The 69,887-nt window shown below is 33.2% G+C and overlaps 8 protein-coding genes and 4 non-coding genes across 15 annotated transcripts in view; 8 read left to right on the top strand and 4 right to left on the bottom strand.

The window, feature by feature from the left end:
* Positions 1–2,110, bottom strand: part of LOC105772956 (pentatricopeptide repeat-containing protein At1g11710, mitochondrial) — a 2,642-nt gene extending 532 nt beyond the window's left edge. The window contains exons 1-2 of the mRNA XM_012594482.2: positions 1,870–2,110; positions 1–1,724 (exon numbers count right to left, since the gene is read on the bottom strand). The exon at positions 1–1,724 is cut by the window's left edge and continues 532 nt beyond it. Coding sequence (XP_012449936.1) covers positions 1–1,706 — 1,706 coding nt within the window. The 5' untranslated portion in view covers positions 1,707–1,724; positions 1,870–2,110. The remainder of the gene's footprint in view (positions 1,725–1,869) is intronic.
* Positions 2,111–17,789: 15,679 nt separating this feature from the next.
* LOC105773485 (uncharacterized GPI-anchored protein At1g61900) lies at positions 17,790–21,156 on the top strand. Of its 2 annotated transcripts, XM_012595441.2 has the most exons (8): positions 17,790–18,079; positions 18,686–18,865; positions 18,953–19,558; positions 19,693–19,938; positions 20,074–20,085; positions 20,264–20,407; positions 20,539–20,583; positions 20,770–21,156. In XM_012595441.2, the coding sequence occupies exons 1-8, from the start codon at positions 18,019–18,021 to the stop codon at positions 20,835–20,837; spliced, it is 1,362 nt and encodes a 453-aa protein (XP_012450895.1). In that variant the 5' UTR covers positions 17,790–18,018; the 3' UTR covers positions 20,838–21,156. The 2 variants fall into 2 exon arrangements, with proteins under 2 accessions (XP_012450895.1, XP_052488706.1); XM_052632746.1 differs by lacking the exon at positions 20,074–20,085.
* Positions 21,157–23,172: 2,016 nt separating this feature from the next.
* Positions 23,173–23,509, bottom strand: LOC105772460 (uncharacterized). The gene has a single exon (XM_012593720.2). The coding sequence runs from the start codon at positions 23,506–23,508 to the stop codon at positions 23,188–23,190; it is 321 nt and encodes a 106-aa protein (XP_012449174.2). The 5' UTR covers position 23,509; the 3' UTR covers positions 23,173–23,187.
* A 1,314-nt stretch (positions 23,510–24,823) lies between these two features.
* Positions 24,824–24,896, top strand: TRNAR-UCU (transfer RNA arginine (anticodon UCU)). Its single transcript has one exon. It is a non-coding gene; the product is annotated as a tRNA-Arg (tRNA).
* A 97-nt stretch (positions 24,897–24,993) lies between these two features.
* Positions 24,994–28,245, top strand: LOC105773089 (hypothetical protein). Its single transcript, XM_012594736.2, has 2 exons — positions 24,994–25,129; positions 26,846–28,245. Exons 1-2 carry the CDS (start codon positions 25,014–25,016, stop codon positions 28,068–28,070), a joined length of 1,341 nt encoding a protein of 446 aa, XP_012450190.1. The 5' UTR covers positions 24,994–25,013; the 3' UTR covers positions 28,071–28,245.
* A 260-nt stretch (positions 28,246–28,505) lies between these two features.
* On the top strand, positions 28,506–30,263 carry LOC105773090 (mediator of RNA polymerase II transcription subunit 21). The gene is made up of 4 exons (XM_012594737.2): positions 28,506–28,870; positions 28,964–29,041; positions 29,130–29,181; positions 29,976–30,263. Exons 1-4 carry the CDS (start codon positions 28,664–28,666, stop codon positions 30,050–30,052), a joined length of 414 nt encoding a protein of 137 aa, XP_012450191.1. The 5' UTR covers positions 28,506–28,663; the 3' UTR covers positions 30,053–30,263.
* LOC105773088 (uncharacterized) lies at positions 30,243–37,641 on the bottom strand. 3 transcript variants are annotated; one of them, XM_012594732.2, is made up of 18 exons: positions 36,826–37,641; positions 36,195–36,666; positions 36,020–36,105; positions 35,684–35,797; positions 35,400–35,588; positions 35,241–35,306; positions 34,919–34,975; positions 34,600–34,728; positions 34,402–34,518; positions 34,022–34,129; positions 33,797–33,932; positions 33,301–33,438; positions 32,691–32,867; positions 31,795–32,603; positions 31,299–31,488; positions 30,818–31,043; positions 30,575–30,730; positions 30,243–30,477 (listed from the first exon to the last, which is right to left on the bottom strand). In XM_012594732.2, exons 1-18 carry the CDS (start codon positions 37,459–37,461, stop codon positions 30,378–30,380), a joined length of 3,906 nt encoding a protein of 1,301 aa, XP_012450186.1. In that variant the 5' UTR covers positions 37,462–37,641; the 3' UTR covers positions 30,243–30,377. The 3 variants fall into 3 exon arrangements, with proteins under 3 accessions (XP_012450186.1, XP_012450188.1, XP_012450185.1); XM_012594734.2 differs by having other exon boundaries at positions 31,795–32,606; positions 33,797–33,926; positions 36,826–37,637; XM_012594731.2 differs by having other exon boundaries at positions 31,795–32,606; positions 36,826–37,636.
* A 10,063-nt stretch (positions 37,642–47,704) lies between these two features.
* LOC105773886 (derlin-2.2) lies at positions 47,705–50,385 on the top strand. Its single transcript, XM_012596071.2, has 6 exons — positions 47,705–47,967; positions 48,329–48,428; positions 48,790–49,004; positions 49,110–49,193; positions 49,416–49,469; positions 49,861–50,385. Exons 1-6 carry the CDS (start codon positions 47,869–47,871, stop codon positions 50,041–50,043), a joined length of 735 nt encoding a protein of 244 aa, XP_012451525.1. The 5' UTR covers positions 47,705–47,868; the 3' UTR covers positions 50,044–50,385.
* A 1,014-nt stretch (positions 50,386–51,399) lies between these two features.
* On the top strand, positions 51,400–51,471 carry TRNAW-CCA (transfer RNA tryptophan (anticodon CCA)). Its single transcript has one exon. It is a non-coding gene; the product is annotated as a tRNA-Trp (tRNA).
* A 605-nt stretch (positions 51,472–52,076) lies between these two features.
* Positions 52,077–52,148, top strand: TRNAW-CCA (transfer RNA tryptophan (anticodon CCA)). The gene has a single exon. It is a non-coding gene; the product is annotated as a tRNA-Trp (tRNA).
* Positions 52,149–52,978: 830 nt separating this feature from the next.
* Positions 52,979–53,050, top strand: TRNAW-CCA (transfer RNA tryptophan (anticodon CCA)). The gene has a single exon. It is a non-coding gene; the product is annotated as a tRNA-Trp (tRNA).
* A 1,095-nt stretch (positions 53,051–54,145) lies between these two features.
* On the bottom strand, positions 54,146–56,764 carry LOC105773963 (cardiolipin synthase (CMP-forming), mitochondrial). The gene is made up of 8 exons (XM_012596213.2): positions 56,155–56,764; positions 56,017–56,083; positions 55,832–55,906; positions 55,682–55,733; positions 55,169–55,254; positions 54,978–55,052; positions 54,666–54,760; positions 54,146–54,580 (listed from the first exon to the last, which is right to left on the bottom strand). The coding sequence occupies exons 1-8, from the start codon at positions 56,646–56,648 to the stop codon at positions 54,487–54,489; spliced, it is 1,038 nt and encodes a 345-aa protein (XP_012451667.1). The 5' UTR covers positions 56,649–56,764; the 3' UTR covers positions 54,146–54,486.
* Positions 56,765–69,887: the final 13,123 nt, after the last annotated feature.

The following is a 69,887-nucleotide window of genomic DNA, read 5'->3' as shown; positions in this document are numbered from 1 at the left end:
CTCCCTACCTTTCGCATCTCCATTAACAGAGAAAATGCCTCATCCATATTACCACAGCTGAAATAACCGTTAATGAGAGTATTATATGTTATAGCATCAGGTAAACCCAGACTCTTTAACGAATCTATCATCCGTCTTGCAGCATCCATTGACATCTCCTTGCACAATCCATTAAGAATAGAGTTATATATCACTATGTTGGGCTTTTTCTCCACCTTCATCTTTTCGTAGACCCAAACAGCACTTCCTAGTTTCCCTTCCTTGCAATACCCATCAATTAAAGCACCATAGGTGACCAAGTCTGGAATTAAACCACGGATGAACATGCTACCCACAAGTTGCATGGCTCCTGATAAATCATTGCTTTTACAAAGGTAATTGATGAGAATATTGTGTGAGAATGTGTCTTCAATGACATTCTTTTCCATAATCTGGCAATGAAATTTAAAAGCTTGCATCACATATCCATTTCTGCAAAGCCCCTGTATAACAGTAGAGTAAGTGAATTGATCAGGGAATACATGCTTGTCAATCATGTCCGATAATACTAAAGAAGATCCCCCGATATCACCTTCTGAGTAAAGCCAATGGAGGATTGAATTATAAACAACTGTATTAGGCATCAAGCCCCTTTCCGCCATTTCATCACACAATCTTAATGCCTCCTCCAAACACCCTCCTCGTGCATAACCATCTATCATTGCTGCATAAGACCTTACATCAGGCTTGACACCTGCCTTAATCATATCATTAAGGACTTCTTCTGCAAACGCAACTTTCCCTAATTTGCAAAACCCGTTAATGATAGAATTATAAGTTACGGTGTTGGGCGAAACAAAGTTCTCTGACATTACTCCCATCTTTTCAACTAGCTTCAAAGCAAGCTCTATGCCACCCACCCTACAAGCTCCATCTATTATCATGTTGAAAGTAACAATATTAGGCAGGATCCCACTCTTCAACATCCGATAAAATGTCGAAATAGCTTCTAGCAATTTACATTCCTTACAAAGAGCATATACAACCAAGTTAAAAGTATTCAAATTCTCAATATACCCGTAAGAAATTATTTCCTTATACATGTTCCAAAATCTAACAATTTCATTTAACTTCAATAGTTGACTCAAAAAATTATTCCAAGCATGAATAGTAACAAGACGGCCCTCCATTCTCAACTTCTTAATAACTAAGTAAGCACCTTCGGTTGCACCACATCGAGTGCAAGCTCTAACCAATGCATCAAAGACGGCTGGACATGACTTACAAATTTCATAACTATCCAACAAACCATCCAAAACTTCCATTGGGGTCATTCCATCTACATGTATTAATTTCTCCATTATAGACAACGCATCATCGAATCGCCTCGACTTGACCAACACATGAATTAGAGCACAACGCGATGTCAATGAGAGTGGGAACCCTTTTTTCTCCCCAAACCAATCGTAAAATTCCAAGGCTAACTCAGGTGAGTTCTGAAACTCGCCAACAACACGACTCACCAATGCATTTGTAAGACTTGGGAACACTTGATCCAAGAATTTCCATCTTCTATGCTTTAAATTAACACAAATCGCTCTGAATACAATGTCTTCACTATTTGGGCAAGAGAATTGCTTACCTAAATGCAATCCTCGGTTGAAAAAGCAACTTCTTTTGGACAAAAAAGAGCAAAAAAACCATAGAAATATCGATACCCAATTCATCAAATGCAACACTTCTTTCTGTAAAAAAGAATAAAACAGAAAAAGAAAAACCCAAATCACTATAGCAACATAAAATCTGCTTAACTTACAAGAGAGGGGGAAAGAAGAGAAAGTTGCAGTCTAAAAATGAAACACGGCAAAGAAAGAGATGAACTAAGCTTACAACAATACTACTAGCTTCTAAGCAGCTCCAACGGAGTGTGTCTTGAAGAACGACTGCCGACGAACTTAGGTGTAAAGAAAATATAAAAGTGACTGCTAAGATTAGTGCAAACAAAAACGGTGAAATGTTTTTAACTTTCCGGTTGCCACCGGCTCCAATGTCGGCAACTCATGATATCGTTCATGGGCATTGCAATCATGGGTTGTTTGTTATTCCTGGGCTTTAATTTTGTCCACTAATATTTTCCCTTTTTGCTGGGCTTGATCAACCTTATACTGGGATAGATTTATGGGATAGATTTATGGGGTTAACTTTCTCGTTGGCCACTTTAAAAATCAAACAAGATGCAAAGAAAATATCATCTGCCAGTTGGGCTAGAAATAAACTTTGTTTTTCGGCTTAATACTACTTTTGGCCCTTGTACTATAGCTAAATTATCATTTTAGTACCTGTACTATTTTTATCAATTTGACCCTTATACTTTATTTTTGTTATCAGTTTGGCCCCTGCTCTTAATCCCTGTTACCCACCCAAATTTTTGTTAAAAAATTAAACCAACCAATGAAACACTACCACGTGTTAAGGGGAAAAAACATAAAATTGCTAAAATTATAAAAACGAAAAAAATCATTAAAAATTCAACACCCAAAAGTCCTTAAAACTCATAAATTATAAAAACTAAAAAATAATCTATTATTAAAAAATTTAAATTATAAGCATGCAAAACATAAAAAAGTTCATAAAATTAATAATATATATTTATTGGGAATTTTATGCTTTTAAATTTTAGAATATTATGAATTTTTTAGAATTTTATGGTATTTTTACTTAAGAAAACTTAAAATTCCTTTTAAAATATCAAAAAATCATAAAATACAAAAAAACCCTAAATTTTCTCAAAACAATACATAAATTTTAAAAATTTCATAAAATTCTCTCAAAACAATACATAAATTTTAAATTTTTCATAAAATTCTAACATTTTATAAAACCTTAAATTCAAAACAAATGGATTTATTTTAATTTTATGATTTTTTTGAAGTTTCACATACTTGTAATTTTAATTATATATATGATTATTTTCAAATAGATAATTATTTTTCTTATTTTTAATAATTTCCTGAATTTTAATATTTTGGGGATTTTTATTTTATTTTATTTTTGAAAATTATCAAAATAACATCTAAAAATTATAAGTAAAACTTCAAAAAAATTAAAAAATCATAAAATCTAAAAAATATGTTTGTGTTATGAATATCTTATTAAGTAAATGTCCATCAATATCAAGATGAGTTTTGATGTACTTTAAATTCTAATAGTCATTAAAACTTCATTTATACTTCTTACGTCTATAAATAGAGAGTTTGGAGAAGTTTTGTAAATATTTCGATTGATCAATAAAATACGCTCTCCTTTTCTCTCTTATGTTCTTTGTTCTTTATTCTCTGCCTTTTATTTTATACTAGTTTGTTTGGAATTTTAGGTTTTAGAAATTTTAGAATTCTTATGAAAATTTTTAAAAATTTTATGGTTTTTAAAATTTTAGGAATTTTGTTTTTATTTTTATGAAAATTTTAATATTTTAAGGAATTTTGAATTTTTAAGTAAAAAATACTATAAAATTCATAATAATCTTAAATTTTCTAAAAATAAACTAAAATTTGTAACAGCCTGTTTTTCAATGGTGTCGAAAACAGTAGTTTCGGGGCCACAAATTTGACAAGCGAACCCGTAAATATTATTATTTAATATTTACGAGTCAATTATAGTATTAAAATAAATTTTGAATTGGAAAATTATGTTATTTGAATGAATAATTAGGTTTAAGTGGTATGACCTAAAGTCAAATAGTTTTAGAAAATGAGGTATCGAGACCTCGTTTCTATAAACTGAATCATAAATATTTTATTAAATATTCATGGAGTGCTATTAAGGTTTTATTAAAGTTTCATTAAGAAAATTTAATGTTTAGATAGTTAATTAATTGAAAAGGACTAAATTGCAAAAGTTGCAAAAGTTAATTTCTATTAGTTAATTGGATCAATTAGCTTTGAAAAGGTGAATTAATGGACTTAAATGGTAAATATGCATATTTATAGTGGACAATTATGGACTTGCTTTGTAAATTTTTAAATTAAAATCTTAAGGGTAAAAAGGTAATTTGATAAATAAAATAAATAAAACAAAAGCTATCTTTTCTTCTCTTCTTCTCCAACCGAAAAAAATAATGAAGGAAGCCATGTTTTTTGAGTGAAGAGTCGGCCAAGCTCCAAATTGATGCATGTAAGTTCATTTTTCATTTATTTCTTATAATTTTTATGTTTTTGAAATCGTTGCAATTAGACCCAGCTAACCCGTATCTCTGTTTTTGAAATTATTAAATGTTTTATAATGTGCTATGGATGAGTTTGAGATGTTTTTGAAAGTTTATGATAGATTTTTAAGCTTTTTTTTTAAATAGACATATTTTATTAAGTAAATTTTGATGATTTTAAGGTATAATGACTTATTTATGAAAATGGTAAAATTAAAGGAAAATATTTTAAATGGATGATAAATATGGGCTGTTATAAAAATAGGTAAAAATTGGTTTGCATGAATTTTAATTAAAATGATGAAATTGCAAATTTGAGTTTAGGGACTAAATTGCAAAAGGGTAAACTTTGAGGGTAATTTTGTAAATTTTCATTATTATGGGTTATAATCTAAATTAATTATTTTAAATGCTGGAATGTGATTAATTGAATAAAATGGTTAATTTTCATATTTTGAACTTAAGGACTAAATTGTATAAAAGTAAAATATTGAGGGTAATTTTGTAAAAATGTCAAAAAGGACTTAATTGCATAAAATGAATTGATTTTTCTGATAGAGTTAATGAATTGAATGGAATTATTATTTTAGATCAAGAATGAGTGGAAAATCGAGGAGAAAAGAAAATTACCAAATAGCCTTTGTACTTAGTCATTGCTGCAATTTAGTTAGGTAAATTCGTATGAACTGTAATTACTGTAATATTATCTAAATGGAATGTTTATTATGTATTTTTAATGTAAATAGAATCGATATATATAAACGTATCAATGCTATAATGAATTAATGGATATCTAGCCTCGGTTGAACCTTAGGAATTTTTAGAATACAAATGACATGTCATTAGGGATTTCATGTTTCATGTGCTAGTCTTGAATGTCCTACCGATGGCTGAGGCCTTGCATTTGTTGCAGATTCTCCACAGCTCGTGTGAATAGCATCGTGTAGCTTACATTCTGACCAATAACTCGTGTGAGCAGGCCCATTTCATAGCTCGTGTGAGCAATGATGTAAAGGAAAGGTTATGGTTATATATAAAGGCACACTTTGTGTAAGCTTTCCCAAGTATCTAATGAAATTCTAGAGGGTTCAACGGGTAAGAAAAGGAATGGAATGGTAAGTGACTAAATGGAAAGGTTCATGATTATATGAGAGAGTCTAAAGCTTATGTGATGTATTTTATGAAATTCTGCTTATGATGTAAATGAGTGTAATACCCCCTACCCGTATTCATCGCCGAAATAGGGTATGAGGCATTACCAATTTTTACCGAATAAATTTTTCGTTATTACGAGTTAAATACTATTCATTTATCGAAACATGTCATGACGTCCCTTGGATGGGCCTCCGAAGCCCAAAACATACATCAGGACCAAACCGAGATTAAATCGAAACCATAAGAAATTTTTTGCAAAATCCCAAAGTCTTTTTTTTGAACTTAATATAACCCCTTTATAAGTATCTAATTTTCCCTACAATTTTAAACCGAGACCAATCCAACACAGCCAATCCATTTCAACATATTTTCAAGATAGATTTAATGTATTCATAAGATAACTTCATCACATACCAAAACCAAAATTTGTTAGCCATACCAATGGCTAACCATACATTCATTTCACATTAACATTTACTTTACTAGCTTATACATGCCATTGATTTTCAAAATAAAGTTTCTTTATATACCGAGATCTTGAGGTTGATAGTGTGACACGTCTATGACCGAATTCGACCTTCGAGCTCTTAACACTACAAAACAGGGGAAAAAGAAACAGGGTAAGCACTTTGTGCTTAGTAAGTTCATGTAACAAAAATTATACTTACCTAATATTTTCAATACAATGCAATAAACATTCATACACCCATTCAATACATTATTCCCCTATCATGCACAAACTCAACATTCAAATTAGTCCAATAATTTCCATGTATCAATAATATATACCATGATTGATGAGTTCATCAATTCCATGATTTCCATTCCCTTGTTATATTTTCATATTTATCCCGTTGAATTTCTCAGAATTTCGATGGATTTTCAGAGGTACACTTTAGTGTACAAATCCGGGTACATCAATTCATATTCATGTGCGCACATTTCCATTTCAGAGAGCACACTCCCGCGAACCTCATCCTTACAGCGGGATTACCAGTCCAGGCTAAATCTCCTGTAATATAAACTCATAGAGTATTGTCGGGATTACTAGTCCAGGCTAAATCCCCTGCAATGACAATTACTCTAATGAGCTTGGATCTGAATTACCAGTCCAGGCTAAATTCAGACCCTAATTCGGATTACCTGTCCGGGCTAAATCCATTTTCCACATATTCTTCGGGAGGGCTATATCAGAATAGGATCACCCGTCCGGGCTAAATCCTTTTTACCGTTAATTCCTTTTCAAAGATCCATCGAATTTTCCTTCCATTCAACGGGATTTATTTTCTCTTTTCATCAAGAATATCAATACTTCATCAATTATCATACAATAAACATCCAAATCATATTCACATCAAGAAAAATATATTTCAAGCATTTAAGAATATAATTCAAGTTACACGAACTTACCTCGATACTTGTTCGTAAATAAAAATCTACTAATCCCGAACTTTTTCTTTTCCACGATCTAGCTTCGTATTTGAATTTTTTGGATCTAAATAAATAAATTTAATCATTAATCTACTACATTTCATGTTCATATGTAACATTCTCTATAATTCCATTATTATTTATAGTGCATTCAAAGCTGTCTCACTGAGTTATAGTTACTAAATTATTTATATCTTGAGCTACGGAACTCCAAATTAAGATCCGCTAATTTTTCCCGAAACTAGACTCACATATCTTCTTACCATAAAATTTTCAGAATTTTTTGTTTAGCCAATAAGTACATTTTATTCTTTAAATTTCCCCTATTTCACTGTTCGACAGTTTCGACCCCTCTTCACTAAAAATTAATTATCTCATTGTACAGAATTCAGATGATGTTCTTGTTTGTTTCTTTTGAAAATAGATTCATTAAAGATTTTAAACATATAAATTTAAGCCCTTAATTATTTTTCTCCAATTTTTTTATGATTTTCCAAAATCAGAACAGGGGAACCCAAATTCATTCTGACCTTGTCTCACGAAATCTATTATATCTCATGATTTACAGTTCCATTGCTTACACCGTTTCTTTTATAAGAAACTAGACTCAATAAGATTTAATTTCATTTTTATTCATTTTCTAATTCAATCTCTACAATTTTTGGTGATTTTTCAAAATTAGACTACTACTGCTGTTAATTACCATTTTTCCCCTAAGCTTTCAATAAATGGTAATTTCATCCCTGCTCAATTAACCTCTCAATTGAGCTTATTTTTCTCAATTACCACTTTATTCTATCAATTTAAACTAATTTATAACCTTTGGAAATCATAATTTTAGCACTAGACATTAATTCCAAACTTTTTACAATTAGGTCCTACAAATCAATTTCTATTGAAATTACCTAATAAAATCATCTCATAAACAAATTAAAGCTTCAATTTCATGCTATTTCATCATAAAATTCCAGTACATATTCATAGAAACTTTCAATTTCATTCATAAAATCAAAACTAATGAATTTAATAATAGGACCTAGTTGTAAAAGTCTTAGAAACATAAAATTACAAGATAAAGGTAAGGATTAACTCACTTGGTGCAAAATTATGAAAACCAGCTTGAATAAACCCTTAGGATATTTTTGACTGATGAGAATGCAGAAAAATAAAGAGAATTCTAGATATTCTAATTTGGTCCCATTTTTATGTTAGTAAAATTTGTTATTTTCCCATTTTACCCTTATTTCACCAATTCTCCTGATTTTTCTCAGCTTATGCCGCCCAAAAATCTCTTTTTGGGCTTATTTTCAATTTATGTCCCTCATCATTTAATAATTGAGCTATTTAATCCTTCTAGTAACCTTTACACCCTTTTCAATTTAGTCCTTTTCACTTAATTGACTACCCAAACATTAAAATTTTCTAACGAGATTTTAATACCATATTACTAACATTTCATAAATATTTATAAAAATATTTTTGACTCGATTTTATGAGATCAAGGTCTCGATACCTTGTTTTTACCCAATTATTCAATAATTTCTTTTTCTAACTAACCACTAAATCGGTAAAATTATTCTATCTATATTTTCATACGATTTTCCTATCATTTCAATATTCATGCAAAAATATTAAAATAAATTTATCTTTAAATCAGATTTGTGGCTACGAAACCACTATTCCGATAACCTTGAATTTAGGCCATTACAATGAGTTTATATATGTTGTTGATAAACCTATTAATATGTGAGTTTGATGATGCTTGAATAGGCTTGTACTAAACTTATGGTATTGGAAATGGTAAATATGCAAATGAATTGAATCATGATTTTATGGTAACGATGATGAATTAAATGTTTTGTTTATACATGATTGATCTTATATGTATCATGAACAAGTATGCTAACTTGCGAGTTTGATGGTGTTGTATAGGCTTTTACTAAGCTTAAAGCATTGATAACGGTTCGTACTTTTTCTATAAATTTCATTATTGAAATGGTAGATTATGTTTTATGTTTATACGAGCTTACTAAGCATTCATTGTTTATGTAGTTATTTTCCTTGTTTTACAGATTATCAGAAGCTCTATCAGTTGGAAGTTTGTCGGAGATCTGTCACACTATTCAGTGAACAATTCGATAGTTGTTGAGGAATTTGATTAAGGTTTATAATGGCATGTATAAGGTGATTTGTAATGTTATTATGGTGTATGTGTTAATGGTGTTTTGGTATTTATAAGCTTTGGAAAGTTATGTTGGTTTGGTACATCTTAGTGCCTTACCAAGTTATGTGAATTTGATTACTGAAAGTATTTGTTGAGATGGTTCTCTTGGCATGTTGATGATGGTTTGAAAATAGTTACTTGTGACATGTTTTAGTTCATATTTGAACTAGGTTATTATGTTTGGAAATGGCAATATTAATATGTATTATAATAGCCTGATTTTCAGTAGTGTCAGAAACAGTAGTTCAATGCCACCAAATCTGACGAGTAAGCTCGTAACTTTTATTATTTAGTATTTACGAGCTAAATGTGATTTTGGAAAGATTTTTGAATTAGTAATTTGTGTTTTATAAGGATTTATTAGGTTAAGTGGTTTAGAAAATGAGGTACCAAGACCTCGATTCTATAAATCGAACCATAAATTTTTATAAATATTTATGGAGTGTCATTAAGGTAGTATTAAAATTTCGTTAGAAAATTTTAACGTTTTGATAGTTAATTAATTAAAAAGGACTAAATTGAAAAAGATGCAAAACTTACAAATTAAAAGAAATGTGATTAAATGGCTTGATAAATAAATAAGAGAGGACTTAAAGAGCAAAATAGCCCAAAGGGGATAGTGGAGGTGGCATAATCAGAAGAAAATCATGAAATTAGTGTGAACTAAGGGAAAAATGGGAAAATTTGGCAAAATTAAACAAATAAACTAACAATTAAAAGAGTTTCTAGGAATTTCTTCAAGATTCTTAGTTAAAAAAAGCCATAGGAGGGTCCCCAAAAGCTGGTTTTCATATTTTAACTTAATGTGAGTTCAATTCTTGCTCTTTTCTTGAAATTTTTGTATTTTTAAGACTTTTACAACTAGGTCCAACTAGCTATTTCATTAATTTTTTATTTTATGGGTAATTTTGAAAGTTACCATTGATGAATACTGAATTTTTTGATGAATTAACATGGATTTAGAGCTTTAATTTTGTTATATGATGATTTTATAAAGTGAATTTGATAAATATTGATTTTAGGACTAAATTGTGGAAAGACTAAATATTAGGGTTTGATATTAAATTTCTATTTATCAAAGGCTGTATGATAGCCTAGAATACTTAGATAAATTGTCAATTGAGAAAAATTAGCTCATTTGATAGACTAATTAGTAAGGGACTAAATTGAAAAATTGTAAAAGTTGGGGTAATTGTGTAATTTTGAAAATTGAGGGTATTAATTGTAAATTGAATTGGAACTGAAATATATGCTAATAAATGAATAATTTTATATTTTAGATCTAGAATCTGTAGACAATCGTGAAAAAGAGAAATTAGAAGAATAGTCATTGAACTACTACAAATTTTACAATTTAACTCAGGTAAGTTCGTATGGTTAAAATTTAATGTTTATATTTTAAATGTATGAATGGTATTATGTATTTATTTATATCTATTGTTGAAAATAAAATATTGTTAAAATCATGAATTTGAATTGAATGCTCAAAACGAATGGAACGCTGGATTGGGTACAATCGTCTTATGGCGAAAAACAGCAAATGAAGAATTGACGAAAAATTACCCAAGCAAACTGAGGTTCAGCATTTGTTACGAACTTTCGTGTTTACTTTTCGTTTAGCTCTTACGAGCTTCTGTTTAACTCATATGAGTTTCCATTTAACCCTAATGGGTTTCCGTTCAGCTCTTTTGAGCTTCTGTTTAACCCTTATGGGTTTCCGTTTAGCTCTTACGAGCTTCCGTTCAACCCTTATGGGTTTCTGTTAACACTTATGTGCTTCAATTCAGCCTTCGAACTTCAGAAAACGATGTACTTATATACGTAAGCCGTTCTCCGATTTGGTAAGATTTGGTAAGTGACATAAGAAATTGATTTTGGAAGACTTATTGTTGTTATTGGTATTAATCTTAAATAAGTGTATTCATCGATTGAAGTTGTGATTGACAGGGAAATTACTTTGAATGAATTTATTTAATTTGATATGTTGTAGTAGGTTCGGTAAGATATATGTTTAAATCCATCAAACTTACTAAGCTTCATTAAGCTTACTTGTGTTGTTTAATGTCCTTGTAGAATAACGTGAGGTCGGGAGATCGGACCAACACATCAAGCCACACTATCCAACTTGTTCCGATAGTTTTTACAACATATATTATGGTTTATATGGCATGTATAGGGTTGGATTGGCTTCTGTAAATGTTAAGAATTATATTTTGTTTATATTCCCAATCAACTTATAGGTATGGTTTAATCATGTTTGATATATGTGTCTGGAGTAGTTAGGTGATAGATGATTTATAGGTGTATAAGTGAATTGACTAATGTGGTAAATTAGAATGTTAGGATATATGTGATAATATGACAATATTAGAGCTAGGAATTGGTTGTTTTGAAGGCATTGTTATGGCTTATGTGTATGAAATTTGAGATGTTTAGGTTGAAATCAAGAATGGGTGAGAAAAGTGACCTTGAAATGACTTATCTTTGTCCACACGGGCAGAGACACGGGTGTGTGTCTCAGCTGTGTGTGACACACGGCCTAGCACATAGGCGTGTGGTATGGCCGTGTGTCCCTTGCATCTTTAAAATTTAGAAACAGAATGCCCAGGTTTTTGCACACGGCCTAGCACACGGGCATGTGGCTTGGCCGTGTGACCTCTGCACCTTAATTTCATATCACACGGCCTAGCACACAGGCATGTGGCTTGCCCGTATGACCTAAGTCAAAGAGTTACACGTGTATGGACACGGGCTGGGACACGACCATGTGCCTCACATTGAATGCATACATGGCCTAGCCACACGGGCGTGTGTCCTCTGCACTTATGGAAAATTTTGGAATTTTGGGAAAAATTCTCTAAGCTTCCGGTTTAGTCTCGATTTATTTCTAATGCGTATTTTGGGCCTCGAGGGCTCATACAAGGGACAGTATGAGTGATTTATGATTGATTTTTTATATGTATATTAAATGTTATGAAATGTTCGTATTTGACCTGAAAAGTCTAATTGTAACACCCCTTACCCGAGACCTTTTCCGGAGTAGAGCACGAGGCATTACTTAGCTTATCTTACCAATTCGGAGCATAAAAACTAGGTTTGAAAATTTATTTCACTATTTACAGCAAATCTGTCCAATCGCACAGTAGTTACTAAATTAATTATAACTTGAGCTACAGAACTCGAAATTTAATTCCGTAAATTTTCTCTGAAACTAGACTCATATATCTACTCACCATAAAATTTTTAGAATTTTTGGTTCAGCCAATTAGTACAGTTTATTAGTTAAAGTCTCCCCTGTTTCACCATTCGACTATTCTGACCTCTTGTTACTAAAAATAAGTTTTCTCACTGTAGGATTTTCATATGAAGTTCTTACTTGTTTATACAGAAAATAGACTCATTAAGGAATCTAAGCATGTAAATTTCAACTCATAACCATTTTTGTACAATTTGTAATTATTTTCTAAACTCAGAACAGGGACTCCAAAAACAGTTCTGACCCTATCTTACTAAAATTCACATATCTTAAAATATAAATTTCCTTTTGCTACACCGTTATTTTTCTATGAAAATAGACTCAACAAGCTTTAATTCCATATATCATTCACCCTCTAATTCATTTTATACTATCTTGGGTGATTTTTCAAATTCACGTCACTGTGCTGCCTGAATTCTGTTTCTTTGCAAAATTTTATCCTTTCATGATTTCCATGCATAATTTATCACCTAATCTTTCATAACAACAAACACCTTCATCCTTAACCATTTTAATGACCATACATCATCAAATACTTACACATCACTCATTAGCAAAATCATCATTACAAACATACAAAATAACTAAATCCCTATACATGCCATAACTCAAACGTGTTTCGATATAAAATATCGAGCGATTGTAGTTGATAGTGTGGACGATCTCCGACTTCTTTAGGATCCTTGAAGTAGCTTTGCAATACTATAAGAGAAAGAGAAATAAAAGAAGTAAGCATAAAGCTTAGTAAGTTTACTAGCAAATAAATAACAATATTTAACTTAAATAATTAAACTCAATGTCTATATCTCTAGTTTACTCTTTAGTTAATCTCATACTAGTTCTCTTACTTGTTTACTTAGAATACTTGTGTGCATAACTTACTCAACTCTTGCTGCATCGTTGAACATCAATTGATAGTATAATAAGTTCTTAACTCTTATAACTTACCCGAGCTTGCCATTTATGCTTTAAACTGAACTTTCATGAACATAATTCGTTTACAAGCCCGTTGAGCTACATTGGAATAATAAGGATACTCGGTCTCTTCGATAATAACATGCCAAAGCCATGTCCCGACATGGTCTTACATGGGATGTTCTCATATCGGTGCCCATGCCATGTCCCGCACATGGTCTTACTGGGACCTCTCATCTCAAGCCAACGCCATGTCCCAGACATGGTCTTACATGGGACCTCTCATCTCGGTGCCAATGCCATGTCCCAGACATGGTCTTACATGGGACCTCTTTACCCAAATGTCATGACATTCGTATCTAGTACCATCCTTATGTATCAACGGGACTTTTTAATTTTAATTCTCTATCATTTCATGCTTAGATCATCATCAAATAAATTCATAAAATAAATTCATAGTTGCTGGAAAATAACAGCATTGATAATAAATATTGAAATATTGCATTTATTTACCGTAAACTTACCTCGGTACCAATTATAGCCAAATTCACCAACTTAGCCTTCAACTTTATTCTTCCCTTTGTCTAACCTCGAGTTTCGTACTTCTTGATCTAAAATAGTAAATTTAACTTATTTAATAATCACATTCATCAAAACAGCCCTCGACTCTAACTTTTTCAAAATTACAATTTTGCCCCTAAACTTTTACATAATTACATTTTTGCCCCAAGGCTCGGAAGTTAAACTTCATCTCTTATTCTTATGTTTTATAACATTCTGAACATTTTTCCCTTCTATGGCAACATCAAATTCCCACTCTAACATGTACTTATGAACATTAGGTATTTTTACCGATTATGTCGTTTTACTCGTTTTCACTTAAAATCGCTTAGCAAAAGTTGTTTAACATAATTTCTAGCTTCATATTCTATCATAAAACATCAAAATAAACACTTTTCACCTATGGATATTTTTCCAAATATGAACCCTAACACGAATTAATGGTAGAATAAGCTAAACCAAGTTACCGGGACTCCAAAAATACGAAGAACATTAAAAACGGGGCTTAGAATCACTTACTATGGAGCTTGAAAGCTTAAAAACCCTAAATATGGCTTCCCCCTTGCTGATTTCGTTCACCATGAAGAAGATGAGCATATTTTGCCATCTTTTTCCCATTTAATTCTATTTAATAACCAAATGACTAAAATGCCCCCATTTAAAAAAAATCTATTTGACCCATTTCTTATGTCTATTTTTGTCCATCAACTAACTAATGGTCTAATTACCACATAAAGACCTCCAATTTAAAATTTCATAACAATTAGACACCTCTAAGATGTAGAACTCAACTTTTGCACTATTTACAATTTAGTCCTTTTGACTAAATTGAGTGCCCAAACGTCGAAATTTTCGAACGAAATTTTTACGAAAATTTTCCGTGAAATTGTAGACCATAAAAATATAATAATAACCATATTTTCCCTCGTCGGATTTGTGGTCCCGAAACCACTATTCCGACTAGGCCCAGAATCGGGCTGTTACACTAATAATGCTCTGTAACCCTGTTCTGGTGACGGATAAGGGTTAGGGGTGTTACATGTATAGGGTGGTTTATAATGGTGTTTTTGATAAATATGTAAATGGTAACTTGATATGTTTGAGCTTTGATGTTCTTGTATGCTTAATAGAGTTAAAATGTGTGTTGGGTAAGTGCTTTTGGTCACTTCTTGATAAAGGATATCTATGGCATGTTGGTACAATTTATTGGTTAAAGAATAGTTAATATGTGGTATGTTTTAGGTAAGTAATTGAATAGGTTATCATGTATGAATTGGTACAATATTGACATGTTTTGATGCTTGATGTCTTGATATAATGTGGTGCCTTTGAATGACATATTGGTTAGTTGAATTAGGGTCTTGAGAATGGTATAAATATGTGTGTGTTTAGGTGAGGTTTTGGTGCTTTCAAAGTGTGCATTATTGGTCTAAATGTTTATGCATGACATGGTTTTGAAATGACTTGATTTTAAGTAAATTTGGGTCCACATGGCTTGAGACACGGGCGTGTGACTCAGCCATGTGTCATCTAATGATTTCTTAAAGGTGCAAGTCAGTGAGTTACACGGCCTGGTACACGGACGTGTGACACGGCCGTGTGACCCTTGTTTTGCAAATTTTGTAACTTTTTCCTAAACTTTCCAAATTGTTTCAAATTGGTCCCAGTTTGCTTCTAAGCTATTTTTAAGGCCTCGATGGCTCAATTTAGGGACAGTATGTATGTGTATGAATGATTTATGATATGATTTAAATTATTGAATGTTAAAATGTTTAAATATTTTTTATTGTACGGTAATGCTCCGTAACCCTAATCCGGTGACGGAGATAGGTTAAGGGTGTTACCAAATTTCAAATAAACAAAAATTTTAAATTTTATGAAAATTTTAAATTTTTTTTGATGTTTTGCATATTTATAAACTTAATTTTTATACTTTTTTAAATATATTATGATTTTTTATTTTTATAATTTTCTAATTTTAAATATTTTGGGGTGGATTTTTTATATTTTTATATTTTTAAACATTTTTATGTGATTTTTTTCTTGACGTGGCATGTTATTGGCTGGTTTAAAATTTTTTTTAAATGGAAATTTGGATCGGGGTAATAAAGGTTAACAGAATGAAAGTATATGCGCTAAACTAATAAAAAAATAGTATAGGGGTCAAAAAGTAGTATTAAGCCTTGTTTTCTCAACCTTAGATTTGGATCCAATTAGTTTAAAAGGTAAACTACACAATTGATTATCTAACTTTCATAAGTTTTCATTTTGATCACCAAAAATGAAAAAGTTTGCATTTTAGGCATTGCCATTAACAACCGTTTTCATTTTGGTCACCCGTAGCTGCCCTTAATTAAATATTCATTTTAGTCACTCAACTTAAATAAGTTTTCATATTGATCACTCATTTTGTCTTTTTAATTTGCCTTTTTTTAGAATTAATTTTTTTTTCCAATTATGCAGGAAATTACTTGATTTTTATAAGAAAATTTTGGGTTTTATAGGAAAATCATTTTATATTCTTAATTTCCTTCTTTTCTTTTTCCCTTTAGACCCTTTTTAGAATTAAGATTAGTTTTGAAAATAAAATGAAAATTTAAGTTTTACATAGAATTGAGTTACATAGAAAAAACTTAGGTATCTTTGCAATTGAATAATTCAATTTCTTATAAAAACTCAAGGTTTTTTAAATTAAATAAAATTAATTCTAAAAATTAAATAGAGGGTTATAGGTTAAAAAAGCTCTTAAAAGAAAACGAAAAAAAAATCAATTAATCCCCTACATTAATCTGCACCCAATTAAGCCCCTAGCGGTAACAAAAAAAAATTAATTAAGAATGTATTAAGAAGGTATTAACAAAAAAAAACTAATCTGCACCCAGTTAATGGAGGCATTAACGATTTCCCTTTTTGACCACATTGACCAATAAAATAAATTGATGTGTCAGTCAAATGGTAACATGTGTCAACTTCGATTTAATCTTATATTTTTTCATAAAAATAAAATATTTATTTAAAATTACAAATATTAAAAAATTAAAATTAATATAAACTTATAAAAGGTTAAAATAAAAATTATAAAACGTATTTTAAAATAGAAAAACGTATAGATATTCATAAAAATTATAATATCTAGTAAATTATATATTTTTTAAAAATAGAAATTATAAAAAATCATATAGATCCCTAAAATTATAATGAACACTACATCACACTAATAGTTGGATAATGGAAATAATCACCAAATCATTAAGGTTATTTTCATGTTGAATAAAATGTTCTCAACTCATCCTTCTTACAGATAATTTTTTTATTTTTAAATTTTATCTCTAATTTTTTAAGTATAATTAAATAGTTTAGACATTGAAAAATTGAAAATTGTTTGCTAAGTATTGTATGATATAAAGTATTTTTTTGTACAGTTAGATACTCAAACCAAAATTTTATTACCCAACTATTAGCATATATCAATACGAAATATTCTGGCCAAAGTTTTCAAAATCAAATTGGTGGTTGAAATGGTTAGGCTACTAGTTCACTGATTCGATTGGTCCATCCGATTCAATTAAATAAATCATTAAAAAATAAAAAGTAAAAAACTAGTTTAACAACCCGATTCTCGAATCAACTACCTTAATTGCTTTCTTTGAACCGGTACTCTTGCCGATTCCAGTCTAGTTCAAACAATATTGATTCTGACGATTATTCTCATTATCCAACTATTGATCTAATACCATGTTTTTTTTAGGGATTTAATTTTCAAAAACAAGGAACCAATAAATAAAATTTATAATTTTATATATTTTTAATATTTTATAATTTTATTAAAATATAATTTTTGTAATTTATTAGATTTTTTATAAATTTTTATAATATTTATAAAAGTATATATTAATAATATATTAAAAAATTTTAAAATTTAAATTACAACCCTTATTTTTTATATTTATTAAAAAAAATTAGCTTTAATACTGGGAAACTAGTAGGTGAGCCTGAGAGTATTTAATTTGAGTGTAGGGCCTACTCTCCTTCAAGAGGACAGCTATTTTCATTAGCCATTACTCCTCGCTGCTTTGCTTTAATTTTTTTTAGTCCCCACCACTCTTTGAAGCTCATTCATGGCTTCTTTGGGCTCTCTTCTTCTCTCTGTCTGCCATGTCTTCCTCCTCTAGTTTTTCACATTCCCAAACTCTCCTAACGTCTTAACCATTCTCCTAATCTCTTTTCCATTTTTGGCTTCCTTTAAGCTTTCTTTCCAACCTTACTTTTATTACTAAGTGAAAGAAGAATATTATGAGTGCAGGGGTGTCTCTCCTCACTATGCTATTCCTTGAGTTGTTTATGCTTTTCGCCTGTGGGTGATTTTTCTTTCTTGTTTGCTTATTTGGGGTTTTTTATTTTTTATTTTTATTTTAGCATGATCTGTTAGTTTCAATAATTGGGTACTTGGGTCATTGTTTCCAAAATTTCAGTTGTTCTTTTTTACTAACGGGGAAATGTTAGCCCTAGATTTCTTAAATTTTGCTGTGTATATTTAGGGTTAGAGAAATGGATTCTTCTTGGATTTGTGTGGGGAAGGGTCTTCCTAGAAAATATTACTGCAATTTCCAGTAAAGAGCTACAAATTTGAGTTCTTTTAATTGCTTACCCACAAATAGGTGTTCTAGTTGTTACTCTGTTTAGCAAAACCAGTGCTTAGAAATGTATGATGGTGATTAAAACTATTTGAAAGAACTCCACATTACACCATGGAGGTGTTTGAGATCTCTTGACTAATTGTAAATTGCTTTCGTTGATGTTGTAATGAGAAATTGGAATTGTTATAGCTTGATATATGAGGAACATACATGAGACATGTCTTGTCAATGACATTTGTCTGCTCTACTATTATTTGTACTTGTTGAAAACCAGAAACTTCATGGTAAAGTGTATGATAATTTCATCCTTTCTCTCCTTTCAGGCTTCCATGAATGTTTATCCAGCCCTGTGGATCAACTTAAAAGTTATATCTTAACACAAAGAGGAGCAGATGCTTTCTTACCTGAAATTACTCCGAGTGCAGCTCCTCAGCCATTTCTTCCTCTTCTTGCACCTTCTCCGTTGTCACCGTTTACAAATAGTACTATTCCGAAATTATCAGGTATTTGTTACTTGGTTCGTAACATTGGAATGTCAAAACAATTGAGATTTAAGTGTATAATTACTTATTGTACTTGGCCTTTTGTAGGACTTTGTATGTTAAACTTCACTGCTTCTCAAAGCTTAATGACCATGACCTCAACTGATTGTTGGGCTGCATTTGCTCCATTGTTGGCTAATGTAATATGTTGTCCTCAGTTGCATGCGACTCTCGTGATTCTTGTTGGTCAATTAAGTAAAGAGACCGGTGTGCTTGCTTTAAACAGAACCCTTGCGAAACCTTGCCTTTCAGATATTGAGCAAGTCTTGGAAGGCCAGGGTGCTAGCGATGATCTCAAGCAGGTCTGCTTGATTCATCCATCAAACCTTACTGAAGCATCGTGCCCAGTAAAAGATGTTGATGAATTTGAGAACACTGTAAATTCTTCTGAGCTTCTTGCTTCATGTGAAAAGATCGATCCTGTGAAAGAATGTTGTGACCAAGTTTGTCAAGGTGCCATATCAGATGCTGCAACAAGGATTGCATTGAAATCTTCTGATCCTTTGAGCATGGATGGAACCCATGTTTTACCGGAGTACTCGACAAGAGTAAATGATTGTAAAACCGTTGTCCTTCGGTGGTTGGCAAGTAAACTCAACCCTTATCGTGCAAAGGAAGTTCTTAGAGGACTAACCAATTGCAATGTTAACAAAGGTGAGTTTGGAATTTCTTATACATAGATAGGATTCACCTATGCATGTAAGAACATCCCTTTCGATATTGAGTAGCATACAAATTTTCGTTACTTCTTTGTCTTTATATTTTTCTTATGTTGTTTTCTGCTTCAGTTTGCCCTCTTGTTTTCCCCAATATGAGGCATGTGGCAAATAGCTGTGGAAATGGAATAAGTAGCCAGACTGCTTGTTGTGATGCTATGGATAGCTATGTCTCTCATTTGCAAAAGCAGACCCTCATCACCAACTTACAAGCTTTGGATTGTGCTACCGCACTGGGGTTGAAGCTACAGACATATAATATCACCAAAAATGTTTATAGCCTATGTCATATAAGCCTCAAGGATTTCTCTCTTCAAGGTTAGTTTTGTTTTTTTATATGCACCTCTAATAATGATCTTTAGTGACAATTTTGATCTGGTACTATTACTAACACTTATTTCTTTTTGTCATCACGATCGATTTCGATACTGATTACAAACTTGTACACATCAGTTGGAAGTCAGGGTAAGATGCTTACAACACTCAGGATTCTTCGTATTTCTTGCACCTTAAAGAAGTGCAAAATCCTGTGACTTATATTTTCTCAAAGCAATAATATTTCTCATATGCCTAGATTATCTAAGACGTGCTTGATTATTTATAATAAAGTGCATAATATGTATTTTTTTTCTCATGCTTTTAGTATCTGGATGTCTCCTGCCAAGCTTGCCCTCTGATGCGACATTCGATAAGTTTTCTGGAATCAGTTTCATTTGCGATCTAAATGATAATATTCCAGCTCCATGGCCCAATCCATCACTTCTACCAGCTTCATCATGCAATAAAAGTATGTACTCTCTAAGTTTACTGCTAGCTGCTAAAATATAATCTATATTAGAAAATGACTTCATATTACCATGATGCTCTTTACCTCTCTTTTCATCTTTCATTCATTTCACCTGGGTTTTTGGCTTGCAGCTGTAAGAATCCCTGCACTACCTGCGGCAACAAATGCTCAAAGCAGTAAGAAATAGATCATTTTACTCGAATAATTGTAATCTCTTTGAGTTGAGAGGAATTTACATATGTCTTGCCATGTAGACTCTAATAGTTCAATTTATGTCAAGTAGCTGAGTTATGTTGTTGAACATAAGGTTGACACACAATCTATGCCTCTTTCACTCTCTGAGTATTCATTCTCTCTTGCAGGACTTTACAATGAATATGCTGCAGTTTATCTTCTCATCGCTTCTTCATTGACCATGATGATACTCTAGTTCGAGGCTGATTCAGTCTTTTCTCCAGAACTGTATGATATAAGATCAGTCTTCTTAAGGACAAATGGATTAAATCCTCTCAAGTTTAACACTGATTCAGGCATGACCACCTGTTAATGGAATGTTCAACCAGATGCAGACTCAAGTCCATGTATCTGATCATATAACAATTCTTGCATGTTTTCTGTAATAATATTTTTGTAAAAAAGGCTACTTGGGTGCAAGAGAAAAAGTTATGTTGTATCTACATAAGTATTTGAGTATACCATGTAAATTTTGATTGGATATCTATTTATAAGAATTTTTATTCCAGTTGCAAGACTTTGGCTTAAGCCTGTTGGAAGTTTTGTAAGCAGCCAATAAAATCCAAATTGCCTTTGTTCAGTTAGATTGTCGGTGCTTAGAGCCTAAGACGTGGGCATGAGCTCATTGTTTATAAAGTACTACATGCATGAAAAGGAGAACAATAGTTCAACTGAGGGTGGCCTTCGGATAGCATTTGAGGCTAGTCTTGCTCTTAAGTTGTGACCTTGGGTTGCACTGCAGGGACGTATAAATGCTGTCGGGACATGCCTCAATATTTCACATTGAACGCGCAGTACACTGTCTGCAGTTGTGGAGGTAACCCTTTCATTTCAACATGCTTGTGTTCAAGTATACCTTTAGTAATAGATATAGCTTTGTTTTTTTTGGAAACTTTCGGTATCCAATAGTGATATAGAACTCCATGGATCGGATCTCTTTTGAATGTTCTTTGTTCTATCTACCTTACTTAAAAGAAGTATGGATATTTTAAGAAAGAAGTTTGTTATGAAGATAGAATAACCCAGTTCACATTCAACATGTGATATCAAGCTTGACTTTAAGATATAAAGAAGTTTGTTATGAAGACTTTTCTTCATTCTTAACAATAATGGTTAATTTTCAATTTAGTCCCTCCATTTTTAATTATATAAAAATAGTTAAATTTCAATTTTGTTCTTTATTAAAATTTGATATTTCATCTTTGTACTTTAATTGTTTATATAATTTAGTACTTCAATGTTTATAATGTCATTAGTTACTCTAAATATTTTATTCTAATTAATATGTTAACCTAAATTTAAAGAGTTGTTAATATCATTAACTTTTTTGTTATTAAATTCAAGTCCATTATAAAGCTATTTTTGTGACATTATTATTAAGTGAGTATTTAAGAAAAAATTAGAATGTCGCATCAAAAAATTAACAATTGGACTGAATTTTAAATTTAAAAATAAAAGGGATTAAATACTTAAAATAAATATTAAATTCCAAATATACAAAAAGTAAATAAATAAATAACTTGAAGCATATTGTAACCATTACATTTTAACTATTTATTTCAAAATAATTAACTATTTCAATTTTAACTTTTAATTTTATGATATCATTAGTTAGTCTAAATATTTAATATTGTTAACTATTTCAATCAAAATACTAACATCAATTTTTCTTAGGGACAATATTCCAACAAAAAAAACATATTATCGAGCATGATGAGTTCAAATGAATGTTTTTAAGAAAAAATCCATATAAACATTTTCAATGTTATTTTTATTGTTACATGATTAACATGTAATTTTTTTTAATTTCAAAATGTCACATTAATGAATTTAATAGAAAAAATTAACCATGATAATAATTGGATCTAAAATTTTAAATTAAAAAAAGTAGAAGATCTTTCTGAAACTAAAAGTAGAATTATAATATAATTTAATATTCAAATTTGTACTTTATAATTTGACACAAATAAATAATGGATTTGATTTTTTATTCCAAACATCACTTTGTTGTTTGTTGCAAAGGTGCTTATGTTGCCAGCTACAAATTGGTAGGCATATGCACAGTTGATTATAACTCTTGAAGCATATTTTTGAGAATATAAGGTTTTTTTTAGTAATTTTATTATAGGTTTCGATCTTTTTTTTTCTTTTTAATATAATACTTAAAATTATTTATAGCCCACCCCAATTCATGAATAAGAGAATAATGCGCTTTAGCGCACTCGAATCTACGTCCTTCTGCATTGACAATAATACCCATACCAATAGAGTTAAAGACTTAATCGACTTTCAAAAATATATGTTATTTGACTGCGAGTTGCAAGTTGTAGTTTTATTGGTTTTTTAAGGTTTTTGTTTATTTAAAGGGTTTTCACAAAATCTTATTTTCACACACCTATGATCAATTTCGAGTATTTCAAGAGATTAGAAACAACTGGAGTAACATAAATCCTGAAAACTCTGATATTAATGCCAAGTCCAACACTTGAAACAATCGAAATTTCTCACTGCAAAATCAAGAAAACCACAACATATGCATGTATATATCAAGTGAACAAAGGACGAGGAAGGGTGGCATTAATGGTTCCACCACCACCACGCTTCTTCTTGTTGTTGTTGTTAAACAAGCGTCTCCAAGTTTTCAATCCATCAACCACCTGCTTATAAACGCCACCACACTTCCTTAGCTTCTTCAACCTTGCACCAATCTTCACCTTTAGCCTACACAATCTCATTCCTAGGAACGATGGTTTTCTTCTACAATCAGCTTGTTCCATCACCTTGTAGATCAAGAACTGAGCTCGTCGATGCATAATGTCTTCTGGGTCTTCCTTATTCACCTTTGAGTAACCATTTGATCTCCTCATAACACCCATTGTTGTATATGCCAGGTGCTGTGTGACTTAGGAGTGAACCAAATACTTATAGAAGCCATTGAAGGTGTCATGTGCATGTGATGATGAAGCTTTTAACATGTGCACTGGTTTCAGTTTTGCAGAAAATTTTTAATTAGCTAACCTCTTTGGTCAGTGTGAAATGCAGCAATTTAGTTTGAGTCTCTAGGAATTTATACATATCATAGTCCATTTAATCATAATATATGCCAAGTCTATCAAATGTTGGATATTAATGTCACTGCATATGATATTCCAGCTGTTTGTGTGTGGGGTTTTGACTTTTGAGAGACAGGATGGAAGTAACATTTGAGTGTAACAACAAAGCCGACAGCATTTAGTTAATTGGATGGGAACAAAGACATGGTGAGGAAAAGGTATAGAAGCCAAAAGGGTTTTAGTATTATAAAAGAGACCAAATTTCCACCGCCCAGACATTAAGCATTTAATCAGTGGTGAAGTTGAGTCTTCGGTTGGAGCCAAACATAATTTTGGTAATTAAGCAGGAATAATGGTAAAAATGGTACAAGATTTAACATAAACTTAAAATTATAAATTAGGGTCTATTATATTAAATCATCAAGAATAAATTAAAAATAAATTAAATGTGTTGAGAGTTTTGATATTCCAAATTAGCACACCAGACATTCAGAGAATATTTGCTCTCTCTCTCCTAAAGATGAGATATTAGAAAAGTTATCTTGTATGTAATTTGAGGATCATAACCCAAATATATAACTTTTGTACATTAACCTTAATTTCTAATCAGCCCATCATTAATTAGAAATTAGTTACTAGAATATCTACACATATTTGACCCATTAGGTGATATATATATATATATATATATATATATATATATATATATATATGAATGAGCATATGCAATCTACAAAGACAAGGAGATGGGAAAGACACAAGTATTTTAACCCAATACAAGGAAAAAAAATGATAAACAAATCAAATATGTATATATATAGGGGTGGATGTGATAGGATAGGTGTTTGCAGTCAGTAATATCAGCAATTAGAAGCATTGAAACACTATGAAATGAAACATGTTGTGTTGCTCTCCAAGTCTTCCTATGTGCGGTAGCAATTGAAACACTATCAACAGCCATATCAATTACTAAATTACCCACGATCTAGCTACGTTCATTCAAAGGGATACCCAATTGAAACACTAGAAGCTATTAAAAGTTGGCTTCTTCGTTGGAAATTAATTGGTGGGTATAGCTTATTAAACACACTTGGGCCAATAAGTAAATAATTTGGAAGAGGAAACAAGAGCGCCTGTGGCCTAATGGATAAGGCGTCTGACTTCTAATCAGACGATTGTGGGTTCGAGTCCCACCAGGCGTGAGCCGGGTTGTTTTATTATAATTTTTGAGTTGTTTGGGCCCATTTCAGGCCCAGTGAACCAAACAACTAGTACAATGGAAATCTCGAAAAGTAAAAAAGGTACAAACCAATTAATAAATGAGTAAAATTTTTGGTTTGCTTACTTTACTGAATATTATTATATTGATAATTGATCTCACCCCCATTTTTTTCACCCAGCTGATTTGGATTTTGGAATCTCCTACAGAACAAAGGTACAGTATCCTTTCTTTTCTTTCTTTCAATTTAAAAACTGTACCTTTTGTGGAAACATGGCGTTAACAATTTTGGTTTAAGTGAAATCAACACAATTCAATAGTAATTTGTTTTTCTTTTAGATGATTGTATTTGGGATTATTGTGGGTTAGTTCATAACTTAGCCCTCAGATTCATTACCCTCTTTAGATTGTTAATAAATAAATAAATAATATGGTACTTTCTTTGATTTGTACCCCGTTGAAAAAAATCTGAGATACTTGAAATGTGTCAAAAAAGCTGTATTTTCTGTTTTTAAGGTTATGATTAAGGGCCCAAAACAATGTTGTTTTGATGCAAATGGGAAGGCTGCCCCCTTCGAATGTTTTTTCGGATTCGAGTTTCGGGTTTTATGTCTGTTATGCACAGATATCAGAACTGTCTGTTTCATCCTTGGTTTTTTTTCTTCTTAAATATATGACAACATTGTTGTAAATATATGACAACGTTGTTGTTCTCTCAAGTCTCAATATCCTTTGATAATGTGAGAACTTGGGATAAGAAATCATGGTTTAAAGTTTAAAATGGGGATTTGCTTAGCATTTTCAATGGCAGGTATATTGTTGCATGCACAATTTAGACAATCAAGCAAAACCTATGGACTTGACTTTGGCTCTGTGTCTGAATTTCTTGTATCTGCCTACACATCCTTGACAAATCATGTCTGTATTTTGATCTTATCCCAAAAATTGTTCAAAAAAATGACTGTTCTCTTAGGCTTTGCTTGGTAGAGTGGAAAGAAAATTGGAAAGATGGAAGATTGAAGGGGTAGAAAACTAGAGGGATGGAAAACATGATTTTAATTTCCATAGGTGTGCTTGGTAGGAAAGATGAAAAACTGGATCCATTGCTTGGTAGAGTTGAAAAATGATAGGAAAGCAAATAAATTTTTTGAAAAATATATAATTTTGATCTAACATACACCTCTCTTGTATTTTCTCTCCTCTCATCTTCCCTATTTGGAAGGATTGGTTTTTATGCATTAGGATGGAAATGGTCATCTCTCCTATTTTTCTTCCTCGCTTTTCTTCCCTACCAAGCACACTCCAAATTTTTTTTTTTTCCACTTTTCCACTCCCTCATCCTATCCCTCCACTTTTTCACCCAACCAAGCACACCCTTAGAGATGGCAAGGTCTTACGAGATCCTGATATCCATAGCTCTTATTTTGTGAGCTTTTGTTCCAACTGTTTTTAGCATTAGCAACACCTATCATGAATGTATATTGCCTGCTTAGCTGTACAAATTTTTCGGAACCATCGGTGTAAGATTGAATATGACAAGACATGTCATAATCAAATCTATATCCATCGGGTTTGTTCTTGGGTCTAACTATATGGCATTTAGCACTTATCAATATTGAAATTTTAGACCAGAAACTGACTCTACTCCAAGAAGGACACTTACCTAATGCACCAATAGGTGGTCATCTTATGTTAATAATGATCTAGAGGGTCTTTTGTTATAGTTTGGTATACTTGATTCTTCTGAAATATGGTTGATTAGTATGGCAAAAGAAGTAGTATCTTGATCAACAACAGATTTGCATGATTTTTCTAATGCACTCTGTTCTTATTTGGTCATTGCAATTCTTTTGTGATTGCTGGTAAACTCGAAAAGCTTATTGCAAAAAGAATTATGATAAGACGGTATAAATTGTGCATCCATCTTTGCAGGATGAGCAGCAAGAACCAAGGGGTAAGCTTAACTTCCTCAGCAGAACCCCCTATGAAGCGGAAACGTGGGGACTACACACCTGCAACACCTGAATCTGACAATCTGAAGAGAAACAAGCAGAGTGCATGGATAAGTGATCCTGCCTCTTCTGACATGTTAGGTCAGATGGTTTCTGGTGTCATTGAAGGCTCATTTGATGCTGGGTATGTTCTTCAGGTTAAGGTAGGTGATACCAACACGCATCTTAGAGGTCTTGTTTTTCTACCGGGGCTATTTGCTCCCATTACCAATGCGAACGATGTGGCTCCTCATGCTAAGATGCACAAAAGAAAAGATATTCCTATCCCGTTTGTAAACCTCCATGGTCATCTCCATGTTTTGAGTTCATCAGGGAACAGTGAGAAGCCGGTTGAGCAAAAAAATGACACATCTAACCGTCCTGACCGAGGTCTACACATGGGGCTTGAGCCTGGTGCCTCGGTTGCTGGTGAGAGCCAATTTGCTTCTATTCTAATTCCTCCAGCTAGTAACTTGCCAATAAATGAAGCTGGTCTTCCCTTACGACAAAAGGTCATGCAAGAACAAAGCTCGGATTCTGGATTACATAATGAGAAAGCTGTTGGACAGCATCAGTCACTTGAGGGATTTGAAGCCTTCAAACAGATGAAGGGGCCAAGTATTAATGTAGAGGCAACTAAAGCTTCTGAGCTATCTGCAGAATTTGCTGCCACTTTGCAAGCTACTGATACAATAAATCTGAAGCCTCAGATTCAATACAAAGCCCTGAGTTCTGAGCTTAAGCCTCCGGCATTGATTCATGATCATGACACGATAAGCTTTGACATTGGCGACAACCAAACTCCCCAAATTTCTGAACCTGAACCTCAGGCCATGGCTTGTGACGCTGGAATCAACATGTTTGGTAAACAGGCTTCATCAAGGCAAGACACCCAGTCAGAGCTTGGTCAGAAGTATATGGACGGATTATTTGCAAGTGATGATGTTACTACTAGTGCAACAGCTCCATGCTCTGCACCCATGACCAGCCTACAAGTAATGATATTTGAGGCAGATACTATTCCATTTGAACCCAAGTCTGGTGCTGAAGAATCTGTTCTTCCAACAATGGTTGTCCCTGAAGTTAACAGTTCCCTAGTTACTACTGCGAACACTTACAGCGTGGAATCCAATGCCAAAGATGCCACTCCAACACCACGTTCTTAGGTTTTTCGAGTTACAAAAATAGAATGAGGCTTGCAAGGCAAGGCTTGAAAGATGGGCAGTGAATGTCGTGACCGAGAATAGTTGAGAGAGTTTTTAAGGCAAATGCTTAATTTAGGTACTATTTGTCTCTAATTTGGATTATTTATGATTGTGATGGAAACTCTTTGCAGTCTTATGACTTGGTTTCTAGTTCTATTCCCATATGCTTCTATTATATGGCAAAAAAATCAGCAATCAAAACCCAGTTATTAGAAGGAAAATCTCCCAAAACAGGATCATTGATTCCACATGGGGAAACGAATAAACAAATGGGCCTAGTTAGGCCTTTTTCTTTTGATCAAACAATTCCAAATCCATGGGGTTTAGGGTATGAAACTATACATAATTTCATGGGCCAAATGACTCCCTATTTTTAACCTACTTAAGCCCATGTGATTTTTCCCCTTGGAGGCTGGCTCCCTACTCAAAGTTGATGCTTTCCCTGCATCCCGTCTTTGGGTTCTCAGATTTAAGCAGTTTACGAAGCTCCAAGATCGAATTTTCTGAAAGTTAAGATTCGTAAGATTTGGGTTTTTCTCGCGGTTTTTAAGAAGATGGATATCATTTCCCAATTACAAGAACAAGTAAATTCAATAGCATCCCTAACTTTCAACACATTTGGGACACTGCAACGAGATGCTCCACCCGTTAGGCTCTCCCCTAATTACCCAGAACCCCCTCCCAACCCCACCGAGGACTCTGCCAATTTTGCCGACCAACCTAAGCTCATGAGTGCTGCTCTTGTTAAGGCTGCTAAACAGGTCAGAATTTCTGGGAATCAATCAGTACTCTAATTACAGTTAGATCCCATGTGGGGACGATGTTAGTGATTATTGCTCCGGTTATTTGCACAGTTCGATGCATTGGTTGCTGCACTTCCACCTTCAGAGGGCGGTGAAGAAGCTCAACTTAGAAGGATTGCTGAACTCCAAGTAATATAGTTTGTTCAATAATGTTGTTCGTTTTAAATTAGTTGTTGGAATTTTCTGTTTTCATTTTCATTTTGCCCCTATTGTCTAGGCTGAAAATGATGCTGTAGGCCAAGAACTTCAGAAACAACTGGAGGCCGCTGGTACCTTTCCCGCATCCTTTTTACATTCTTTTTTATGTAGACTTGGCTTGGGTGTGAATGTGTAGATTTGCTTTTCCAAGTCCTTGAAAAGTTATATTCCCCGAATCCAGATATGCATTGAGTAGTCGTGTTGTAGCAACATAAGCATCTTCCATCTTCTTATAGATAAATAAGAGAGTGACTTAGGCTGCTCATTTTCAACATATGTTTGAGCAGTGGCTAAGTTTGCTTTGATTCTGGCATTTGTGTTGTATGCAAGACATAGGATGTTTGCTTCATCTCTCATTCTTTTTAAACTTTCAGTTCATTTTGATCTACTAGTATATGTGTTGTTTGGTCAAATTCAGCTATTACACTTTGTACTTTGCTTAAGTTGTGGATTTAGTACTTGTACTTTTTCGAATTTTGAAATTGTAGTCTTAGCAGGAGTTAAATCTGTTTGGTTAAACTCTACTATTAGCCCTGTATTATGCTTAAAAGTTGTAGACTTAGTCCATGTAATCCGACAGGACAATTTTTAGTCATTACATTTTTCAAGTTTCAAAATTTCAATCTTAATGCAAATGAGAGTCATTAAATCTATTAATTAGTTTTCTTTATTTTGAATATATGTTAAAATAACAAACTGACATGGCATTACACATGCAATAATCTATTTGCGGCTTCAAAATTTTAAAATAGCAAATCAAAGTATAGGGACTAGTAGCAGATTTTAACCTAGGTTGTTTTTTACCTAGAGAAATTAAGCTCCCCAGTTTAAAGTTCTAACTATCTGTATGTTATTTCCTTACCAGAGAAGGAACTGAAACAGGTTCAGGAGTTATTCAGTCAAGCAGCAGATAATTGTCTCAACTTGAAGAAACCAGATTGAATTCATTTCCCTGAACAATCCCTCCTTCCATGTTTAATTTTATTGTCTTTATATTTGTTTAATCCTAGGTTTCTAAAGGTTTGTTTATATACTCAAAAGGGCTTTTGATTCTCTGCACTAGAATTCAATCAAATTACTCTTTTATGTTTGTAAAAAAACCATGTTTGCTGTTCCAATAGCAGTGCCAGTGTGCATCTAACAATTCAAATCATATTCATTTGCAGAGAATAGAATCTGAATAAGTCACACATACAACAACAAACACAACCTTTGCATTGAGGATGCAAATCAGTCACATATCAACATTTGCTAACAGATACGATAATTACTGGATTCGATAACCATTTGTTATCAGTCTAAGAAGTTGGACTGCCTCCTTCCATCTTCTATCTGTGTTCTCTTTTTGGACAACAGTACGAGGATTTCTGTAGGATAAGGAAACGTCAGTTGTAGGTCATTTTTCTTCCAACAAGAGACATGTTTCTAAAGGGAAATTAGCTTTTATAGCAAAAAAAGTCTGACCTTTTTTCAGTGTTTAATTTCCTTGTAAGTTCTTCAACAAGAGTGTTTAGTCTCTTCAAAAGAGCAGGAAACTTGTGTACAGCTTTCACACCTTTCGGATTTGAACATATCTTCTTCAAGATCTCGGAAGCAATAAAGTAACCTTCTTCCTTGTTCCTGGAAATATGTATATATTATAACCAAATCAGGAACAAAACAACATAAGATGTACCATTTTCTGATTAAGTTGGAAAATCGGAAAACCTGAGCATCTCCCATAAGATTATCTCTACTGATGGAGGAGTGTCGATTAACACTTCGGCCAAATGGGGATATCGGGCTAAGTTTCTGAGGGTTGAGAGTGCATGCTTTAGAACCTGCTGATCAGGGATGCTTCGACTGGCTGACCGAATCTGTTTCAGTAGAATGCCGATTGCACCCGCGGCCACAAGTTCTTCACAGCATTTCTGAGAATGGGCTGTTGCCATATCTGCAAATTGAGTATGGTCATAAGCATGTGAATTCAAATCTCATTTTAGCTTTATCAAACTAGCCTCTGCTCATTAATAGGGGTCCTTTATATTGGATCATATTGTTTTAGTGTATGTCAAACCATGATGATTATATTTTCATCTATGTTGATCCGACTCTTTATTTTCTTGAATTACCTATGATCGACATCTGTGTCATACATTCTCAGACAAGAGTATATAATCCCCCAAATGATATATATGGAAAAACATACCCAGGGTCTCACAATGGTGAAGAATGCCACTGATGCTTTTCATGCTTAGTAGTACTGAAAGTGCTGATAAAAGCCTGTTAATAATACGTTTGCTATCATCAACGTTCTTAGCAGACTCCACCATTCTCAAGCGTAAATCCTTTAGCTGCCCTCTCGATTCTTTCCGTGCAACATAACCTTTCCAATGAGACTACCAAATTCACAAGGAAAAATGAAGTAGAATAAATTTACTTAAAATTGGGTAAGACATGCAAGTGAACATTCAAAGAATATATATTAAGCACATTAGCAAAAGGATGAGTATTGATTAAGCCAGCAATTTTAACTAAATGTGCCATAGTTCCAAATATAAACCAAGCCAAATATTTAGTGCAATCGATTGTAACAAGTAGAAACATCTTATTCTTATAGAGATGTATCAGTTTGACCATAGGATGAAGGCAGCTTAAGAAATACGAGGAAACTTCATAACATAAACATGGAAGAGACAACTTACTTGGATCATAACAACAAGAAACCTATATCTCCGAGCTTCTCTCCTTGCCATCCATCCACGCACAAAAGATTGAATGATGATCGCTGATCTGTTGGCATTTTTATATTGTTGAAAAGCTCTCAAGCATTTTTGCTGCCGGAAATTGCTCTGAATTTTAATTATTGCTTGCTTTTTCTTCATACAATTCCTTCTTAACTGCCAACCACGGAAATGACTCTGAATTTTAATTATTGCTTGCTTCTTCTTCATAAAATTCCTTCTTAACTGCCAACCACGGAAATGACTCTGAATTCTGGTTGCAGCTAAGGTCTGATTCTGAAGAGTTCTACAGATAAATTCCTTCCAAGCATTCTGAAAGGCCCTCCAACATTTTAGCCGTCGGAAATTACTTTGAATTTTTGTTATTGCTTGCTTCTGCTTCATAAACCTCATCCTCAACCTCCAACCGCGATAATAGCTCTGAATTTTAGTTGCAGCGTAAGTTCGTTTGTGTAGAGATCTGTGAAGAAAATTCTTCCATGCAATCTGAATCCTGGTTGCCGCTTCTATTTCACTATTATTTAGACCCTTGACTTGGCACTTAAGAGATGCATTCTCAGTGCAAGCAAGACCAAGAATGTGGTATGACCTCACCATCCAACCACGAACATATTTTTGAATTACAATGGCAGCTTTGACAGGGTCAAGACAGGATGCATCACGTCTTTGAGCTATATAAATCTTTGCAGCTTGCTGTGTGAGCAACACTGCTCTTCTTAAATTAACAAAATTGTGTCTCTCAACAATAAGCGTTGCAACTCTCTTGAGTTCTTCTGGCAAAGCGAGGGTTAAAAATTGAAGTGAGAAACTTGGAAATGAAAAATGTATATAACAAAAATGCTTACAAGAGCGAATACCAGATCGAAATTCCTGACCACTGGCAGAACAGAATTTGTTGATCTTTGTATTTTTCTTTACGGTCAACCATGTCCGTACAACAGTTTGGACTAAACAGATTGCTTTCATCATCTTCAGAAAATTGCGACGTTCTTTCAGTCGTCTATAGTGAGACTGTATGATTGTTGCAGCATTTTCTGAAGCATCATGCAGGAGTTGCAAGGTTAAACGAAGAATATTACTTTCCACAAAGATGCTATTTATGGTGAATGCAATGAAAGGTCAAAGAAGTCAAAGATACCATATTAAGTTAAATTTGAGTAAGCGATAAAATCAAGACAACCTTAGAAAAATGCATAAATTTTCAAGTATAGTTTCCATATCCAGAGTTTTGAACTCGCTGTGAACAGATTTCCCATGATAACTTGAATTAACAAGAATGCGGCAACAATCAATGAATATCAAAATCAAATTGCTTAAGAAGAAAAAAACAGCTAAATAATACTGAGAAAATGTCATCGCTAACCGTATTGAGCTCCTAGTTAATGTTGACAATACATCAACCCAAAGCAGGATAATGGAAAAAGAAAACTATTACCAAAATTAACTAGAGAAGGAGCACAAAGTAACCTCTTAAAATGTCAAAGCTTGTCTTCTGAGCTGTGGAACAATCCGAAATAGAAGTGGCGGATCTTACAGAACTCTTGTAGTTTTGTTCTGTCATATTTCGCCACCAAGCCTGAATGGCCTTGAACTTTTTAGCAGCATCTGCATAAATGAAATGCAAGAGGGAATAAAGACTAGATTTAGTGCCCGATTCCAAAGGCTTGAACATTTAGTTTACCGTTGATACAAAAAAAACATTTAGTTTACTGGAAAATGTGAAAACTTCTCATAATAAATTCCTTAAACTAATCACATCAAAAAAGCGCACAAATATATATATCTACTCATGCCAATGCACACCACACACAGACTGTATATAAAATATTTAAAATGCTTTGTTCATCACTAACATTAAAAGCCACGAAAAACAACCCTAAAGGATCAAACAGACTAATACTCTGGATTCTGTAAAAAAAAAAAACTAATACTCTGGATTGACAAGAACCATCATTAGAATAACCTTTAGTGATATCTATGTCTCTTTCCTTATTGTGCACAATGGTATCTGAATTTGCTGACTGTCTTCGAGTTAATGAATGCCTCCTCTCTAGACTTTGGCAACCGCAACCCAGTAGTTTATGGAAATTCAACTGATCCTGGCAAAAAATATAAGAGCTCTTGAAGTGTTTTCTTAGCTATGACAAGATCAAATTGTTCATAAAAGACTTCTGGGATCAGGCGTTACCACATTTTTCTTGACAATAAGCTGGGACAACAGGAAAACGAGCAAAATTACTACACTCTGAACACTGACTGCGCCATTATGCTCAAGTAAGTCGCTTATTTGCAGAACCTATACAACAGCACATGCAGACAGTAAGATGTACAATAATATTGTATTTTTGACAAATAAACAAGTAAATGCCACATGCACAATCACCATTTAAACCACAATTTATCACTTAACACTGTTTTACCTCAAAGGGGGGAAAATCAGCTTTTAAAACATTAGCAACATCTCTCATAATCTCACTTTTACCACACTTTATCAAGATTTTTAAGTAAATCAGAAATGTATAAGTAAACGGTACATAATCAATTAATAAGCATTAAACCAAACATTACCTCAGGAAAATTTCCCAACAATGTTGTCAGCTTCTGTGATAATATAAAATTGTGAACTGCATCTGTGTAATCAGTAGCAGACATGATTGATTTTTCACCTCTTGGTTCATGAGAATCCTGTTAAGACATAATAATAAGACAATAATACATATCACAGTAGAAAAGAATGAAAACATTGGGACAGAGAATCTGCAGTACCTTGTTAGAACAAGAACAAGAACAAGACAGTTCTCTGCGGAAGTAATAATCAAGCAAACACCATATGGCTTTTCCATTATCCAGAGAAGAAAAGCTGTCAATCTTAAGATCATACTTTCCACAAATTGCCTACAACATTCATTTATATTCTTATTAACTGCAATGAAAAGAATAAAAATGCAAATTTAAAAGAGTAAACATGAAGAAAATGAAAATTCCCTAAGCACAACTATTTTGATTAACAAGTATATCAGACAAAAAGTTACCTAAAAGGTGCAGAAGAAGAAGAAAGTAATATGGTTATGAAATAACAGAATACCTGGATCCAATTTAAAAGTATTCCCATAAGAGTGGAATTGATTACATTCAAGCTATCCTGTAGTAAACATAGAAAAATGAAACTGAAAATATGAACACTAGGAAACCTTAATATACAAAAGAAAAAAAAACATTAAAAAATGAACTTATCTAGGTTTTCTAGTACTTAAGCATAAAGCTACTTGCTATACTTCCTACATGCACTTCTTTTTTTCTGTAATGAATTGAAAAACTAAATCAATTATCCAGACTTCCCTATTCCCCACTTCCTACACTTATCACCCCCTTTTCTCATAAGAACTCAAGGAAAGTCTCAAGCGTACCATATTAAAGCCACCTATTTTGGATATCTCATCAGCAATAGTTGTTTTATCAATCAGAAGAGGCAGCTGCAAGTTCAATGAAAACAGCAGTGAGAGATAATGTATTAACATTGGCAAAAAAAACTTATCTAAAAATTTCAGATAGATGAATTAGCAAACCTGTAAGTGAACAAAAATATTCCACAGCAAGGATAGAGTGAGTTCCTTATCCCCACTAGCAACATCATCTCCTGTAATCCTCAATCCGTCTTCATCACATAGCATGACACCAGCCTGTTTCAAATATTCCAGGGCAACACCACAATTGGCCAAATTCTTTTTCTGCGTATCTGAAGGAACTACTATTTTCTGCACATGCAACAAGCTGCTGAGTTAAAATTACATTCTTAAAATAACTAATTGATCCTGATGTGTTAATTTTAGGGGATGTGAGAAATACTAACCATGAGGATAGAGGGGTCATGTCGCAAAAGTTGAATTACTCTACAGAGCCGCACCCCTTCTTGAAAATCCAAGAATAAATCTGATACTTGGAAATCGAACTCAACAAGGGCAGACTGCATCAAGGTATATTTGGATAGTAAAAAGAATAAGAAAAGGAGCTGAACTTATAATTTCGTACTTCAAGGATGATATAGAGTTGATGATGTATAATCATCAGCATAAAGGGCCCCCAAAATAAGTTGAAGATGATTAGTGTTCAAAACATGCAAATGGTATATACATATGAATCCACAAGCACATAAGAACTATACATGGATTAAATGTAAACCGCATACCTGCTGATGAGAAACTTTGTAACCTACAATCACTAGATGTGCGAGAAGATTACCTTCTCCGTGCATAACATCAGATGACAGAAAATCTAGTTCCATATCATAAATAAGACAAAGTTAGCATATATAGCTTTAAATTACGCAACAAAAACATTCAAGCAAGAAGCAATAGAATTACCATTAAGGACTTGACGACTTGATTTTATACCAGATGAAACTGTGAACAGAAGAGGAGAACCTCCATCCACTCCATCAATACCGTACTTAAGAGGAAGAGTGGTCTGAGATTTAGCTCGATCAAGGATAAGAACAAGCAACAAAATTCTCTTCAATATAACATTCCCCAAATTCTCATAGTATCCCGGTCTGTATAAGCCTTCGACCTTCTTGTTATAAGCATAAGCCTTTGCGAGCCCAGGGTGCGAGAAAAACTGCTTTTCTATAACCATCTTCAAAAATGAAATATCTTGCATGAAACTATTATCTCCATCAGATGATAACAGGGAATCACCGCCAAAAATAATATACAACCCGATACGGAGCCAAATAGGGTTGTAAGACATCAGAATTTTAGTAGCATTTTCCTTCATTCTAACATCAGTAACAATAGGGCAATGTGCCTTCATTTTTAGCCTCCCTTCATCTATATTCTGAAAATTAATTAAGAACGACAATAAGACAGCAATGCCACCACTAACTAATTAAAAATATACTTACAATATGAGTAAATCATCACTAGTTTAACAGTCATTCCTACATAGAAAAGTGAAGAGAAAAAGAAAAAAGAAACGAAATTAGAGAAGCGAAACCTTAACGACTTGAGTCATGGCATTGAGAATCTCCTTGCAATTTCCCAAACTCAAATAAACCCGCATCCGCAGCTTCAAATCATCGAAACTACAAACTTCCTTCAAGGAAGACCTCAAAATCGAATACTTGGAGCTGGAAATATCCGCGGCTATGTTTTCCTCTGATTCATCCCCTCTCCACCACAACTCCCTCATCCTTTTGGGGCTTCTCCAGGTACTATCCACTCGAACAACATTGCTATCGTCGCGGCCATTAATGGAGAGATCACAACCACAAGACTTGGGATTCTGGAAGAGGAAATTCAACCAAACGGTGAGAGATTTGGACAATGACTTGAGCGATTGTTCTTTCTTGAGCTGTTCCTTGCGAGCCGACTGAGATTGCTGCAGCTCGAAGGCTTTGAGCTTGGCTGCGGCAGCGGCTTTGGATCTGGAGCGGGAAGAGGAAGGAGCAAAGGAAGGTCGAGAACGGTGACGAAATGACGAAGAAGTCCTCGGGGTTTGCTTGGAAGCAGTGAAGTACTGAGGACATGGTGAGTGGAAAATGGGAGGCTTGGAAGGGCGATTGGGGGTCTTGAAGTTGGAAATGTCTTTGAAAAGGAAAGAAGAAGACGAAGTAAGAGGTTCTTCCTCCATTTTTGGTTTAAATTTGATCAATAAATTCAAAATTTTCAGCGAATTTATTGGGAGAGAAAGAGGTCTTTTGCAGCAGAGAAAGAATTAATTTAGTGGGTGAGCAGTGCAGGGAAGAGGAAAAGGAGAGGGAGGTTCTTTTTTTTGAATTTGAATATCAGAAGCCGGCCAGTAACGTTACGATGAAGCCGGGTCCGGAGACACGTGGGGAAGCCGGCTAATGGCTTTCACTCGTGTTGTTTGTGATTGAGTTTGAAAAGATTGGTTTAGCCCCCAAAGCTGTATCTTAAAGAATATTTTAGATTAGTTTGGTACTAAAAATTGGTAAATTGCGATCCTGTCAATCCAACCCAAACGAAAATGGTATGTTTGTACCCTTTTCGTAATTTTGACACGTTGATTAAATTTGTAAACGGAAATCTCTCGTCGCATTCTAGCTAATTTTTGTTGTTTTTCAGCTTGGATATTAATATACACCTCATGCCTCCAATAATTATTCTCCTTTGTTTTTAACTGTTGGGGATCGACCTGATTAAACAACGAATAAATAAAAATAGCGGAAGAAATTGAAAAATTGAACACACAAATTTAACGTGGAAAAACCTCTCTAAAGAAGATAAAAAATCACGGGCAAAGGTAATTTTACTATAATGGCAAAAGAACAAAGAGTATAAAAGATGGATATAAAAATTAAACCTCAAAATCCAACAACAAATAACTCTCAAAACGTAAACAAAAAATTCTTCAAAAGTGTTATGAGTTCTAATATTTTAATGGGTGTATTTTTTAAGGTTATAAAAGAGCCTATTTATAGGCTAAATTCATAGGTAAAATAAATTATGCTAATAAATACTAAATATATTATACTAATAAATACTAGATCTTCTAGAAAAAAAATCTATTTTTTGTTTAACTTGACTTGCAAGCAATCTCTTATTTTATTTAAGAATCTCCACCTTGACATGAATTCTCACAACGCCATCTTTGCCAAAATCCGCCACGGGCTATCTTGAACTATGTAGGGAATTAACTGAGTCGAATATGTGCTTAGAAGTTGGAAGACTTCTAGCATTCAACTTGTACACTACCAAATCAAAACTAACTCAGGTTTGATTTTCATGAACACAGTGCCCTAACTTTTCAAAATCTGCATAAAAAAGAGAATTTCTCTTCAACGAAACGGTCATACATTTTTCCCTCCTATAACCAAGTTGCCTACACTCCAAACGAGTTGCCTTCGACTCCTTAATCGATAAGGGACATCCGATTTCACCGGTCACTGTAGAACCTTCCAGAATATAAAGATTACATTTTAACAAAACGAGAGCCCTACAATGTATGTTAATGTCGCTTGACTCGATTATGATTCTACAACCTTTTGAATCTAAAATATTCAAGTATATAAGATTCTTCCATAAATCAGGTACATACCTGACATATGAGAGTGTCCTAATCGTCCCATCGTGCATTCTAATTATAACAGTACCGATATCGATTACCTTATTGGATGAATCGTTTCTCATGCGTACAACTCCACCTTCAACCGAACTGTATGTGGAGAACCATTCTCTATTGTGACACATGTGAAAAGAACATCCTGAATCTGTAATCTTAGAACTATCGCTCATTGACACTAGCAAGAAATCATCATCGCTTTTACCGGCCAAATTAGCACTTGCTGCATCTTCCTTGTTACTCTCAGCAACCCTTTTATTTCACAGTTTATAACAATCTGCTTTGACGTGACCTAATTTCTTACAATAGGGACACCTTTTGTCTCACTTATTTGATGCTGCCAAAACGAAAGCTTACCTATCTGCCTTGCTATTTGAACCAAATTTATTGTCGAGTTCGTCTTTACTCAAAAAATGACCATTCACGTCCTCGAATGAGAGTTTGTCACTGCTATAAATCAGGGTCTCCCTAAAAGACTTGTATAAAAAAGGTAAAGAGCACAATAATAGCATAGCCTGATCTCCATCGTCAATCTTAACTTCAACATTCTTTAAATCATTCAAAAGAGTAATAAATTGACTGATATGATCTCTATCATTCGAACTTGTCATAGATTGAAATTTGTAACACCATCGAACTTCTCAATGTCAAACCTTGTTATTGTCATCTCTAAACAAGGTAATCTACGAAAATTTGAATTAACTCTAATATCACTTATTGGGGATCGACCCGATTAAGCAACGAACAAGTAAAAAATAACAGAAGAAATTGAGAAATTGAACACACAAACTTAACGTGAAAAAACCCCTCCAAAGTGGATAAAAAATCATGGGTAAAGATAATTTTATTGTAATGACAAAAGAATAAAGAGTACAAAAAAATGGAGATAAAAACTAAACCCCGAAACTTAAAAACAAAGAACCCTTAAAACGTGAACACAAAATTCTCCAAAAGTGTTATAAGTTCTAATCTTTAATGAGTGTGTTTTCTAATATTGTAAAAGAGCCTATTTATAGGTTAAATTAAATAAGCCAAATAAAGTATGCTAATAAATGCTAAATATAATATACTAATAAATACTAAATCTTCTAGAAAGAAAATATATTTTGTTTAACTTGACTTGCAAACAATCTCTCATTTTATTTAACAGAATTTGGGTCACACAATTCTAACATTAACTACATTAATTTCTTTGGTGCAAAAAAAATCTAATTTTATATTTTAAAATGAACAAGAATAACCAAATTTGTCCAATGTTGAAATAGAAATTAAATTCCACGCGAAAGATGATACAATAAAAGTCTCATTCAAATCTAAATAAAATCAAATTCTAAATATTAATCTAAACTTTCTTATTGCTTCAATTCCTACTAAATGACCATTGCATATGTAGATGTATCTTTCATCATCATTTGACATTTGGCAATTCTAGCAACCCTACATTGACACATTGGTGCGAGTTATTACATCAAATCTATTCACCATGTGCATCTAAGTACCGTAGTCAAATTAACCTTGTAACAAATAAAACCAAAAAGTGTACATTTCTTAACAAGCCAAGCATGATAATTGGTACAATTCTTATTTTGATGACTTGTTGCATTACAGATGAAACAACTCTTGATATTGTTTCCTTTTGGACGTTGTATTCCCAGCTTCCTTAATTTTATTTCTCCTTTTGTTCTTCTTTTACTTCAAGGTAGTGGCTAAGTGAGCACTTTCTTTTTTCTTTTTTTACTTACTTCAATATTTCCTTTTTTTTTTTTTGTCTTTTAACACAATGTGAGATGAATTTATTAAAAAATGCATTTTAAATTAAATAATATTTTTAAAGATTAAATTCAAGATTAGTGAAATTTTGTTTATATATATTATCATTTATAATTCAAATATTTAACATAAAGTATTTTATAATGTGAAATAATTTTATATGAAAGCTTAATTAATTCCAAATAAAATGTTTTGCAATTGGGTATAGATTTTAGATTGAAGTATGAATGAATGTGCATATTCGACATTTTAATTCATCATTTAAATGATTTTCTTGTTTTGGTAATATATATATATATATATTTTAAGATTTTTCTTACAGCGCGTTTGGTTGGGGGAATGCATGTATATTCCCCCTATGCAGCGGGCCCACTAGGAAACGGCCCTTTGGTTCGTTGTAATCCCAATCCCCCCGAATCGGTTACTCCCCTATACCTTGATTGTGCATAATAGGTAATACGCCCCCTCAGCACCGATTACCCATTCCGCGTTTTTCCTTTTCTGCTATTCCGCTTTTTGCCCTTCTCCTCAACGTTCTGATTCTCGGATGCCTACTTGCACAGGTAATTTCTTTTCCCTTCCACTCACTCTGTCATCAATTATTGTTTATCGTTTCTTTTATTTTCTTCATTTTGTCAAGAAGGAGAAATCGATTTCCAGAGGTAATTATTTTTTAATCAAAAGCTTAAAAAATCCTCAAAGCCTCGACCTTTCCTAGAAAGCCAAGCGGTGAAAACAACTAGAGCGGATCAACGCTATGGTTGTGATATAAATCAAAGCGGTCTGCTTTTTGTTATTGTTTTAGCTAAACAACAATTGCGGGATAGCAATATTGCTAGATCTATACAGAAAAACCCAAGCTTTTGCTCTTAACAAAGCTTCCACTCTTCCGGATTCTTCTCGCCTCATTTGCCGCCACATCATTGCCGCTTCTACTGTCTTTCTTGGAACCCTTTTGCCTCCGGTTCCTTTTGGGTATGTTCATATCCGTGTATTTCGTGGTTCTTTTGTTATTTGCTTGGTTGACATGGTGATTAGCGAAACCATTTTGGTATTGATGGTATTTAGGCAAACGTATCGATGGTCCTCTCATCGTCCGTATGTGTATGCACGAGTCATGACCGAATTTGATGCTCGGTGAACAGTGATAATTTGATTGACCGGATAATGGTTGTTCATTAAATTTAGGCAATTGGGTTTTTTTTTTCGGTTTCATATACATTTTCATGTGTACATGTATGATGTATTTTCAAGGCTACATGCCTTCATCTGCGTGTAAGAATGCTGTATTTGCTTTGGTTATTGGTAAATGGACAGTGCTGAGGATTGGGTTTATGTTAGAATAGTTCAATAGTTTCAAATTTTGGTTATTGTTACTGTACTAGGCAACTCCTTTGGTTATAACTGCTTTGTAAATTATTGATGTAAATGTGTGACATGTTTGTGCATAAATTTGACAACATTAGCCTAGTAATTGTGCTATAGTAATCCCAAGGTTTCTCATTGTGATCTCTTTGCGGCATTCCTAAAGATTACATTTCAAATGTACAAAGATTATCTGAAGATATTGTTAAGAATGTTAAGAACTTAAAAACGATGCTCTCAAATACTGTGTGAAGGAGTATAAGGTTGAATTGAAGCCTCTTTATTCACTTTTGAGTTTAGGCCATTTGCTATGACAACTTTGAGATCATTTCGATGTTCTATTTGCCATTTGTTGGAGCACGCCACAAACGTAAAGAGGATGATGAAGATTTCTGCGGGACACTCCTAAAGAACAACATGTGGATTTAGTTGTTCCCTTTAAAAAGTCGGTGAAGCAAATAATCCGTGAGGTGAGTTATTTTCTTTTGGTCTTTCCTTGATATCCTGAAATCGCAAATTGCTTGATCTTGTTCATCGCCTCTCTCTTTATTGTTCCTAGCTTACATGAAGTCTTCTTATGTTCTTTCAACAAGTGATAAGCAAAAAGCCGATATTTGTATAATTCATCAATGTAAGCAATTAAAGTTAATAAACATATCTGGAGTTAATATTTACACATAACAAATATGTCCGGTTCTTCTTTTAGTGGTGTTCATCAAATCTAAGCTCCGGACCAAAGTCTTTTGTTGTAGATTGTTGGATCTCCATATTTGAACCACATTGCTCTCCAATTGAGACAATCGTTTGCTTGTTTTAACTTTTAAGGAATATCGAACTTCATTATGTTTTATGACTACTCGGACCAACGTTGTAACGACAAGACGGGTTCTTGAAAGACTTGTTTATTATTTATGTTTCACAGTAGCATGGCGTGGAAACTCCTTAAAGGTACTTTCATGCATTATTCTCGCAAAGTCATGCTAGTGGGTCGTTGATTGTTCTTTATCTTGCCTGTGAATTAAAAGGGAAAAGAGATGCTGTTACTCTTACTATTATAATATAAATATTCTTCGAATATTGAAATACATTTCAATATTATTTAGTGTTGTTAAGGGCACAAGGCGCACTCTAAGCTCCAAAACCCTTATATTGCCTCAGGCACAAAGTGCAAAAATAGCTCTAGCCTGAGTGAAGTAAAGCACAATATGTATATGTGTAAGACTCTTTGATAATTTAATTCCATTTTCATTTGGTTGTTCTTATATTGCCTCAGGCACAAAGTGCAAAAATAGCTCTAGCCGTTTGGATTGTATCTGGTTATCCTAGGAAAAAGTGAAGAGAGTTAGTATCATGCGAAAATGAACCAATCTATTCAAGTTCGAAAATTAATGACATGGAATCCACCTTCATTCGGCCGTTCTTTGGAAATAAATTGCAAAGTGAGGCAAATGGATGAATTTTCATATCGACTCCATGGCAAAGCCAGTCATCCAATCCACACTAATGCCATTTGAAGCGACTTCGCTATTGAAATGAAGGACAACAAACGTGAATGATGGAGTTTCCAACAATTGAAATGGGAAAAGAAAAGTTGAATTGTTTTGATCAACATGCATCATGGATGACATATGAAATATTTTTATTATTAATTCGAATGGAACACAGAGGTGCCTTCTCGAGCTCGATGACAGCCATGCTTATGTATTTATTTATGTTTATTTGACCCTGTTGGTTTGAATCATCATTTTGTGAAGAAATTCAATGGTAATGTTGTAACCTTTTGATGTTGTAAAATTTTATAACATATGGATTATGACATATAAATTAATGAAATCATGTAACCTTTTGTTAATATTTGAATATTATATTTATGCAAAATATAATTTTCAAGTTATTTATTACTTTTAAATTTTTTGTAGAATAATTAAATTATTTTATTCACTAATGATATTGCGGTTTAAAAATAATAAATGAGATTAAATATTTTATATTATTATATATTATGATTTTAGTAAATTAATATAAGAATAATTATATTCGAATTTTATTAAATTATATATTTTATTAAATTATATTTAATAATTATTATTTTAAATTATTATTAAATTATTTATTATTTATATTAATAATCTTATTAAAATTTAATAACAATAACAATAAATCATCTACCTAAAAAAAATTCTGCTAAGGGTATTCCAGTCATTTTAGTTTTTTTCTTTATGCTATTATGCCTCTATTCCATTCAACCAAACAGAAGAATACTATTACACCTCTATTCCATTACATTCAACCAAACAATAGAATTGCTATTACGCCTCTATTCCATTACGCCTCTATTCCAATACAGCGAACCAAACGTGCTGTTAGTTTCTCGTATGAATCACAAATAGGTACGTGTTTTATACACATCAATTAAAATTAAAATTAATCAAATAATAACATTTTATATTCTAAATTAAAATTGTTTTTATATACTTTTTTTAGTACAAAGATGATTCAAATCTAAATTATTTTTTTGGGAAAATGAACACTCGATAAATATATCACAATTTGAGTTCAACTTTTTATATTATAATGTTTCAAACCAACAAAATGAGATAAATTGAAAAAAATATGAGAAACTAATTTTTGATATAAAATATGAGAAAATATCAAAAAGAAAATTATATGAAAACATACTTAAAACTTACCTACACATAAAAAAACTATATTAATACAAAATAAAAAATAAAAAATCAAAGATACAAAAATTTCGAGGGAAACTACAAAAATACCACTAAATTTCGGTGAAATTTCTTGTTTTACCATTAAACTATGAGAAGTTACATTTTAGTCTCTAAAGTTATCGATTTATAACGTTTTGGTCACTTATCTGTTAACGACAATTACAGCCTTGACGGTAAAACGAGGTGGCATATTAATTCAAGTTTTAATATCCAATTTGATCCCTGAACTATAGCTAAAACATTTGATTTGGACTTTTACAACATTTTTAACAATAATTATGAAAAATATTAAAAATTGTAAAGAAAATATCTTAAAAAATCTAAATTTTTTTATTTATTATTTGAAATTATAAAAATATTTTTAAAATTATAATTATATAAAAAATAAAAAAATTATCCTTTTCTTTCTTTTCCTTCTATCCCGATGGGTAGTTCTCATTAGGCCTATTCATGGGCAAGGCTATTTGTCCAAACCAAAAAACTTGTCGAAATTTGAGAAGGTTTGGGCAAAAATATTAAGATAAAAAAATGGGCTTCAACAAAAAAAAACAAGTCTATTTAAAATATGGGCTAAGCTCGGACTTGAACATTTAAAGCCCAAACTTGACCAACTTTTAAGTTTGTAATGTTTTATATTATATAATATTTTTATATATTATGTAATTTATAATCATAAAAAATTCAATCCATATTACTATAGTGTAAACATTAAAAATTGTTAAAGGTAACTAAATATAAAATTTTAATAAATAAAAAATATATAAAATCATTAAATGTGATATTAAAATAATATAAATATATTTTTAAAACTTTTAAAAATAATATGGGTCTAAAATGGGTTTATGTTAGCTATTTACAAATATAAGAAGATTTAGACAAAATCTTAAACTCATATTTCGAGTTAAACTAAAATTAAACAAGTATAAAATATATTAATATTTCGGGTTATACATAGGGAAGACGTATAATTTTGTTAGGTGTTCATATCAATAAAAACATGCATGCATCTTATTTTTAACTAAGGGTGAGTTTGGATGGGCGGTGCGTTTACCTGCGGTTAGTATAAAAACGACGGTGGCGGTGAGATTAGATACTGTAGCGTGAGACAAAAAGTAAACTAAACGCACCGCACCGCACCGCACCGCACCGCACCCAATTGCCCATCTAAACCCATCGTAAGTAATAAATATCACTGAAAACTATAATTTACCAAATTATAATTGTACGAAAATGAAAAAGAAAACCCCGCAAATCAATTTTTATCAATTGAAAATCCACAAAATTGAAAATTGAAAATAAAACCTTGAAATTTCAACCTAAATTCAATATGATTTAACATGTGTATGATCGAAACACTAAATCTATATATTAAATTTATAAAATATTAAAAATAAATTATTTAAACAAAAATCAATTCATTCTCAATTATTTGACATCACGAAACTCAAATGCCACTTGTTAAAATTGTAAAACTCTAATATAAAATTTAATAAATTAGGATATGCCATGTCAAATTATTAAGAATAAAAACTAGATGCGACAACATATCTTGTAGTTTTAATTTTCCAAAGTAACATACAAGTATTTTAAAGAAGGTGGGGATGGGACATATATATATATATATATATATATATATATATAATTTGGGAACTATAACCTTACTATGCACATTAACCTCAATTTTGATCACTTATCATCTATTTTGCCCTCGCTTTTATTTAATAACTGAAGTTGATTATTTTTTATTTAACTAATATTTTATGATACTAAGTAATAACATATAATTATTTTTATTATATATGTGATATCTATATTATCCAATAATATAATATAAAATTGTATATTTAAAATATCAATATAGCTTTATAAAAAGAAGTTTTATAAAAAAAATATTAATATTAACCGATTGAGTCTTAGTTTGATTGGCATTGATATTGTTGCCAGTGCAGGAGGACGTGGATTCAAGTGTGACGGAACACATTTCTCTTCCTATTTAAAAGTTGAGAGAGATTATAGATAATCTTAAGCCATTGTATCAAAAAAAAATAACATGAATTCCTAAACTATGATGAGAGGCATATTTCTAGTATTGTCGCAAAAAGTAGGCAGAGGGCTTATGTCAGAAGGCAAGTAACCTCTAATAGAATAAGTAGTGCTACACCTAATTATATCCTTAAAGTCTAAGTATTATCTCATTCCAATCTTGCGATGCCCTTGTCATGAACTCTTCTATTAAACTATCAATCCAACTTATTAAAGCATTTGGCATGAAACACACAATATGAAATCGAGCACTTTGATACTATATTCAAATTGTCTATACAACTTTTAAAATACTCGACATAAAATCGAGTAGTTAAGGGTCACTTAGATAGGAGGCCATTATCCTTTTTCTGAATGACATGTCTAATAGGATATATGCAACTACTTAAATGGTTTGAGACTTGCCACTTGGTAGACTAAGATGATTGTAGTTTTAGTGTTTCATAATAGTTAATTATTCAATTTAAGTTTTTAACATTGATTAATAGTAAAATTATATTTTAGGCATTCTAAAATTTAAAAAAAATCAATTTAGGTTTTCTTAACAAAATTCTTTAACCCCTCAAAATAATTTTTGATTCCGTCCCTGGATATTTTAATAGAATATAAAATTTCACCTTGATTTAACTTGTATATAAAAATTTTAAAAACTCTTAAAATAGGTCTAATTTAATTATTTTAGGATATAAATATAATTTTAATTTGATAACACGTATTTAGTGATTAGAATGGAAGGCTTAGCATAGGGTTCATTATGTAATTAATCCTAAACAAAAGCAATTTGATTGGTTCGTATCAACCACGCGCGTTCTGATTCTCGTTGGATTTGTCATTTTAAAAAAACGTATAAGTACGATAATATTTTGTACGCCATTAATCTCTTCATTCGGTTCTTCTTTTTGTTTCTTTCAAAAACCAAATCTCTGTTTCGATCTTCAAAGCCCCCCCCCCCAATCCATAGTGAAAATCAAATAAACAATTTGATCCAATTAGTCTTTCTTGGGTTAAATTTTATTGCTATTATAGAAATTTCAAAAAAAAAAAAACCTCAATGGCTCAAGCTATTGAAGAATGGTATAAGCAGATGCCCGTCATCACCCGTTCTTATCTCACAGCTGCAGTAGCTATCACTATTGGCTGTTCTCTCGAAGTATGCCTCTTTTTTTTTTTTATATGTGTTTTTATTTTCTCTTTTCGGATTTTCTTTTTCAATCTGGGCAATGGGATTGCGATTTTGCCCTTTCAATTTTCAATGATTTAGGTATGCTTTTTCAAGTCTTTATGCGAATGGGTATAATTATTTTAGACTGATTTGATCTGCGTTTATCTCAATGTCGTGAATTTAGTGATTCCCATTGGATTTGATCCATGGGTTTCTATTCATGTTTTAAAGTTGGAAATTTGGGCAGGCAAAGTTGGCGATATATGATTGATTTTCCCGTCTTGATTTTGAGAAGAATATAGAACATGTTTGCATTGTCGTGCTAATCTGATTTAGTTTTCTTTTGCAGATAATATCACCTTATCATCTGTACTTGAACCCTAAACTTGTGGTTAAGCATTATCAATTCTGGCGCCTAATTACTAACTTCCTGTACTTCCGCAAGATGGGTAAATTTCATGTCCTTTTTATGTCTGAATGTCATGAAATCTCGGGTTTGTAATTTCTTTTGCCATCGAACGATGTTATATAATTTGTCGTGGATGTTTTTGCTTAAATATGTAAAAGTTTCCTGTTCTTTTAAAAGCTTGAATAAGTGTAGATAAAAGTAAAAAGGAGTATGCTTTAAAGACAACAATAACTTCAGATCAGCCTTCCTTTTATATGCTTTCTTCCGAGTTTAAACCATCAATGAGATTAAAGATATTTAAAGTTGGCATTGCTTATCCAGGCATATCTGTATGATTAGGATTGAAGCTAGTACACTCAAATTGTCGAGCACCTTTAACATGGTATCCGTTTATATGCCAGATTTGGATTTCATGTTTCACATGTTCTTTCTCGCCCGATACTGCAAACTTCTTGAAGAGAACACATTCAGGGGAAGGACTGCAGATTTTTTTTACATGCTTTTGTTTGGAGCTTCTGTCTTAACTGGCATTGTGCTTATAGGAGGAATGATACCTTATCTGTCAGCATCATTTGCCCGAATCATATTTCTAAGCAATTCATTGACATTCATGATGGTAAGCCGATCTGCCTTTGTTTACGTGCAAAATTTGTTTTATTTTGTAGTTTATGATCTCTGTTAATAGCCATTTGGAAGCCATCTTATTTACTACAACTTGTAGGTTTATGTATGGAGCAAACAGAATCCTTTTATACATATGAGTTTTCTGGGTCTTTTTACCTTCACAGCAGCTTACTTGCCCTGGGTGAGTGCTTCAATTCACTCCATCCTTTTTTTATGATTATTATTGCTCTTGATTATGCATTTTCTATTTTGAAGTATTTAAAGCTTTTCAAAAAAAGAAATGTGGTTATTGGTGGAATTTTCCATTTGGAGAAAGTTCAGCCTTCTTTTTGCATTTTTGGGTTTTATCATACTTCATCTAGTTGTTGAGTATAATTACTTCTTTTCCTTGTATGTCTTTTAGGTGCTTTTGGGATTCTCTGTTCTTGTTGGTGCTAGTGCTTGGGTGGATCTGCTGGTGTGTTCCTATTTCCAGAGCCTGCTTTAATGTTGGGATTAGTACTGTTTGTATGAATTCTCTGCATATATCTGAAATCCATTGTACGTTCACTGAAGTGACTACAAGGCACAAGCTATACTAGTATAATTAAGCTTTTCATAATAGCCATATATCGTCACTGCTGGATCGGTCTTGTTGTGAGTAGTGTGGAAAAGGAAAGTGTTAGGATTTGGGGGGGGGTAAGTTGCTTGGTCTCATCCGCTGGGTGATAACCGAGAGACTCCCTTATAATTATGCAATGGTCCTAGACTTCCCCCGGTTCTTGTCCCACGCTTCAGATTCTCAATGCGGCCATGTTTAATTTTTGCATGCCATCTCTTTGTTAAACTAAATATTTTTGTTAATCCAGGGAATGATAGCTGGTCATGCATACTATTTTCTTGAAGATGTATATCCCCGAATGACTGGTCGCAGACCCCTAAAGACTCCATCTCTCATCAAAGCGCTGTTTGCAGATGAGGATGTAGTGGTAGCACGGCCGGAAAATGTGAGATTTGCTCCACCACCTGCTGAGGAACTTCACAGGGATTAATCTGCCGTATGGAAACTAGACCAACGAAGTGTACCTTGGTGGGGTTGATCTCTGCTTGGACATGACAATTGCCTACAAAAGTGTAGTTTGCCCCTTCGTAAAAGCGTTCAAGCTTACATTGCTAATCATGAAAACAATATATCTTGATTCGCATTAGAGGTTAGCTATGTATATATGACCTACTACAGTTATGCTGATTTGGAGATTTGAGTTTTGTAATTTTATACCTACACTGAGTGCTTTTGGTTGGTATATGATGCCCTTTGTGCATCTGCTATGACCCAAGCAGCATTAACTCACAAATTTAATGTTTTACCCCTTTTCGTGGCGGAACTCTGATCATATTGTCTTAGTGGCTTTGGTTTAGTTTATTGGTGACCTCTGTTACATGAACCAAAATGAACCCTGAACTTGTGCAAATTATAGGGGAAAAAATGCCTACCACAAAGCTGACATAGTGGCAACTAGTTGATCGATGTCCCATGTTATTGGAAGACGGTTAACATGATTTTAGGCATGTTTGAAGGGAATATTAAGAGTCCCAATGATAAAATGTAATTTGGGGTTAATTTAAAAGTTTTAGCTACTTGGTCGTCGCTTTTGTTGTACCCACAGCATGAAAAACAATTGAAAGCAGGGCAACAGTAGCACTAATCAACCCAATAAGCACTCCAATTAGTACATTGGAGATTATCTTTAAACCAATTTAGGGTAAAATAATGTTTTACAAGCAGAGAACGTCCTTAATGAGCTCTTACGTGTGGGGTTTTTAAATAGGAAAATATTTGGCTTGATTTTAATCTGAATGCAAACAAAAGTCACTATAGGTTTCTATCTAATCAGAAAGGATCTCTAAATTCATGCATACTACACTGTTCAGATTATTAATTTGCCTAAGATATAGGTACAATACTCAAACAGATTGTGAACAAAGACACTGCTGTTTGACTTGCATACAAGAGTAGCTTCAAGTGCAATAAGTCGTATAGTTTTGAAGCTAAGCGCAAGGTTTGGTCAAAAATGAACAACTTATCATAAAGCACCTAATAAGGAAGCCGGCGAAACAAATGAGACTTAACAGATCCACCCTACAGAAATCCAAAATACTAAAGGCTTATTAAGTCCTACAACAACAAACAAAGACTTTTCTAGTGCATACACTAGGCTATATAGTGCCAAGTTAACAAACCAAGAAATTAGCAGAGACTTAGAATGAACATTAAACTTATGCCATTTTAGAATGTTACTGGAAATTAAGGAAAATACTTCATGGACAGGAGCCTCCTCTTTAGATTGAGAGTTATTTATACTTTACTATCACTAAAGAAAGGCACTATTTTAAGGTCATGAACAACAGGATCCGTGGCGCAATGGTAGCGCGTCTGACTCCAGATCAGAAGGTTGCGTGTTCGATTCACGTCGGGTTCAATTTCCCATTAATAAGAGATCCTTACTTTTTTGTACTGAAATGAGAAACGAAGACTGCATGAGAATTGCTTGTTGAAATAGTGAAAAACATCCCGTCCTATACTTGTTGAACCAAATGCCCTGGAATCATTTCCATCAAACACCAGGAACAATTGACTTACATATATATATCTATATCAAACAGATGGTGAGCAGTTGAACACTGCTGTACAAGAGTTTGGAACCTAAAGCAAAGCACCTAACAAGGAAGCCAGGTGGAACAATTGACTCTTCCAACAGATCCACCCACCAAAAATGAAATCAAAACACTAAATGCCTTGTAAAGTCCTACAACAACAAACAATGTCCCGGGACAATACCCTTTTTTCTAAAATCTATGTTTGACTGCATCTGCATATGTATCCTACCACCTTCCATTTCCTGGCATGACACATACAAGTAAAAAACCAATAAATTAGCAGAGACTTAGAATGCACATTAAACTTATGCAATGTTAAAATTTTACTGGAAATTAACGAAAATACCTCATGGAGCTTCTACCTTTTGATTCACAGATGCTACAAAAATGAGTTTTTCAAAATAAATGAACCCCTATAAGAGCAGCAGGATCCGTGGCGCAATGGTAGCGCGTCTGACTCCAGATCAGAAGGTTGCGTGTTCGATTCACGTCGGGTTCAATTCCCACCTTAAATCCTTATCCAATCCTTTTCTTTTGAATTTGGGATGAAATCGCTTTGTCCAAGGACTTTACGAGCAGATTTAAGTTTATCCAGAGATGTTAAAAGGGGAAGGTAAGCAAGGTGTCCTACAGTTTTTCATTTACACCATCAATTTTGGAACCCAATCAGGCCTTTTGTATTGGAATGAAAGATGAAAATTGCACTTCTCTCATTAATTCGTTTGTTGAATTAGTAAAAAACATATATTCTCTGAAACTTATTCGATTTAAACACCAGGTTTAGTTTATTGGATAAACTATCATGGAACCAAGGTTAATTGTAAACAATATAAAATCTTGATTGTATGTAGTACCTATGAAACTTTAGTCTCATGCAGCATTAGTTACTTTATTGCATGTATGTTCCTAAAGTGAAGCGGCAGTAATGTCATATTCCTTTGCTTGTGAGTAGAATTGTGGTGCATTCTCACAATTATCTTGTCTTGCTTAATTGTTTCTGTCGCTTTTATTGCAAGATGGAGCAGGCCTTTTACAAGCAACCACTAACCTCCTTTGGCTCCACATCCGGTTTTCCTTTCTTCCACATCTACAGCTCTATATGCTCACACACCCTAGGAACTCATCAACTCTGCTCTCTTTCTCCATATGCAATGGTAGAACCTACTGTTGTGGTGGCAGCCACTAACCAACCGTCGATGTGCATATGTCATCAAGTATATAAGCTGTTAAGGAAAATACCTGATGGAGCCTCTTCCTTTTGATTCAGAGCTACCAATGATTTACTACTATGGAATCAACTAAAATGATCTATTTTAAAAGAGTACAACAGGATCCGTGGCGCAATGGTAGCGCGTCTGACTCCAGATCAGAAGGTTGCGTGTTCGATTCACGTCGGGTTCAAATCCCCATAAAACTTTGATCCCACTTTTTGTTTTCTGCTGTCAAAAGGGAATGAAGCCGAATTTGGGTTTTCTTTATCGATTTTGATTGATGGGTTGTGTCAGGGAGTGAATTTGGAGGAAGCTAGGGAGTTATTTTAAGAGTACGAGGAATGGAGATTTGGAGGTGGACTCTCACTATTGCCTTGCTTCGCTGTATTGCTTGTGGGGGATTCTGTAATGAGAGTACGGAATTGAAGTCGGTTTGTGAGAAGACTTTGCTAGCATCTTTAAACGTTGAGGAGGCAAATGAACTCGTCCACAACTGTCGAGGGGAAGTTCCCAGGTGTAAGCAAGGTGTCCATACTTCTTCAAAGCAAATAAACGGAAGTTATTGTCCACTTGGATGAGAGTGTCTCATATATCACCTGCAAGTTTACGGAAAAAGCGTCGTAGTATTAGAAATATTAATTATGCAAGTTGTGCTTGCAGGGGATTGAACCAACAACCAAAGTTTAAATGCCTCATTTTGCAGATCATATCTACATCAACCGAGGCATTCCTTAAGGGAGATAAAACTCTCGAGTGAGACAATACCTACCGTTAAGGTCCCCTCAACAGGCTTTTTGTTTTTTTGGCATTGAAATGAAAATGAACAGTGTAGTTTTCTCAGCGACACCCTGAATTATTTTCATTTTGTTTGTTGAATTACTGAATAATATCTCTTCTCTGAAACACTAAAATGCTGTTTCAGTATCATCACTTTAAATAGCTTGTTTAGTTTATTGGATAAACTATATCAGCTTCTTGTATCATGGAACCAAGGTTAACAGAGGAAAAAAAATAGTCTTGATTCTCTGTGTTACCCATATGAGTGTCATAAAGCAAGTTATGCTTTATTGCATGTATTTTTGTGAATTAGTGGAATTAGTACACCAACTCGTTCTTTAAGAGAAGTAGTAATGTCATATCCCCTTGCTGATTGTGGTGCATTCTAACAATTATCTTGGATCAGCTTCGAGATTTTTTTTCTTCAAAAGTTAAAAGAGTGTTTACCCTGATCCTCATATCCTCAAATGGAAGCTTTTTTTTTTCATGTTTGAACCAAAACTTGGCATAATTCAAATCACCCCCATTAAAATTGTTGACCAAGACATTATAGAAATCAACATAATTTCTTGAACGGAGCTTAAACACCAATGACAAAACTTTACAAGTTATACTTTCAAGTTACACTAATAGGATGCTTTGCCAAACCCTGCATTCGTAAATTGTTTCTGTTTCTGTTGCTGTTGTTACAAGATGGTGCAGGCCATTTACAGGTAACAGATAAGCTCCTTTGGCTCAACATCTGGTTTGCATCCTATGCAATCATTCTTTTCTTCCCATCTACAGCTCTATAAGCTCACACACTGAAGGAACTCATCGATTGTCCTAGTGTTGCACTAGGAATTCAACCTAATGCTTTCTAGTCATCGACCCTGGTCTCTTTCTCATGTGTTGTGCTCCATATGCAAAGGTAGAACCTACTGTTGTGACAGCCACTAACCAACTGTCGATATGTCATGAAGTATATCAGCTTTTGTGACATCATATATTTAAGTATGATCTAATTAGCTAAGGGGCAGTTTGTTTACCTTAAGTATGTGATGCATGATTGAGTTTCTAGTGTTCCAAACTCAGGTTGAAGGAGAGCTGAAGCAACTAAAATCAGCTGGAAAACTGTGTTAACCTGCAAAATTTTGAAATCTTTTCAGATATGGAAGCATTAATGGTCTTCACATGCTGCAGCATTTGGGGTTTTCTGCATTCCGTAAATGGCTTTCACCCGTGTCTTGCCACTTGTTCTCACTGTCTTTTACAGTGTTAAAATACTAAAGAATTGCAGAATCCATTGCTAACTCCAATCCATATTCCCCTCAATTGGGAAATGAAAATATGATACTTACTTTGCTTATAAAGAGAGGCTCAACCTTCTGTGGACTAGTCCCATCAAGATTAAAGAAATCTAGCCAACTTTTCCACTGAATAAAAAAAAAAAAAGATCCAAGATTTAGATCAATGATTCCCAAAGTTTGCCAAGCCATTAAAGAATTGGAACAAAAACATGTGCTACTAAAGTTCAAGTTAAGCCCTTCACCTGCCAACCCAAGCTACCGGCTCTTTGGTACACAGCAGCACTAACAAGGGCAACATCTCGAAAGACAACAAGCCCGACAAGTCCAGCTTTACATCACAGAAAACTAATAAGATCGGCATCACCAAACATTTGCAAATAATAGAGTACCTCATGTGTGTAAAATTTAAATATCAAATAACATACACAGATAATTACTGCTCTAAACATCCACAATTCCCTGTATTAAAGGTAGGTGAAGCAGAAATAAAGATGAAGGATTCTGTGGCAATTACTAGCAAAAACTGCTGCTGATATAATCTATAACAAGGACAAACCTTAAACATTTAGTCCGGTTATGATAATTTCAGCATTAGACTGAGTAAAAATCATGTATTTCCAAGATGGAAAGCTTGTTTATGAATTGTATGTGTAAGCTAGGCATATTGATTAAAACATGTTAAGCCCTCAGTGTCTCCACTAATACCAATAACCAGAGAATCGAAGAAGATCTAAACGAATACAGATTAAACTTACTGTGCAAAAGATGGTTATGTACCATTGACAAAGCAACACATCCAATAAGAACCTATACCAAGAAGATGAAAAGTAAACTACTTGTCAAATGAAGCTCATAAGCGAAGTCACAAAAGCATACAAAGAAGTAAAGTGGCATTAATCATTTACCTTATCAGCAAGAGGATCAAGATAAGAACCCACAACAGAATTAATCCTCATCTTTCTAGCTATATAACCATCCAACTAGAAAAAATCAATAGAAATGATAAAAAAAACTTAAATTCTCATGATTTATACAAAAAAAAATTAATTGGTTTCAATTAACATATGAAAAATGTCAAGAGAATCCTTACCCAATCAGTTGCACCAGAGATAGCCAATCCCACAAATGCAAGACCATACATTTCATTTACAATCATCCTACAATTAACCCATTGAATTAATAACTGCAACAATCAATCAACAAAAAAAAAATTGAATTAATAACTTACCATCCAAGCAAAGGACCAGAAACCAATCGACTCATTGAAATGAAATTAGGCAAATTCACGAAACTCTCAAGCACAGCTTCCCTCTCCTTATTACTTTGCTTCTGGGTTTCCACCCGATCCAAGCCTGTCGGGTTCGATAGGACAGACCCAAATGGTAGCTTGACTGGGAATTTAGCTCCGCCGCCTCTGATCAAGTCAAGATTCAACGCTTGGACTTTTCTTAAAACGGTGACGTTGCCCCAGAAGGGAGTGGCGGATTGGGAGAGCTTCCAGGGAGGAGAAGCGAGGAAGAGAGGACCATTGAAAGGAGCGATCCATTTAGAAAGAGACGGAGAAAAGGGGGAGACTCGGGTGTGAAAGAGAGGGGAGGATAGAGGTGGAATTACATAAGTGGTTGTTGTGGCAGTTGAATTCGTAGATGCTGCGGTCAAAAAAGTTCGAGCTTTCTTAGGGTTTTTGGTGATTAGGGTTTGCAGAGATCTGTAAATCCCCATTGATAAAGCATCGCTTCTTTTGAATTCTAGGACAAGACTGAGAAAGGGGTGCGTCTTTGGAAAATTATGAATGCGTTTTTTCCTTCATAGGTTTTGCAAGGGTTTAACAAATATTTTTTGATAAATTTAAGTTTGTTTCATATTACATTTTAGTTATCAAATTTTTAAAAATTATTATATGGTGATTAACATTATCGTCATTACGTTACTATCATAAACTAAAAAAATTAGTTTTTTTTTATTTTTTATCTTTTGAGTGATTTAAATATTTTATGTTCTTTCAACTTTATTTTTAATTTCTTTTTTTCCTCATCAAAAGTCTTATATTACTGTTCATATTCTAAATCTCAAAATATTTTAATGGAGTCCTCAAAATATTAACATTATACTAATAAAATTCTTCTATCAATCTAACAATCAATTTAAGTGTTAAATATCCATTCAGATTTGATGTAAGGCATATATAAGTAAAGATGACAAAACTTGAATTGTTGAATGGGATTTAAATTACCCTACTTCGAGTGGAGTGATTTCTTTTCTTTTCTTTTTTGAATAGTGGAGATGGGGTGGGGATAAGTTGTTTTTTATAAGATGGGTTTAGAGCGATTTTCATAATTGCTTGTCTTGCCCGATATATGAAATTACATTTTTATCTTTATGTATTTGTTAAAAGGTAAAAAAAATATAAAATTACATCATAAAATAAACCCTAAATTCTTCTAATTTCTTATATAACTATTAAAAAGATAATATTATTTTATTTATATAATGTAATGTAATAAAATTGTGTATTCTGTATTTCCTCAGGATGGATGTATCTAATAACCATAAAGGTAGTAGTGTAACACCCCTTACCTGATATCGTTTCCGGAGTTGAGCACGAGGCATTACTTAGCTTATCTTACTAATTCGGAGCATAAAAACTTGTTTTGAAAATTAATTTCACTATTTACAGCAAATCTGTCCAATCGCGCAACAGTTACTAAATTGATTATAACTCGAGCTACGAGACTCGAAATTTAATTCCGTAAATTTTCCATGAAACTAGACTCATATATCTTCCTACCATACAATTTTTAGAATTTTTGGTTTAGTCAATTAGTACAGTTTATTTGTTAAAGTCTCCCCTGTTTCACCACTTAACTGTCCTGACCTCTTGCCACTAAAAATGAGTTTTCTCACTGTAGGATTATCATATGAAGTTTTCACTTGTTTCTACAGAAAATAGACTCAATAAGGAATCTTTTCTAAACTCAGAATAGGGGACTCTAAAAACAGATCTGACCCTGTCTCACTAAAATTCACATATCTCAAAATATAAAACTTCTTTTGTTAAACCGTTAATTTTCCATGAAAATAGACTCAATAAGCTTTCAATATATATATCATTCACCTTCTAACTCATTATATACTATCCTAGTTTATTTTTCAAAGTCACATCACTGTGCTGCCTGAATTCTGTTTCTTTGCAAAATTTTACCCCTTTCATGATTTCCATGCATAATTTATCACTTAGACTCTTATAACAACAAACACCTTTATACTTAACCATTTTAATAACCATTCATCATCAAATACTTACACACCATTCTTTAGCAAAATCGTAATTACAAACATGCAAAATAACTAAATCCCTATACATGCCATAACTCAAACGTGTTTCATCATAAAATATCGAGCAGTTGTGGTTGATAGCGTGGACAATCTCCGACTTCTTTAGGATCCTTGAAGTAGCTTTGCAATAAGAGAAAGAGAAATAAAAGAAGTAAGCATAAAACTTAGTAAGTTTACTAGCAAATAAATAACAACATTAAACACAAATAATTAAACTCAAGTGTCTATATCTCTAGTTTACTCTTTAGTTAATCTCATTCTAGTTCTCTTGCTTGTTTACTTAGTATACTTGTGTGTATAACTTATTCTTCTCTTGCTGCATCGTTGAATATCAATTGTTAATTTAATAAATTCTTAACTCTTATCTCATCTAAGCTTGCCATTTTTGCTTTTAACTGAACTTTCATGTATATGATTCGTTTACTAGCCCGTTGAGCCACATTGGAATAATAAGGATACTTGGGTCTCTTCTGATCATTACATGCCAAAGCCATGTCCCAGACATGGTCTTACATGGGATGTTCTCATATCGGTGCCCATACCATGTCCCAGACATGGTCTTACAGGGGACCTCTCGTCTCGGTGCCAACGCCATGTCCCAAACATGGTCTTACATGGGACCTTTCGTCTCGGTGCCAATGCCATGTCCCAGACATGGTCTTACATGGGACCTCTCATCTCGGTGCCAATGCCATGTCCCAGACATGGTCTTACATGAGACCTATCGTGATCTCAAGGATGCCAATGCCATGCCCCAGACATGGTCTTACATGGGATCTCTTTACCCAAATGTCATGACATTTGTATCCAAACTTTCCCTATGTATCAACGAGACTTTTTAATATTAATTCTTTATCATTTTATACTTGAATCAACATCAAATAAATTCATGAAATAAATTCATAGTTGCTGGAAAATAGTAGCATTAATAATAATTATTGAAATATTGCATTTATTTACCGTAAACTTACCTCGGTACCAATTATAGCCCAATTCACCAACTTAGTCTTCAACTTTATTCTTCCTTTTGTCTAGCCTCGAGTTTCATTCTTCTTGATCTAAAATAGAAAATTTAACTTATTTAATACTCACATTCATCAAAACAGCCATCGACTCTAACTTTGTCAAAATTACGATTTTGCCTCTAAACTTTTACATAATTATATTTTTGCCCCAAGGCTCGGAAATTAAACTTCATCTCTTATTCTTATGTTTTATAACATGCTGAAAATTTTTCTCTTCTATGACAACATCAAATTCCCACTCTAACATGTATTTATGAACATTAGGTATTTTACCAATTATGGGGTTTTACTTGTTTTCGCTTAAAATCGACTAGAAAAAGTTGTTTAACATAATTTCTAGCTTCAAATTCTATCATAAAACATCAAAATAAACATTTTTCACCTATGAGTATTTTTCCAAATATAAACCCTAGGTTAAATTATTGCTAGAATAAGCTAAATTAAGCTGTTAGGATCTCAAAAACGTAAAGAACATTAAAAACGAGACTTAGAATCACTTACTATGAAGATTGGAACCTTGAAAAACCCTAAATATGGCTTCCCCTTTGCTGATTTCGTTCACTATGAAGAAGATGATATTTTTGGCCATCCTTTTCCCTTTTTAATTCTTTTTATTACTAGATTACCAAATTGCCCCTAACTTAAAAATTTCCTATTTCACTTATCTCATGTCCATTTTTGTCTACCAACTTAACCAATGGTATAATTACCATATAAGGGCCTCCAATTTAAAGTTTCATAACAATTGGACACCTCTAACATGTAGAACTCAACTTTTGCACTTTTTACAAGCCTTTTGACTAAATTGAGTGCCCAAACGTCGAAATTTTCGAACGAAATTTTCACTAAATCATTTTGTCAAATCGTAGACCATAAAAATATAAGAAAAATAAAATTTTCCTCATCGAATTTGTGGTCCTGAAACCACTGTTTCGATAACCTTGAATTTAGGCCATTATAAGTAGTGGTTTTCTTTTGGTAAGAAAAAGAAGAGTAGCACATTATAGAACAATAATTACATCAATATCATCTTGCAAATTATTCAGAACGAAAGTATCAATTTGTTGGGGAGGAGAAGCAAACTCATTGAGACCCAATTGATAGTCAAAATCATACCAACTAAGGCATTAGTCAGTCCATTAGATTCCCTATAAATATGCTCGATGCGAACCACCCATGCTCGAGCGTAAAGCTCTTTTATTCTACATATCAGTGCCTTGTTCAATATGCCTTTATAGTCACCATTGATTGCTTGAACTGCAGTTAAACAATCACATTTCAAGACAACCAATTTCCACCCTTTAGATCAAATTAGTTTAAGTCCATCATAGATTGCCCAAAGTTCTACTTGTTCAACATTACATTTCCCAATATTGCGGCTGTAGCCAAATATCCATCTACCATGGTTGTCTCTAGCGATCCTAACTGATAAGGCAAGTCTGGTATGAGGTTTGCTTGCACCGTCTGTGTTCATTTTGACGCAACCAACTATTAGTGGCTGCCAGGTGCTTGGTGTGATTCGGTTTTTAACCTTGACCGTTGGTTCTCTATTAGCTTTCACATTCACAACCCAACTCCAATCCAATCCCATAAGCAAACCAGAATTATGAGGTACATTTTCCAAAATAAAAGAATTCATTTGTTTCCATACAACCCAACATAGTATACTAAATAGGGTGTTCCAATTAACATCTTTGAGTTGTAAATTCAGTTCATTAGAAAGATTGACACGTGTAGACCATTATAGGACCAAGTAAGTTCCCATTTATTGTCCAAAATATCATAAGAATCACGAGATAAGAAAGTATAGGTTGTTTTAATAGTTAATTCTCTATTTGTAAACCATTTAGATACTAATGAATCTGATCCAGCGAGTGCACTAGGAGGTGGAACACCAACTATTTTATCAAATAAAGATTCATCCAAATGGTTTCTATTATACCCTAAATTTTATTCACCATCATTTGCAACCAAATCTTTGAGGAGGAGATTATCGTATCGAGCCATATTATTCAGGTCATGTAGTATCAAATGACCTACCTTAGGGATCCAATCATCAACCCAAAATCTGACTGAATTCTCATATCCTATGGACCAATAAAAGTTATCTCGTAAGAGTAGACAAACTTTTGGCGATGGACTTTCATACAAAAGAGCTTTTGTTTCACGTAATTACCATTGGACATACATTGTAAATTTTGTATTTAACTCTCATCACTTGAACCTATAAAGCATCCTTGTTAGTAATGAAATTAATCCCCAACTTTAAGAGGAAAGACTTATTTTTTTGCCTTAAACGTCGAAGACCCAGTCCTCTATTATCCTAAGGTTGGCAGCAGTCATCCTATCACACTAATGTTGGTTTAGATCTTAAGGAAGAACTTTCCCAAATAAAACCCCTTACAGTCTTTTCAATCTCCATACATATACTACTGGGAACCAAAATTGTTTACATAAAGTAATTAGGGATTGTCATAAGAACATATTGTACAAAAATAACATGACCCGCCATTAAAAGAAGTTTAGCACCCCAACTATCAAGTCTTCTACGGGCCTTATCAAGAACAAACTTAAAGGTACTAGTAGTGACACGACTGTGAAAGAGTGGCATGCGAAGATAAACACCAAGGTCAGGAACTTCATTAAATCCCAAAAACATGAAGATTTGGGAGGCAATATTAGCTAGAGTATTCTTTGAAAAGAAAATATTGGGTTTTTTGGCATTAATTTTGTGACCCGAGAAAGCCCAAAAGTTTCCAATCTATCTTTAACAACTTTTTCTTTTTCTATATCAGCTTCAATAAATAGAAACAAATCATCCGCAAAAAATAAATGCAAAACTTTAGGGCATCTTTTTGATAAAAAAAGATTGTTTTCCAAACCCTCTCTCCAACCAACTTATAAATATATTGTCCCAATCTTTCCATACATAGAAAAAATAAATATGGAGATTAATGACACCCTTTCCTGATACCTCTCGAGGGTTGGAACTCATCCGATAAAGCACCATTCCACAAAATTTGCATAGAACCTAAAGAAATGCTGTAACATCCCATTTTTCAGTGGTTTCGGGATCACAATTTCGGCTAGTAAGTTAGTGTTTTATTGGTTAATTAATATTTATAGGAAATCTATAATGTCGTATTAAAGTTTGATTAAGAAATTTTAGCATTTAGTTATGAAATTAAGTAAAAAGGACTAAAGCGTAAATATTGTAAAAGTTAGTGGTTATTAGTTAAAAGTATTAAATGGTTAAAGTAATTTGAATTTATGGCCTTAAATGGTAACTATACCATGAAGATAGTTAATGGACGGTTGTGGGCTTGAAATGGTTAAAATGGATGTTAAATAATAGTGGTAAATAAGTAAATAAATAATAAAACATTAACAAATGAAGAAAAGAAAGAAATTATCATATTCTTTGTTAGCTTGCCGAAAATTAAAGAAGGAAAAAACCATGTTTTTTTCTTGAATATTTAGTCACTTGAAGGGCTTGCATGTAAGTGATTTTCATATCCGTTTTTGGTAAATTTTATGTTTCTGAGATCATTGCAACTTGGTCCAACTAACCCGGGCGTAAATTCGTGAAATTGTTAAATGTTTTGACATGTGCCATTGTTGAGTTTATGAGATTTTTGAAGTTTTGTGATGGTTTTGCAAGCTTGGTAGTTAAATGATATTATTTTGTGAAATAGTTTTAAATACTTTTGATGATTAAGGACTTAATTGTTAAATTAATAAAAGTTCTCAGATTTATGGTGAAATTGAGAATTTTATGGGCTGTTATAGAGTTATAAAAAATTCAGTTAGTTAGGATTTTCGCTTAAGCATGTTAATTGATTAAATTTTGAAGTATGGATTAAATTGAATAAAGTTAAATTATTGAGGGTAAATGTGTAAAATTATAATTGTAGAATGAATTTTTTGAGTTTAAGTATTGTATGGTATTTGAATTAATTAATTAAATTAAGTTATTTTGTTTAGATTAAGAAATGAGTGGACCGGTCGTTAATCGTGAAAAAGAGAAGGTCGTTGAGTAATTGTCTTTGATCATTGTAAGGGATGCGAACCTAGTCGCATCATGTCACGACACAACTCGACGCCATCGAGATTGGCCTAAACAAGAGGGGCCTAAGTGCAAGACGAAGCTTAATTTTAGTTTGTTCATTTGTGTGTAGGCCTTAATTAAGCAAGCTCGGGTTGGAAACCATTGCTGGAATAATCGAACGATCAAAAATGTTTGATTCAAATGTTCCATGCAATTTGCTACAAGTTCATTCAGCTCATTCATAGCTCGACCCAGTCCAATGGAGCTCAATTCAAGTTGATTTTTAGCTCATTGAGCTTGAATCCATTTCATTTTTATCTTATGTGATTTAAGTTGCTGGAATAAAATTTAGCTATTTAATTAAGTTAGTTAATTTAGTTAAGTTCAACTCAAATAATTAAATTACATTTTAATGTGACAAAATTCTAGACATCTTAATTAAGTTTAAATGTGTCTTAGTTAATATTGTGTCTAGGACAAAATTATTTCATGTTGCTATTTAATATGTCCAGTCGAATTTAATTAATTAAATTTGTCCTAGCTGTTACTGATTAAATGTGTCTCAAGCTGATTTAATTTGTTGAATTTAATGTGCAGGTATTATTATGACTTTGACCGAATTTATTTGGTGTCTATAGGCAATTAATTCAGCTGAATCAACTAGCTTAATAGCAGAGAAAAGCATTAAAGAAAGCATGCATGAGACGACATTAAAGGAGCTATTGATTTCTCCTTTTCATGCAAGGGACGACATTAAAAGAACTACTGATTCCTCTTTTCTCTATGCCTTTTCGTGGAGATTAAAGGCCATGGATGTTAACATTAATTCAATTCAGCTAAAAAGTGTTTACCCACTTTGAGGGCTGCTCATTTCTTGCCGTTCACACCTAAGGCTCTACAACTTCAGCTGTTCACACTAAAAGGGGCTGTTCGTGCCCCACAACTCCAATTAAAAGGCTTCTGCATATTTTGGCTTCCCAAAGAGAATCTAGCTTGCTCACACCATGACCGATCCTCTCCCTTGAAGAATTCATTTGATGCTCATTTAAAAGCTAAATTAGGAATGCTACCAGCTTAACCTTTGGTGTTACCTAGATCTTGAATTTGTTAAAAGCCTTGTTAATTATTTTTGGAGTTAAGTCAGCTCATTAATAGCTTAATTAAACTGAAACAAGGTGTCCATTCGGCTGAAGTTAGCTAAGCCTATAAATACTTTGTATTCCGCTGGTTGTGGGGACTTTTGATCATTTTGATAAATATCATATTACTTTGTGAGTGTTTAAACTCTCATTGTTCTCTTTAGACTGAATTGACTTATCAAGACAACTCTTGTGGTGTCAATCTTGTGAACTCTTGTGGTGTTAATCTCGTCTTTCTTTCGAACTTATCACTTTCATAAGTGTGGCGTTCACCTATACCTCTGGTTCCTATCTTTCATAGATAGTAGGTCAAGGTTCGTTATCTTCTCCAAACCAATTCCACCTAAGTGCTATTTAAGATTTGGGTCAACCTTTTTTATATCGTTGGTTCAATCTTGACCTTAGCCGAATTCCATCCATCTATCACCAAGCTATTCGTTACCCTTTATTTTGAGACCTTTGTGAGCCTATTTTCATCTTTCGTTTCAACCTTCATTGAACTATCCAAGTCTTACTTAATTTTACAATCGGGCAATCTAAACGACTCAAATCAACACCGAGGCGAGTTCGTACAGTAAGTTATCGCAAGTCAGTAAACTCTTATGATTATTTTGTTTATAATTCATTATTAAGTATTGTTATTGATATAATTACATATTTTGAAGCTGTTGAAATAAAATTGGTTTATATGAAATATTCTGAGTTCTTAAAATGATATCGGTGGATCGAGTAAAAGTTTCATACATGAGATTTCTGATAGAATTTCTATTTTGGACCGAGCTCCTGCATATGTTACAGACTCGGATATACATGCGAATCAGATTTAGCTTGGACTGGTAATCTGTTGTCGGTTTACATGTTTACCTAGCCCTAACCAAGCTAGTTTATCTGTGTTGTCATTGGTTTAGCCCGGACAGGTAAGCTAATATATTTAATTTGTATTTGATTAGCTCTTACGAGTATTATCTGTTTCTAGACTCATGTATTTGAATACTTTCACAAAGATCCATTGGAAGAACAAAGATTAATTGATAAGAAACTGTTTAAATTAAATAAGTGAGTTACGAATTCTGATTATCCATACATTTTAATTTTACTAACATGAAAATTGTTGGATTGTGTTGTATAAGGTTGAAGTTTATTTTCTATGTGCAAAATAGCATTTAAATGAGTTTGGTAAGTTAATATGTTAAATTGTGGAAACTTACTAAGTAATTCATATACTTACTTTATTGTTATTTTCTGTAGATTTTAAACTTTTAGAGCGTGTTGATCGGATCATTGAGCTCACACATATCATCAGCTATCGTCGGTAGATTTTGAAGTCTTGGTTGGTGGTTATATGTGGCATGTATATTGGATGCTTAATTGTGAATGTTTGGACACGTTTTGTATTAGGTTGTAAATGCTTGTATATATAAAGTAGATATATGTTTTATAAGTTAGTTCTTTTGGTAGTGTATTATAGGTCATGTTGAATTAATACTTAGGTTGATATATGGTATGAAGTTGTGATGATAATGTATATAGTTCTTGATGTTTAAATAGATGGAATGTATGAATTTTTTAAGGTTGAATGCAAATTTATTTGATGATTGAATTGTAGTGTCAATGAGAGCACATAGGTTGTGTGTTTTTGACATTTTTAGTCTTGTTTGAAGGTGTTTTTGATAGTACATAAGGGTTGGTTTTAGACTTGGCTTGGTACCTAAGTAAAGTGTGAAATTTGCCTTGTTTTAGAAGTAATTTTAGGTTTATACGTATTGGGACACGGACTGTCACACGGCCATGTACCACACGCGGTGTGCTACACGCGGTCTCCTCACACGGCCATGTGTCATTTAAATTTTAAGTGCAGGATTGTTCACACGGTCTTAGAGGGTTACACGGCCTGGCGACATAGCTGTGTGACTATACTTTAAATATACACACGATCTGCGACACGGTCGTGTGACCCTATTTTGAATACCATATGGGTAGACACACGGGTTGGGATATGGTCGTGTTTCCTATAATTCGAATTGTACATGGTTGGCTACACGACCATGTTTTCGAGCCACATGGCCTGACCACACGGCCTTGTGGTCCCTATTTCCAAAATTTTCTATTTTGTTTCAAATTTGTCCCTAATTATTCCCAAACTATTTTTAAGGCCCCGTAGACTTAGTTTAAGGCTCGTAAGTACATTTATGCTATAAATAAAATGTGTATTTGAATATTTATATTTAATTTGAATAACTATTTATGTTTAAAGTTAAATGATTTTAATTGTACTGTAATACTCCGTAACACTAATCCGGTGACGGAGACAGGTTAAGGGTGTTACAAATACATTCCATAATAATTTGGGATATCTGAGAAGGAATACTGCATCTGAGAGGGTATCTTCTATGAACTCCCATTGTAGTCTATCATAAGCTCTCTCTAAATCAACTTTGATAACCATCCAACACTTCTTCCCTTTCTTGATTTGCATAGAATGAATAATTTCTTGAGCTATAAGGATATAATCCATTATATTTCGTCTAGCTATAAAATTGACTTGATTAGCCGCAATCAACTTCAGAAAAATAGGTTTAAATGGATTGACAATTAGTTTCATCACTAACTTATAGAGAACATTACAAAGGTTGATTGGATGAAACTGATTGATAGTTTTCGGACTTTGGCTTTTTAGGATGAAAACCAAAAGCGTCTTGCTAATACTGCGATCTATGAGTCAACCTAAAAAGATACGTCTCACTCATTTGCAAACGAATGCTCAACCACATGCCATTGGTTTTGGAAAAAAATAGCATATAAGCCATCTAGTCCCAGAGCTTTCAATGGTCTCATATCAAAAAGAACTTTTAGGATTTCCCTGTTAGAAACTTCCATAACAAGATAATCAAGAATAGAAGAATTCAATTTAGAAAATTTACTTGTTAAAGGAAAAGTATCTTGTAGCCACGTATCAGAAGAATATAGATCTTTGAAAAAAGTAAGAGGCACATCTTGTAAGCGATACTCATCATAGCACCAAGACCCATCATCAATTTTCAGAGTCAAAATATGATTCATCTTATGTCTCAACAAAGCTTTACTGTGAAAGTATTTTCTGTTCCTATCTTCTCGGGATAACAAATCCACTCGAGATTTTTGCCTCCAAAAAAGCTCCTCATCATCTAAAATGAGCTCAAATTTAGCCCGGAGGTCTGGTTCAAGATCAAAAAGAGAATTTGACCATTTTTTTATCAAGAGCATTTTGGACGCCTTTAGGTCTTAAGGAGATTATATGCTTCATTGTATGAATACTACCATAAATCTCCTTATTCCATCTCTTCAAGTTCGAAGTAAGTGAATTAATGGAGTCTGTAATAGAAAGAGTGGATCTCATTTCCTATTGATAAATGTAACACCCCAAAAATTTTGATGTTAGACTGTTGGATTCCGTAGTAATTGAGCCTCTGTATCAGTGGTTCTGTGCTCTGTTTACGTGATTGGGGTTAGGAGTTCAAGTCGCATATTTAAGAATTCTGTTATTTTAATTTAAGATAACATTTATCCTTGAATGACATATTTAAGTTTAATTCAGTGTAAACCTATGTCAAGAATGAGCCTGTTGGTTCACTGGTTAAGCCTCTGTATTCTGTTTGGTCTTGTGTTCGAGTCTTGGAGTATGCATAGGGAACATTTTTGCTAAATGCTAGGAATTTGAGTGGAAGTTAATTAATAATTAACTGTAATTAGTTCTTCTTCTTCTTATTCTTTTCCTTCCCTCTTCTTTCTTTTCTTTAATTTCTTTTCTTTTTTGGTCTTTTTTCTTTTCTTTTTTATTTTGATCACTATCATAAGGAATACGAGACTAGTTGAAGTTACGCTATTAGTTTTCTCAGTTGAAAGGTTATTAAGTAAGTTTCATTGTCAATTCATTTATTTTCGGGGGTTTTTTCTTTTTGTTCTTCGTAGCATACTCTGAATTGGTTATTTTGAGTGTATTGTGTAAATCACTGACAGTCAATCATTTGGTTTCCCTATTAGGTGAGGATATTGAAAGCAACAAACCTCATCACATCAATTCGAGTAATCATTGTTGACCTTCGGTAAGTATTGATTTCGTTAAAAGGTCATGTCGAAACTTTCTACATAGGTATTTTGAGTATAACAATGCATTGTTGTTGATAAAGTTGGTTGATTGAGTTATTGGATGGTCGTTTTAGGCTTTAGAACTCTTCTACGTTGTTACTACTTCGAAATCGTTTCAGGTGCTTATCGAAAACCTCAAATTTTATGAATTTTAGACGTCAGAAAACATGTCTGTCAATGCCACACGATCGTATGGTAGGCCGTGTAACACATTGTTTATCCAATTTGAGCCACACAAGTAGGAGACACGGGTGTGTGCCTTAGCCGTATGTGGGCATGCTAGTGGGGGTTCACACGGGCCAAGGACACGGGTATATGTCTAGGCCATGGGACTCATTGTTTGTAATTTAGAGACCACACGAGACAAAGACATGGGCGTGTGTCCAGACCGTGTGCCTCATTGTCTATGATTTAGGATCACACGGGCAAACCACATGGGCGTGTGGGTCTGTTTTAGAATTCATCTCTAGGGCCGTAAGCATTGTTAACGCAAATGTAGGCCATCTGTAGTGTATATGTATGATCCGAATTAGACCATATGACTACTATCTGATAATTTGAGATTGAGATTTTGATTATACAAATGTTTACTGAATCTAAATGACTGTGTGTAACATTTTGACATCTATAATCTGCAACTGCATTGGGTGGGAAGTCATGTAAAAAAGGAAGTGATCTGTTCTGATTCGGTGGCTAGACCACTACTCATAGGTGAAATCGACGTTATTCGCCTATTGATCTAGCAACTAAGCTGCAAATATTCTAAAAAGTGTCATACCGACACTAAGCGGTGTGTAGGGTTGGATGGGTATTCAATACCCTAAACGGTGTGTTGGGATGGTTGGATATGGTGTGTAGAGGATATGGGTAGGAATAACTGTATCTGTTAGTGATTTTTTCTATATCTGAACTAGAATTATTTTGTTATAAAAATGATACGATAAATCAGTACTGAATGTCTTCTAATTCTAATTGAAACCTGAGATCTGATAACTATTCTTGTAATTATGCTTTAGCTAAATCTATTACTATTATGCCTTGGGTTCAGAACTCATTTTGTGTTGCCTGAATTTTAGGTGGGTCACAAACTTGATTGGGTCGGCGTTGTGGAAGCTCGGTTAATCACTTTATCACCTTTTAATTATAGTATTAGTAAATTTAAATACGCTTTAGTAGTACGATATTTTATGACGGTTTAATGATTGGTTGATTTCTATGATTGCTATGACGTGTTGAATAATTTCCTTTTGTTTTATCTATGACTATAAATGTGGGTTTCTAGTATTGT

Source organism: Gossypium raimondii, chromosome 6, assembly GCF_025698545.1.
Source record: "Gossypium raimondii isolate GPD5lz chromosome 6, ASM2569854v1, whole genome shotgun sequence".
NCBI lineage: Eukaryota > Viridiplantae > Streptophyta > Magnoliopsida > Malvales > Malvaceae > Gossypium > Gossypium raimondii.
This window is presented reverse-complemented; position numbering and strand designations above follow the sequence as displayed.

Bases quoted from the DNA above. Each gene is read 5' to 3' on its own strand.
- LOC105773090 (XM_012594737.2), top strand. From the start codon at position 28,664: ATGGATATCATTTCCCAATTACAAGAACAAGTAAATTCAATAGCATCC. The intron at 29,042-29,129 runs GTAATATAGTTT...CCTATTGTCTAG, and splicing joins GAAGGATTGCTGAACTCCAA to GCTGAAAATGATGCTGTAGG. The intron at 29,182-29,975 runs GTACCTTTCCCG...TTTCCTTACCAG, and splicing joins GAAACAACTGGAGGCCGCTG to AGAAGGAACTGAAACAGGTT.
- LOC105773963 (XM_012596213.2), bottom strand. From the start codon at position 56,648: ATGGGGATTTACAGATCTCTGCAAACCCTAATCACCAAAAACCCTAAG. The intron at 55,907-56,016 runs GTAAGGATTCTC...GATTTTTTCTAG, and splicing joins TCTCTGGTGCAACTGATTGG to TTGGATGGTTATATAGCTAG. The intron at 55,734-55,831 runs GTAAATGATTAA...TTCTTGGTATAG, and splicing joins TTGATCCTCTTGCTGATAAG to GTTCTTATTGGATGTGTTGC.
- LOC105773089 (XM_012594736.2), top strand. From the start codon at position 25,014: ATGAGTAAAATTTTTGGTTTGCTTACTTTACTGAATATTATTATATTG. The intron at 25,130-26,845 runs GTACAGTATCCT...CCATCTTTGCAG, and splicing joins GAATCTCCTACAGAACAAAG to GATGAGCAGCAAGAACCAAG.
- LOC105772460 (XM_012593720.2), bottom strand. From the start codon at position 23,508: ATGAGGAGATCAAATGGTTACTCAAAGGTGAATAAGGAAGACCCAGAA.
- LOC105773088 (XM_012594731.2), bottom strand. From the start codon at position 37,461: ATGGAGGAAGAACCTCTTACTTCGTCTTCTTCTTTCCTTTTCAAAGAC. The intron at 36,106-36,194 runs GTAATTCTATTG...ATATGGAACTAG, and splicing joins AAGTCGTCAAGTCCTTAATG to ATTTTCTGTCATCTGATGTT. The intron at 33,933-34,021 runs GTAACGCCTGAT...ATTTTTTGCCAG, and splicing joins TTATTGTCAAGAAAAATGTG to GATCAGTTGAATTTCCATAA.
- LOC105773485 (XM_012595441.2), top strand. From the start codon at position 18,019: ATGAGTGCAGGGGTGTCTCTCCTCACTATGCTATTCCTTGAGTTGTTT. The intron at 18,866-18,952 runs GTATTTGTTACT...GGCCTTTTGTAG, and splicing joins TACTATTCCGAAATTATCAG to GACTTTGTATGTTAAACTTC. The intron at 20,584-20,769 runs GTAAGAAATAGA...TCTCTCTTGCAG, and splicing joins GGCAACAAATGCTCAAAGCA to GACTTTACAATGAATATGCT.
- LOC105773886 (XM_012596071.2), top strand. From the start codon at position 47,869: ATGGCTCAAGCTATTGAAGAATGGTATAAGCAGATGCCCGTCATCACC. The intron at 49,005-49,109 runs GTAAGCCGATCT...TACAACTTGTAG, and splicing joins ATTCATTGACATTCATGATG to GTTTATGTATGGAGCAAACA. The intron at 49,194-49,415 runs GTGAGTGCTTCA...TATGTCTTTTAG, and splicing joins CAGCAGCTTACTTGCCCTGG to GTGCTTTTGGGATTCTCTGT.